Source organism: Patagioenas fasciata, chromosome 14, assembly GCF_037038585.1.
Source record: "Patagioenas fasciata isolate bPatFas1 chromosome 14, bPatFas1.hap1, whole genome shotgun sequence".
Lineage (NCBI taxonomy): Eukaryota > Metazoa > Chordata > Aves > Columbiformes > Columbidae > Patagioenas > Patagioenas fasciata.
In genome coordinates this window covers 17,130,352-17,199,356 of record NC_092533.1, presented here as the reverse complement: position 1 = coordinate 17,199,356, position 69,005 = coordinate 17,130,352, and the positions used below count along the sequence as shown (strand labels likewise).

The 69,005-nt window shown below is 59.8% G+C and overlaps 1 protein-coding gene and 1 long non-coding RNA gene across 2 annotated transcripts; both read left to right on the top strand.

Moving 5' to 3' along the window:
• Positions 1–1,428: 1,428 nt before the first annotated feature.
• Positions 1,429–5,577, top strand: LOC139829119 (uncharacterized). The gene is made up of 2 exons (XR_011741398.1): positions 1,429–1,927; positions 3,113–5,577. It is a non-coding gene; the product is annotated as an uncharacterized lncRNA (long non-coding RNA).
• An 18,015-nt stretch (positions 5,578–23,592) lies between these two features.
• CXXC5 (CXXC finger protein 5) lies at positions 23,593–61,269 on the top strand. Its single transcript, XM_065849453.2, has 3 exons — positions 23,593–23,689; positions 54,428–55,476; positions 60,250–61,269. Exons 2-3 carry the CDS (start codon positions 54,691–54,693, stop codon positions 60,292–60,294), a joined length of 831 nt encoding a protein of 276 aa, XP_065705525.1. The 5' UTR covers positions 23,593–23,689; positions 54,428–54,690; the 3' UTR covers positions 60,295–61,269.
• Positions 61,270–69,005: the final 7,736 nt, after the last annotated feature.

Here is a 69,005-nt window from a genome sequence, read left to right as displayed (position 1 = left end):
GGGCAACCGTGTCCCCTTGCTTGGCCTGGAGAGACCAGCAGGGTCTGGAGCAGCTGAGATGGTGCTGCAGGAGTGTCCTGGGGGGATTCAGCTTGCCTGACAGTAGGAGAAGGGGAGCAGCAGGGCCGGAGCCCCCCGAGAGAGCTTTGCTGGGGCTGGGGAGCAGCAGGGCCGGAGCCCCCCGAGAGAGCTTTGCTGGGGCTCTTCCACCCTTCTCTCCTGCTGGTTGCCAGCACCCAGCTGCACCCGGGCTGGAGCTCAGAACGGCAAAGGGCAGGCTGCCCTGGGGGGGTTGGACAGAACAACACCCTGCAGCCCCCTCCAGCCGGCCGGGGTGGGAGAAAAGCTCTGGGGGAATGCAGGGGGCTCAGAGCAAACCACAGGGCTCCAGCCCACCCACCCCCATGGGCTCCAGCCCATTCTCTGGGGCTCAGCCCCCACTCCAACAGGACCCCATGGCTGGGGGGTGCTGACCCCTGCCGAGGCTGGCGACAACCCCACACATCTGGCCGGTGCCACCTGCTCGATGCCCTGTGCCAAACCCATCACCTCTTTGGCCAGCCTGCCCTCATGGAGCTGCTGTTCCGGCTCCCGCTGCACCCCCAGCTCGCTCTCCATTTCTCCCCACTCTGACCGCTCAGCCCATCCCCAGCCAGGACCAGTTTGGTCCCTTGGGGTCCCTTGAGTGGCTGGGCACCCTCCCAGGGCCAGGCTGCTCTGGGCACCCACGCTATCACCCTGAGCCACGGGTCGCCTGCCAGAATCTGCCTGTGTTTCCTTCCGCCTCCCTAACGAGAGCAAACGAGGCCAGGGCAGAGCCCCCGAAACTCCCCCAGCGGCGGCTCCCCTGGCGTTCGTTTCCTCTCCGCTGCATTCGTCTCGTTACGTCCTAATTCCCTAACGAAGGGCCATGAGAGAGGAAGTCTTGCGGAAGCCCGTCCTGGCAGCGCTCTTCCTGCTACCAACCCGCGCTTCGGCTCCGGCACAGCGTGGCTTCCTCAGGATCAGACAGGACTGAGTTAGTGTATTGGGACTGGCACAAACCACCCAGCCCTCCTTCCCCTCTGGGCTGAACAGAGCCCTGTTCATTCTTCTTCCCATTTCGCATTTATCAAGGTCACAAACAAGGAGGTCCCATGCCTTGCTCCAAAATACTGACAAAATGCTCTTTTTTTCCCACGCCATCAGTATGCCGTGGGTTTTGAGGTGCCTCTGAGCACCCCAAGAGCTCCCCATGTGCCGGCAGCTGCCAGCTGAGCCACAGTCCCCCTGGTGCCTGCAGGATGGTGTTTCGGAATCATCCTAAGACAGCAACCTTCCCATCTCAGTGGGGTTTCTGAGCACAAATGTGGACATCCACCATCACCAGTTCTCCTCAGCAGTGTGCTAACGCCCCTGATTGCCTCTTCGTTACTGCTGCTAGGGAGAAACCCTCACCCTTTTTCTCGTTCCCATGGCCCGGGAGGTTCCTGCATCCATTGGCTTCCCTCAACAACTTCCAGCTCCAGCAGACTTCTTTACCTCCCTCATCACCCGATACCGGCTTCCAGATCCATGAGAAACAGAGTGACAGTCCACGCATGGGGGCTGGAGGAAGGATGGATGAACAGACACCACCGAGGTTGTGCAGCTGGTGAGGAGCAGATCTGCCATGGCTCGGCACGGTGCTCAGCCCGGCTGCCTGCTGGCCATCCCTGCCAGCTCCAGCAACGGACGTGATGCCACTTCTTGGTAATAAAATCCTTCCTCCATGCACATATATACACAATCAGGGATGGGACTTTTATTGCTGTTTTTGTTTTATCTTTTAGAGCCAGCCGCGTCCATGTAGTGACATTGGAAACACCAGGCAGACAAAGCAGAGTGTCCAGGTCTCTGCAGCTGCCGCAGGGTCGCGTTGTCCCGGTGGGGATGGATGTGCACACGAGTGAGTGCAACCGGGTTGCGTGTGGGTAAAGAGTTTAATGGTCTAGAACGCTCCTTTTGGGACATGTAGGAAAAAAGCAAAGCTTTGCAAAGTCGCAAACACCGGAGTGTCTGCCATCTGGGAGGCAGCCCCAGCACGCTCCCGCTCACTGCTCAGGAGCTGAGGCAGCCCAGCAAAGCTCTGGAGAAGATGGGGATCTGCCCTGCACCCTCCTGAAAAAGTTCTGCTCCTGCAAAGAGCCCAGGGAAAGCCCAGGGTTGGGACTCAGCTGGATAGGGATGTCCCGAGGGGGTGCGCGCAGCAGTGATGTCCCACACAGTCACGGGGGTCACTGGAGAAGGGGCAGCTCATGGGGGCTCCACCTGGAGAGCGGCTCCAGAGCCTGGTAGAGATTGAAAAGGGAGATGGGGCTTCTCCTGCCTCCTCTGCGCTCACTGCTGTCCTGGGCAGGGCCGGGTGAAGGCAGGTGGGCGCAGGCAGCGCAGGCAGGAGCACAGCAGGGGTGGGGGAGCAGCCTGGTGGGGGCCCAGCTGGTGCGTGGGCCCACGGACGCTGCACAGAGGAAGGAGAAATGGGAAAACGGCTTCTTCACATCCCTGGGTTGTGGGTGCTGTGGGAAGGCGGGAGGGGGGCAGACAGAGGGGCAGAGCCCAGGGGAGCCCCTGCCTTGTCCCCAGAGGGGACAGAGAGCCCAGGGGGCTGGGCAGGGGGAGGGCAGCGCTCATGGGGCTGGACCCGGCTCCGCCGGTGCCCATGGGCATTGCCAATGCAGTCAGGCCAGGAGCAGGACCCTGCCAATAGCCCACAGTCCCCACCAAAGCTGGTCCCAGACAGACTAAGCCCCTGCACCCTCCAGCCCAGGAGGGTCCAGGGGGATGAGGTGCAGGCAGGAGCCCTTTCTCCTGGAGCCATCGTCCTGCCTGGCCCAGGGAGGTCCTGGGACCTCCCAAGGGAACAGGCAATTTCAGACCTCCTGAGCTTGGATCCTGACTCCTGATGGACCTGTCAGCTTGGGGTGGGGGGACAGAACTCCATCTCTGCAGGACTGCAGTGAGAGATCAGTTCCAGACTGCTGGGTACATGCTTGGATGATGAATATATGTCCCAGAGAGGGGGGCATGTTGCTAATAGGGATCTGTTTTTCTATACACCCACATACTTGTCTATCTTTCCCCTCCTCTTCAGCACCGGTTGTTTCCCTGACTGAAGGTGATGGCTAAGGACAGACTCCTCCATTGGCCCATGAGTGCCCATACCCATACCCATGGGAACGGAGCACGCATGAAGAAGCACAGCCAGCTTTCTGGTGACCACCAGAGCTCAGCTCTGCCCAAGGATCAGCTCTCTGGCTGCCGCGGGAGCAAAGCCAGAAGCCCAGAGAAGCCTGGGTGCTCCTCACTATGGTGGTCAACAGCTGGAGCTGGCCCTACAGCAGTCCAGGGGCTTGCATTTTGTGTTGAGAAGACACATCCAGCATACCTGGGACATGGACACAGTGCCTCCACAAGATGAACACTCGGCGATACCTTCATGTCTTTAGAGTTGCCAGCTTGGGTCCCAGAGTGTGTCACCACATCTGCCTTGCTTCAAGGAGCACAAGGAGCAGGAACCTGCCACCTCTCACAGGTGGCTTCTGCCCACAGAAGAGCTGGTCCCCTGGACCAGCTGTTCCCAAGAGCCACTGAAATGCTGAGTGAGGTCAAGATGTGGGCAACCACTTGTCAGGATGGCATCTCCTGGAGCCAGTGGCCAATGGAGGGTGGACTGAGAGTGAACCATGAGCTGGGTTTGACCAAAAGGGACCATTTCAATGAGGTGCAGGGAAAAATCAAGCCTTATGACCACAGGAGGCAGCAGGAGAGGGTTGCGGAGGAGCAGCAAGGGAGGGGGCGGCACCCTGAGTGGAGGAGCCCGTGCTGGTGGGAGGTTGGAGTGGTGAAGATGCCGCAAGATGTGTTTAATTCCCTGGGTGGCTTCAGCGAAGGACGCCCTAGCAGCACAGCACAGTTTCGCCCAGCTGCGCTTGTCTGCAATACAGCCACCCCTGCTTCCCCAAAATACTTGGGAGGGCTGGAGTAGGCCAACTCCACCACCCTCATCGATGCTGCAGGGAGCCTATTTTAAGCCTTGCTAACGTAGGAGGATTAAATTTGGCTGGCTGAGACACGTCCTGCTCCCAGCTGTCCCCCAGCCTCCCCTGAGGTTGGCAGCTCTGCTGCAGGCTCGGCTCATGATGCAGGAGGCTGCCCTGCACCCTCGGGGTCGGCCGCCCTGCCAAGGGGAACCCATATCTGGGGCATCTTCTTGGCTGCGGAGGCACCTGGCACGAGTTGATGGTAAAACTCTTGCAGGCATTGTCATCAATGGGTTGACCGGTGGGAAGCGCTAGGGGATGAACCCTGGTGATACGGATGGGTCTGAAGTGTGCAGAGGTCTCCAGCACCGTGGTCCCCTCTACAGGGCCCTTAGTGGGGGAGCTGAGTGATGGGGGAGTCCAGTCCTTCCCTGCATCCCACTGCTGGGGTGAGGGCAGAGAGACACGCCTGGGGATGCCTGCCCCTGCCTGTTCTTCCTGCCCCTCTCCTTCCTGTTCCTGCCTGCCCCTGTCCTGGCTGCCAAGGATGCAGGTGCCCAGGCAGCCCTGCCGAGACCAGCTCGGTGACCCAGCCCCGCAGGCATCGGGCTCTCCGCGGAGCGCAGGTCCTCTCGCTTGCCCTCGCTCCCCCGGCCCCTGCATACACTCTGCGTCCCTGGTCAAGCACGTTGTTTTATTAATTTATGGAGTGCTTGTTGCTGGAGGCCTTGCAGAAGAGCCTCATGGAAAATTGCGTTTTGCCTGCGCAGATTTATCTGCCCGCGCCTGCAGTGTGTATTTAAGGGAGCGTCACACCCAGCCCAGCCGTCGCTGGCTGCGTTACCAAACGCCGTCTGGAGCCTGGGCAGCGAGGGACAAATGTTGGGCCGGAGGAAATGAGGCAAGTGGCAGAGGGGAGAGCGCTGATTTACACGTGGCGGGGCAGACCACCGCCTCCTCCCCAGCACCGCACCGGCCTCTGCCGCTGGTTCCTGCTGCCACGGGGAATGTCACTCGATGGCTCTTCCTCCGTTTGTTCATTTGGAAGATGGGGGGTAATAATACCCGTCACCTATTCGCGAGGCTGTTGTGAATTTTCATGAGCTACCATCTGAACGGGGCTTTGAGCAGGAAAACTGCTGTATCAGCTCTAGGCAATGATAAACAATACTCAGCATTTACATATTCAAAGCACTTTGATTAACTCTTGGGGTTTTAAGGACTTGAGTCCATTCCCACCCAACCGCAATGGCAGCTGGACGGGGTGAGCTGGGGGAGAGCTGGGGCTTCACCCCCCGGGTGGGGCCAGGGGAACCCCCACCACAGTCGCACAAAGCATCTCCTGCCTGAAATCCCTGCATGATAAAGGAAAAACAAATAAGGCTCATCCATGCTTGCGGGAAGGAGTGAGATCCCGCAATGCGAAGCGGGAAGCAGGCGCAATGCGAAGCGGGAAGCAGGCGCAGAGTGAGGAGTTTTGTCAGTTCTGCTGCAAAAGCTGTAACCAGGTGTTAAATAGCTGTGAAATTCTAACTTGATTCATGCAGGAGTTGCCAAATAAAGAGATTTTACTTTTCCTTCTTTAAAAAACAAATTAGAGAAAGACGGGCCTATGCCTCCCCTGAGGCAAAGTGCTGTAGATACCGTGTGGCCTCCTCCCCAGCTCAGCTGCTAATGCCACGGGGGCAAAAAGCAAAGGAGACCAAACCCAGGAAAATGATTTATCATTTTACTCAGAAGATTTTTATTCTTTCTTACCAAGACTTTTTAGTCTTCTGATTTTATATACCGTCGTCCGCCCCCCCCCAGTCCAGCGGATGATCAGTCTCCGCTGGGGTGCTTGCTGCAAGAGGATCCTTCAGCATTATTATTAAAATCACTGCCAAACAATAGCAAAACCTGGTGAAACTTTGGTCCTGCCGCCACCCAGCGACTTCAGGCAGCGGCAGGGGGCTGCCTGCGCAGGGGAGGGGGTGTCAGATCCCGGGCTAAAACCCTGCCTAAGCGCTGCCGAGCCGCCCCGGCAGCTCCTTCTGCCATTAATTAAAGGTGCTCTCGGAAAAAGTCTCTCTCCCTGCTCCAGCGTTGGGGGAACAGCCGTTATCCCGCACCGCACGATTTCGGCGCATCCCCCCCCACCCCGAGGCAGGCAGGGACATGCTGCTGCGATGTCCAGCGCTGTTTTACGGAGCCACCGTGTCCCTGGCCCTGACAATCCGGCACTGGCTGGGAAAGATAAAGGGCAGAGCCACAGCCATCGCTCCCGGGCGGCTGCGAGCGCGGAGCGGGGCTGCGCTGGCCGCGGCGCATGTGCACTGCCAGCCAGGCACTTCGCTTTCCTATATAAAAAAGGTTTCCCCGCCGCCAGGAAGGAAACTTTGGGCAACGTCCCCTGTGCAGCAGCCTGAAAGCAGCAGCCGGAGCAAAGCCCTTGCCAGCTCCGGGGACGGCAGATGCTCAGAGCTGGCAGGGATGGGGCGAGCGTGGGGGTCTGCACAGGCACAGCCGCTCCGGTGCTTGTCCCAGCGCTGGTGGCCGGTCCTGGAGCTCTTTGTGCGCGGTGCTGGAGACACCTGCGAGGAACCGCAAGGCCCCGGGCAATGGAGCGGGACCAGCGGGAGGGCCGGATCTTGCTGCCGCGTCTGAAATGACTCGGTGAATTGGGAGACCCCAAACGAAATGTCCCCGTTTCCAGGAGGAAGGACCTGGCAGAGCACTAGGGTGGCCCCGGCTGGGGTTGGAGTCCGGGGCTGATCCCGTCCATGTCCCGCTGGGTCACAAGGACACGGTGATGGGGCAGCATCACCCCAGCAAAAACTCACTGGAGTCCCAGGGGCCCGTGTGTGTGTCCCCCAGCCCCCAAAACGGCTCCTCCGGGGCCTGGCAGGACACCCCCGGGGCCGGTTTATTGCCATGCACCCCCTGCCCGGTCCCGGGGTTCGCGCATCGCCCGGGACACCGGGCGGCTTCCTGCTGCCCCCGCGCCCTTAGTGCTGCCCCTTCCGCGGGGGCGACGCGGGGGAGGGAGATGCGGACCGGCCCGGGGGAGCCGCCAGCGGGCTCGGGGCGATGCCGAGCGGGGACACCGGGGAGAACGGGGACGGGGGGCCGGGAGGGCGGACCGGGAGGGGGGTCGGGGGGGGGGGAAACCGGGGTGCCGGGTGCCTGGTGCCGTGCCGCGGTGCCGCCCGCGCCGCGATCGATCCGCATCGACCGTCCCCGCCGCGCTGCTCCACTTTCCAGCCAATGTCAGGCGGCGGCGGCGGCGGCCCGGGGAGCCCCGCCGGTGGCACCGCACCCGCCTGGCGCGCCGCCCGCCCGCGCTGCCCCGAAGAGCCGGCCTGGACCGCACCGCGCCGCGGAGCGCACCGCCCGGCCCCAGCGCCGGAGCCGGGCAGCGGGCGGGGCAGCGGACCGGGAACGGGACCGGGCACAGAACGGGGAACCGGGCACGGAACCGGGAACAAAACGGGGCACGGAACCGGGCACAGAATGGGGAATCGGGCATGGAACCTGGCACCGGACTGGGCACTGCGCTGAGCACCAAACGGGGCACCGAACCGGGCACAGAACCAGGAACAAAACCGGGCACGGAACCGGGCATAGAATGGGGAACCGGACGGGGCACAGAACTGGGCACTATGCTGAGCACCAAACGGGGCACCGAACTGGGCACAGAACAGGGGACTAAACCGGGCACAGAATGGGGCAGAGAACCAGGCACCAGAGCGGGCACTGCGCTGAGCACCAAATGGAACACCGAACCGGGAACAAAATGGGGCACGGAACTGGGCACAGAATGGGGAACTGGACCGGGCATGGAACTGGGCACTGTGCTGAGCACCAAACGGGGCACCAGACTGGGCACAGAACCACATGTCACACTGGGCACCGCTGCAGCAGGCACTGACCTGGGTACCAGAACAGGCAAAGAACTGGGCACTGGGCCAGGCACTGCTGCAGTGGGCACCAAACGGGACATCGAACCAGGCAAAGAACTGGGCACCAGAGCCGACAGTGCCGAGCCAGGCACTGAACCAGGCACTTAACGTGGCACCGCTGAAGCAGGCATGGAATTGGGCATCTGCCTGGGCAGCATCATGCCAGGAACCAAACCAGGCACTGAATGAGGCACCAGATCAGGCAGGACTGTGCCAGCACTCAACTGGGCAGTGTCACACCAGGCACCAAACCAGAAACTTAACCAGGCACCGTGCTGGGCATGAAACCTAAGTGAACACTGTCCTGGGCAGCACCAGACTGGGCACTGCTGCACCGGGCACCAAACTGGGCACAGTGCCAGGCAGCACCGCACCAGCACTGATGTGGGCAGTGCTGTACTGGGCACTGCCACAGTGGGCACTGCACTGGGCATCACTGTGTCAGGCACTGCCAGGCTGTGCTGCACCAGGTGTAACCACACCAGGCACAACCACCGCGTCGCACTGGGCGCTGCACTGCGGCAAACAGCACAGGGGGCACCGCTGCACCAGGCACTGCACCACTGCCCTGCACCGGACCACTGTCCCACAGCGTCACCCTGCACCAACACTCAGCACCTTACACCACTACACCCACTCTGCACCATCCCACTCTTCCCGCCAGTCCCACCCCAGCACTGCACCTTTCCACTCAGGGTGACGCTGTGCCAGGTCTGCACCCTGCTGGCCTTCACACTTGCTCCCTGTGCCAGCAGATCTCCAAGAAGGTGCACGTGTGCTTCTAGAACACCGGCACTGCAGCCCTGTCCCCTGACCACCCATGGGGGACTGCTCCTGCACCCAGCCCTGTCACCCCAAGAGCCTGTCCCAAGGGTGCAAGTGTCACTTGCCACCCATGGTTAACTGGGTACAGTAGCAACAGGTCTGCCACCCCTGGGCTGCCAGGATGGGCGCAGCAGTGCCCCACCACCCTCATGCCTTTGGGATTTTGAAAGGGGGACTGACACACGGAGCTGGAGGCTTCACCCAGCTTTACCCCTGTGGACCCCACAGCATGGCCAGGCCTGTGGTCCCTCCCAAGCGCCTGCAGCACCAGGAGGGTGCTGTGACCATCGTGCAGCTGCAGGAGGATTGCCGGCTTGCGTTATTTCCGTGATAGCGCCAAAATATGTCCAAACACTGCCTCCATTATCTCCTCCTCGGTGCTCAGCGCAAGTGGGAGAGCGACCCGGGCATGTTTTGAAACGCAGCCTTTGCGCTAGGTACACAAACCGGCGACTTTTGCCTACCACGGAAACGCTTGCCGACGACTTAATAGAGCAGCTTTTGATTGTGTGGGTAACGCTTTCGAAACCCGCCCGCCACTCGCCTCAACCGCTTTACAACCGGCAATGCAAACAGTTGAAAAACAAGGCTGGCCAGAACCTGATTTGAAATCAGCTCCTAATAAAGGTCCCACCAGAGGAGCTGCGTTTCGACCGTGCGTTAAGATGAGAGCGCTGGCGATGCGTTTTTCAAGGCATTCTTTGTGAAAAAGCTGGGGAAGAGGGATTTTAAAGTACCTAGTGTCACAGCACAGGGAACTGCAGAGGACGGTTTTAAGGAGCAGTGAGTAACTGGAGGGACCAGGAGAAGTGTTGGGAGCAGCACGGAAGGGGGGAAGCTGGGGGGTCTCAGGGTGGTTCAGAGCCCCTGTCCCCACCTGCTTGGGCTGGCATTGCCCATCTCCTGCTGAGATGCCCCGTGCTGTCCCCAGGACCAGCAGTGTCCCTGCGGTGCTGGGGACAGGCTGGAGAGGCTGGCTGGGGTTCATTGCCCGTGGGGGACACGCCAGCACCCCGGCAGCGCAGGGAGTGCTGAAGATCACATAGTCTATTGGGTAAGTGCTGCGTGCAGCTCGTCTTCCCAGTGAGATGGCAATGGGTGCCAGGGGAAGCGGGCAGCGACGGGGGTGTCGGGTCCCAAAGGTGGGTTGAGCACCCCCAATGTGCCACTGTCACCCATGCCTGGGGCCAGGGCAGGTGAAGTCAGGACCTCGGGGTAGCTCTGGGAGGTGCCTCAGTTTCCCTGCAGTGATGCTGGTGGGGGGCCCCGCTGGCCGGGCAGCCGGTGGTGGTGGCAGTGGTGGCTGTTGGGCTGGCAGGCGGGCGGCTGCAGAGGCTTCCTGTTTCTGCAGGATCCGGCTGGCATTGTGCCGCACAGCGAGGGGGGCAGAGCCTCTTCTTGCACCTGCCCAGAGCATCTGCTAGGGAGAAAATCTCCATGGCAACTCCGCCGGTTCCTCCATCCCTGTTCCATAGGGGACAGGGGGCTCTGCCTCTGCCTCTCCCCATGGAGCTAGGATGTCCCTACCGTAGGGACAGGACACTGGTGTCCTGGGAGATCGGCTTCTGGGCAAGGACGGCTTTGCTGCGGGGCAACATGGAAGCCTGATCCTTTTCTGAGGGGGCTTCCAGGTCTCAGACCACCAGTGATGGGCGGTGAGATCTGGGATCCACCCAATTTAGGCACCAGCTCTGCACTTTGCTCACAGCCTCAGGGAAGGCAGATGGTTTCCCATCTTCCCTGACACATCCCACCAGGACACGCTGAACCGCCCTGCGCCTCGGCTGGAGCTGAGACCTTTGCCCTTTCCAATGTGTGTGTGAGGGAATTTTGAGGAGGTGACACGAGGTCCAACAGGGCCAGAGCTCCTGAACCTGGAGCTGCAGGGTGCAAAGTCCATGCTGCTCATTTGGGCATCGTCCCCTGGGGCTCCTGATGGGGGCTGCTGACCATCACGAGGAGCCCCAGCATCTTCCACTCACACGGGTGCAGGGGAAGAGGTGGGAGATGCTCTCTTGGGCACAGAGGTCCTCCCATGTCTGGTGTCCCTCGGGATGCTGAGCAGTGTGAGCAACCTCAGCCAGCTCCCATGAACCCTGAGCACCCACCGTCTTGCTCTGCCCTTTCTGCAGGGGCTCTCCTGGGGACCGTGGGTCCGTGAGCTGTGGGGACTGGAAGGGGCCATGGAGGAGTTGGGAGGAGATGGTTTTCAGCCAAGACTGAAGAGGAAAGGAAGGGAAATGAAGCTGGAAACCACATTCATGAGCGCTGTGGAGACTGTCCTTACATCATCTGGCTCTGCCTCCTATAATGGTACAGATGCACCAAGGGACACACTGGGTTGTTTTTTTTTTTGAAGGTCTGGAGCAACTCAGTGCCTTGCAAATCCTCTCCTGGCTCCAGGAGCAACTGGGATGCTGGGGGAGAACCCCACCTCTCTGAAGGCCACCGATCCCACCAGAGCCTCAGGTCACACCAGTGACCGGTAATTGGATGAGGGAAGTGCAGCACTCTGTCTGGCTGAGGGTAGGACCATTTTTCCAAGTGCAGACAGATTGTCCCACTACAGAGAGATGCCCAAATGTTCCGTTTCTGCTGCCAGGATGCCACCAGTCCTCTGGACAAGAAGCAGCCTCTGCCCCAGAAGGTATGTAAAGAGTGGGACAACTGAAGGTGTGGCCTCTGTGTTTTACAAAGGTGGGAAACTGAGGCATGGGATGATTTAGGGACTCAGTCAAGCCATGTGTGACACGAGCAGTAACTGATGTCGCATGCAGATGGCCCGAATCCCAGGCTCTTTTCTGAATCACTGCTGAATTTTCCCAGAAGCAAAAAATAGCAATTTTTGATTGCCTCTGAAGCACCCGTTGAGGATGCTGCGCCCTCAGGAAGGAGGCAGCGGTTAGTGGAAAGTCTGCCAGGGCAGCGACCCGAGCACGGGAAGATGGTCCAAGTGTGGATGAGCAGGGGACAGAGATGTTGTCCTTCCCAGGGCCATGCTGGAGATGAGTATTTGGGATCATCTGTAAACGGGAGCAAGTGTCAGCAGTCAGATCTCTACGGGCATCTGCTAGGGCACACGGTGATCCCCTTCCAGGAGGTCGTTCACGCCTGGAGAGTTTGGGGCAGCTTGTACAACCTGCTGGTGCCACGTGTCGAGAGGGTCCTCACTGGGACGGTCTCTGTGCCCATGGCCAGGCTGTCAAAGCAGCACTGAAATACCACACCTGGGATGAGGACCTGACTGCTCTGGGACCTGTAAATCTGACCCCACAGCCAGGGTGTTGCTTGAAGGCATCTGGGTTCCACCTCTGGGCAGCATTGATTCCTTCCTGGGGACCTTGCTGGTGGGCTCGAGCTGGGTGCTGGGGACTGGGTGTCCCTTTTCCCAGCTGCCGGTGGAACACGTGTGCTCTCAGCCTGGCTTTGCCCCATCGTGGCTTACGTGCCAGGTGGTGGAAGAGTTTGGCCTTTGCTGCAGTCAGAGCGAAGCACTTGTTGAGAACTGGCCATGTGTGAAGACAAAACGGAGGGAATGTCACGTCCTGGCGCTGCCGTCGCCAGGGGCAGCCGAGGGGGCTGGGACCGCTTTGGGGGTCAGTGCTGCACGAGGAGCTGCAATGGGCTGAGGTTACCAGCTTCACCCCTCTCAGACATCTGTTGTGTGGCTCGTGCAGAGCAAAAGGACCCCAGGATGCCCCAAACCCTCCCGCTTGCCCCACTGTGAGGGTTGTATCTGTCTGTCCCTCTGTGCCGGGACCCCAGTGGAGGTCCCCAGCTGCCTGTGGAGGGTCACATCCTGACCAGGTGCTGGACTTCTCAAGCAGGATGAAGTGGGGAAGAATTGCTTCTGAACGTGAGAGGTTTCATGAGCCACCCCAGGGTTGGGTGTCACCGGGTCAGGTGGCTGGTGTCCCTGAGCTGGGACAGTGCTCCTGGCCCAGAGGAGCTCGATCGCTTGGGATCTGGGCAAGGGCTGGGCAAAATGTGCTCATCACCTCGATTTGGACCAGAATCTGCTATTTTAGTCACTGTGACCTAACGCTCTGTAGGTGCCTTTGGAAACAGCCGTCAGGCAGTGGCAGGGGCTGGGTTTCAGCAACGCTCCCAAACCCGAGCTGTGGGAGCAGCACCACAGGGCGGTTCCACGGAGAAACCCCGAGGATAAGTGTGGAACGGGGGAAAACGTTCGATCCAGATAATGCCAGAGCTCCGGGTTCTTGCGCTATGTGAGAACAGGAAAAGATGGCCAAGTCCAAGGGAACGATGCTGAAGTCATCTGCGTTAAAAATGGCACCAAAATCAGCCTTTTCCTGTGAAATAATTTGGCTGGAATGAAATTGTTTTTCCTGATGGCAGCCAGCTCCTTCAGGGGTTAACTGCAGCCTTGTCTAGAGAACTGTAAAAGGTGTTTCCGAAATATTTCCACTGCCCCGTTGTTTTTATGGCCAGGAAAGGCAGGGCAGGCCCGCCCGGGCAGGAGGGAGCTGCCGCTGGCTGCGCAGATGGAAACCAGGTTGGGGAGAGCCGGGGGAACCTCAGGCTGGACATCGAGTCACTGGCGGTGGGGGGTGCAGGGAGAGATCTGCCCCATAGGCTGATGGATGGTCTCCCCTGGACTGGGACACAGAGTGAGGCTACTGGCATGGAGGTGATGGGGTCAGCTCTGGCCAGTTGCTTCCAAGGAGGGTTATGGAGGGTCTGGAGACCCTGTGGATGGGGTTGTTTTTTGGGGGGTTATGGAGTCACATTCAACCAGCCTAATTCTCCCACCCTTGCCCAGTGTTGATGGTTGAGAACTTCATGAGTCTCAAACAAGGTGAAGGATGGAGAGGAACCACCCTGCTGATGGTGGATCTCAAAGTCCAAGGGGTTAGAAGCACAGAGGTCCGCAGATCTGAATGCCACGGGAGATGCTGTAATGCTGCCTGGGTGCTCTCCTCCACGTGTCCTGGGCTATTTGACTTCGTTGGGGTGCCCTTGGGTCAGGCTTGGACACGTGCGGGAGGCAACAGCCTGAGGGACACAGAGGCTGCTGGCCCTTGGTGTGCTGGTGACCCTGAAACTCATCCCAAAAACCACATTGCAGAGAGCGTGGCCAGCAGGCAAGCTTTGCTCTGGCCCGTGCCGAGCACCCAGGAGCCTCCCCCTTCCTGGTCCCCCCTTCCAGTCACCTCCAGCACTCGCTCCTTCCCGCTCTCCTGAGCAAGCCTTGGCTGCCTCGCTTCCCCTGCCTGCAGGCCAGACAGGCTTCCAAGTGCTTTGTGCTTAAGCTCAGGCCCAGAAATTTGTGTCCAGACTGCAGCAAAGAAGCAGGAGCCAAGTTTGATTTGGGCTAAAAGTATATTGAATTCCCTGAGCTGTGCAGCACAGGGGGTCCCAGGGAGCCCAGCTGGGACAGCGGTGGGCTGGGGGGCGGGTGGGCTCCGGCTGCACTGTACCTGGGAAGGGGCATCCCAGGCTTAAGGATAAATGGAGGAAAGAAGTAGTGCTTAGTGATGGGATTTCTGCAGCCGCGTGGCCTGTGGCTGAGGCCGCCTTGCAGCCATGTGCACGGGTGGCTGGCAGGAGCAGGCGTTCCATGGCCAAACTCACCAGGCCGGGTGAGGGGAGTTTTTATTTTCACTCGGAGCCTTTTCTCACTCTCAGAAGTAATGACATTCAGGAGCCAGCATTAATGCACCATTAAGACTGCAAATTTCAGCATGCAGACATCAGGAGATGCAAATACTCGGGGCTGCTGTCAGCTGTGCCTCTGCCGTGACAGCGAAGGAAGGGGCTGGTGTGTGCCTGACCTTTGCTACTGCCATGAAATCCCCAGCGACGCTCAGCTCCTGGCTCTCGCCTCCCTCCCCAAACCCTTTGTCTTCCCCCACCTCTGTCAGGGCTCACACCCCCTGCCAGTCCTGGGGGACACAGGGCGGCACAAGGTGGTGTTTGCACTCATCTGTGCCCATCCATGGAGAGCATCCCTTGCTTTGGGACCCCTGTGCTCATACTTGTGGCTTGGGGTACACCCAAGGATTTCCTGGGGAGCGGGATGGGGGGAGACAAGCTGTGCCGCAGGTGCTTGGGCTGTGCCCGTCCCCAGGCCACCAAGGGTGACAGCCTGAGGACGAGGAAGAGAGGGGCTGTCGGGGAGGATGCTGCAGGAGCCCTTTCTGCAGCCAGCAGGCACTGCCTGTTCTACCTCACTATCGTGCTGTGCTCTGCTGGCAGGGACCTGCTTTTCCATAAATTTGGGTGGAAGGGAGAGTTTGGCAGAGCCCTGGGCTGCAGGGGAGGATTTATGGCTGCTCCGTGTTCTCCTTGCAGGGCTGAGGCTCCTGCAGACATGCCCGGTGAAAGGACGAGGAGGAGGAGGAAGAGATGGAGGAGGGAGCCTCCTGTTTCGGGAACAGGGTCCTAGTCCCCAATCAGGGGAGCGTGGGGGCTGGACCAGGCAGGACAAGGAGGCACATGGAACGACCATGGTGCTGGGGATGCCAGGGCAGGGCTGGGACCCCCATGTGGGACTGGAGGTGGGTGATACTGCCCAGCGTGGGCCACACGCTGTGCCTCACGGTGATGGGGAAGCAGCGAGGAGACACCGCATCTGCCTCTGGGAACCAGCGACATCTCCCAGCTCCAGCCTGGCCACCTGCCTTGAGGCACCTGGAGCACCTCAGTGCCTGGAGCACCTCAGGCAAAGCCACTGGCTGCTGCGGGTCCCAGTGACGTGCACTGTCCTCCTTGAGCAGGCACCAGCATGCTCCTGGGCATGTTTGCTGACAAAAGATGGGTTTCCACCACCAGCCCGTTGCCTCCTGCAAGGCTGCCAGCCTGGGGAATGGTCCTGGGTGCTCCCCCACCTCAGGCAGTGCACATTCTTGCACCCCTCCTGGAAGACATCGAGCCCAGGAAGCATCTGGGGTGGGGTCATGGTGATGAAAACATGCTCTGATAGCTCCAGCTCCCTCTGAGGTGATGAGTTGTGCTGGCCCGGACTGCTTGGAAAGGACGTTTCCCCTTTCCACCGAGGTTTCAGTTTCCCAGGCAGCCTGAAGTGGCACCGGAGCCTTCCCGGCGGAGCCTCGTGGCTCTTCATTCTTCCCGTCAGTCCTGCCCGCTCGCTTTAACTCGAAACAATAGTCGCCCGAGGAGGGAGGCGCATCTCAAATGTCCCTCCTCTCTCCTTTGCGGAGAGTGCAAAATGGGTTTCGGCCACATTTCCAGATGGAAACGTGAGGCCCGAGGATGGATAAAGAGTTTTCTTAAGGCTTTGGAGCAAGGTGTGGACAGCGCTCAGAATAGCATTGCGAAATCTCAACTGCCAAGCCCTTAGCCTAACCAGAAGGTTATTCTTCTTCCCTTATGCTCATACATATCCATTAGGATGAGACCATATGTGTGAGATGTAGATGAATTTCTTTCCTCTTGACAAGTCCAGTTGGTCTTCCTAGGTAAGGAGATGGTGGTCTGTTCCCATCCAACTCTAGCCTGGCTCTTTGCCGCGATTTCTTGGGTTGCGTTTGCCCCAGAAGAAATGGAACTACGAGTCGGAGCTTCAGGCCTCGTTCTTCTCCACCTGCCGGGGCTGTTGATGCCAGACATCCCCAGGGAGCTGCAGACATGTCCCCTGAGTGTGGGGAGCGGTGAGTGCGGGGAGGAGGGTGGCAAGGTGCCGTGGTGCAGTAGGGAGGAGCTGCTGGCTGGTCCGCAGTAAGGACCCATGTTCCCAGACAGGTTACAGAAGGCTTCCTGGTGAAGAGGTGGTTTCTCCGACAGCAGGAGAAGCGGGCAAGCACACCCCAATGCTCCTGCTTTTCAGGCGGCTGCACAAGGTGTCTCCCAGTAGACCTTGATGTGACCCTTGCACATCTCAGCTTACCCAAGAATTTGGTGCTGCCTTTGTTGAACTCTGATGTTGAAGGGTCCCTTGAAGATGAAGCAAGGAGAGATATCTTGGAGATTTCTTTGGTGGCTACGGATGTGATGTGAGAGATGTGCAGTTTTTGCTCAGCCCCTCAGCTTCCTTTCTGGAGGAAGAGCCACCTGGACATAATGGGTCCTTTTGACATCTTCCAATCCATTACAGGCTGCAGATCAGCACAGAGGTGGCATCAGCCTGGATGATGGATGGTGTTTAGGTGATCAAGGGGGGACAGCTTCCTATACCAATAGAGTCGGATCTGTCAGCTTCTTTCAATACCATCGATCAGGCGTTGCTGCTGACGTCTTTTACAGGCAGTAAATGGGAGCAGAGAGGAGTGCGGTGGGTTTGGGGCGCTGCTCCAGGTGTAAGAGTCAGGGGAAGATTTGGTCTGAGATGGGGGATCTAGGCAAAGGACACCAACCCAAGCGGAGAAGGCAGTGTTGGAGAGTCCTTTCTGCAAGGAAGGGTGTGCATAACTAACATCCTGGCTCCCTGATCAACGTGTCTCAGTCACAGCTCAGCTGCAGCAGCATCGCTGGGAGGAGGGGATGGGAAACAAGGGGACACGCATCCCGGTGGGATCTCACATTATGCACCTTTTCTCAGGGCCTTGTGAGTGTGGGAGGTGACAGAGCATCCTTCATCTGCCAGACTCAGCCTCACCCAGACTTTCTCACTGCCAAATGGGGTACAACCTGGGCGGTCACGGGGGGACCTGACCTGCCTCCCCAGGGATACAACAGATGATGGGTGTTTTTCATGGGGAGTCTAGTAACCCTCAGGTTTAAGCTCTGCTTCAAGGTTGCCCTGCTTCTGTGGCTCCTGGGAGATTCACCTCTTCAGAGCATCCCCCGGAGCTGGTGTCCGTGCTGGCAAGGGGCTCCTGGTGGGCCAGCTCCCCCAAGCTAGGCCCTGCCATGGTGCAAAGTTGTGAAATGGAGATGATGCCCTGCTTAGGGAACCTTCTCCTGTTCTGGTGGACATTGTTGGCTGCTGGTCCATGGATACCGATGTGTCCAGGGGGGTGCTGCCATGAACCAGGTCTTACACTACTAGCTCCAGGCTGTTGCTTCTCTGTGGCCTTCACCAAAATGCAAATGGGCTCAGATGAGACTCACCATCACCCTCAGGAAGGCAGAGCTCCTCTGTCTGTGGGGAAGAGCCTGGGCAGGACCTGGGGTGCAGGCAGCACAGACGCTGGTGTGCTGGGCAGAAGGGGATGTCCTGGCTGCCACCCTGGTGCCAGCACAGTTTGCACAGTTGTTTGTCCATGGCTCCTGACTCAAGCGTGCCCAAATTAGCTCTTGCCACAAGTAACACTTGATATTTCCCAGGGAAATCATTTAACTTGCATGGCTCTTTCTAAAATTGTGGTTGTCCTGATCCATCAATGTTTGCTGGTTCAGGTGGACAGTTGCTGCGGGCAGGAGCGGTTTGGAAAGCCCTGTCTGGCCCCATAGTCCCCGCGGTGGGGGATGCGAGGAGGGACCATGTTGAACAGGTATCCTCTCATCCCGGGTGGTGGGACTGAAGGATCCTGTCCTACAACAGGACTGATGCTGGATTTGAGAGGGCGATACAGGGCTGGCCAGGATATGAAACATGGGTGGACATGAGGGGAACAGGGATAATTTTGCCCCTGAGTCTGGCTTGCTCTGCATTTCAGCTCTTACCTAAAGGGCAAACACCTTGGCCTGAGAATGGGTGTTCTCATGCCACAAGTGTCTTCTCAGACCCGAGTGCTGAGCAGTGGCTTGGCGTGAGCCAAAACTCTGCAGATACTGGGAAAGCTCCATGTTAACGTGACCCAGGACCTGTGTCCCCTGCCTGGCTGTGCATCACAGCGCTCGCCTGTCCCTCTCTCATAGGACAATGCTTCCGTAAGCTCCCAGCAGCTGATGTGGGCAGCAGGAAGCACCAGGCGGGGATCTGCACCCCGTGCCCAGCCCCGCGGCTGCCTGCCCTGCCTGCGCAGGCAGATGGCTTTTGCAGGACGCTCCGGATGTTGGAGCGAGGCTATTTTGGACCACGTGGGCGTCTGAATTCCAGGCGAATCCCCGGCTCAAAAAAAAAAACCAACAAACCCCAAAGCCTGCCAGGGTCCCTGGAGGTGGAAACGCTGCAGCTCGAGTGTCCCCGTGGCACGTAGCACACCCACAGCTGCGCCTGTTCGCCCACCAGCCCACCCGCCCCCGGCCCAGCAGCAGCACCCATCGCACCCGCTCGCCCTTCACCCAGCGCGGGCTGCGTGACCAGGGTGCCCGGGTGGCCGTGGTGTGCCTTTGTGCCACCTGAGCAGCTCCGCAGCCCCCAGCAAGCACTGATTTGGGAGGGGGTCTTGCCTTTCTCCTTGCTGTGGGCTGAGGGATGTTCTCCATGCCGCACTCCCCCCTGGCTCTGCCACGCCGGGTGGGAGAGGGCAGAGGGAATCCGGCTGCCTGCCCTTCTCCCAACCGCCGGCACGGCGTCTGTTTGCTTTGAGGCCTGGGTCCCTCCTGCCAGGACATTCCCGGGCAGCGCCTGCTGCCATTTGCAGAGGAGCCGGGGGACAGCCCGGGCCATGGCCCCCCCAGTGCCGCACGCCTGCTCTGCACCCATGTCCCCCTCCCCAAGCCCTCTGGGGACCCACGCTGGGCTTCCACTAGGGAACCCTGTGAACAGTGGGAGTTCGTGTTCCCCCCCAGCCCTTTCTAGGAAGCGGTGGCCGGTCCCTGTGCCACGAGCGGCTGCAGCACGTCCCCGGGAAGCAGGGCCAGCGCGAGCCACTGCGGCCAGCGCCCGCCACATGGGAGACAGCTGGGGTTAAAAATTAACACAGCCAGAGCCTCAATTAGCGGGTGGCGGGGCCGGTGGAGGGTTACGTGCTGCTCGAGGCACCCCCTCCCTGGGACTCCAGGCTTTTGCAGCTGGGAAGGTGGGGACTCCTGTGGCCCCCAGCCAGGGGACATCGGGGTGCTGTGTCCCCTGGGCTTGTTTGGGCACAGGTAGAGCCCTCTGCCTGCTGGTGGCAGGTGGCCAAGCATGACGGTGGGTCACGTCGAACCCAGCCCTGGTGGGCACGCTCTTGGAGCTCAGTACCCAAAAACCGCCATCTGCTCCAGCTTGGCTATCTGACACCATTGAGGCCAAGGGGAGCAAATTGGCTCGTCCAGTTCCCCATGTTGCCCCAGGTCCCCCTGGAGTCTGGGAGGTTACATGGGGAAGATCATTTCAAGAAGCTTTTGATGGCTGAAGAGTTCCCGCCCTCCACCTCTCCCAAACCAGGGATGTCACCAAGGTCTGGGGCTCCTGGTTGCAGTATCTGGCTGGATTTGGGTCCCCTCTGCGAGCAGACACCCCGCACCTGGCACGGAGGAGGTGACAAGCGAGTGCCAGCTCTGTAACCCACTTGGATGGTGGCGGCTGTGCTGGGGGGGTTGGGTTGGGTGTTGTGAAGCGTGTTTGTGTTCTGGAGGCTGTTGGGATGGGAATCCTGCGCGTGCAGCCTTGGCAGCCCCCCAGCTGCTGTCCCGCAGCACCCTGCTGCCAGCAGGGGGGCCACGGACCTGCGTGACTCCCTCCCCACTCCAGGGTCAGGCTGCCCAGCATCACCTCCATGTCCCGTGTCCCCCCTGTTACTCCCAGCCCTGTGTCTCTGTCTGGAGCTGGGCAGAGGTCCCAGATCCGCTCCCTGGTGGGGGTGGCAGCAGAGCAGACCCTGTTACGGGGGCCTGGTGCCCGTCATGGTGGGGGACATTTGGCACTAGTTCTGGCAGGCAGAGACCGGGGGCAGCGCTGCTGTTTGCAGGCAGCTTCCACCCTGTCTCCTTGCTATCGGCCATGTCCCTGCAGCTTCCACCCCCGACCCCTGTGGCCTTCATCCCCCATCTACTGTGCCCTCTACCCTGCCCCTCTGGCCCTCTATCCCTGTCCCACCAGCCCTCCATCCTCATCCCTGACATCCTCCATCCCTGACCTTCTCAGTCTCCATCACTGTCCCTGTTATCTTCCATCCCCATCCCATCTATCCTCCACCCTTGTCCCCCTTGCCTGTCCCCTTTGCCCTCCATCCCTGTACTCCTGTCACCACCCACTCCCATCATGACACAGGAACAGGGTCCCGTGGTGGGATGGAGGTTTATGGGCTGCATCCCCAGGACGACACCCTTGTCCACGTGTCCTGTGGATGTACCAGCTTGGAGGCACTGGGGGACCCTGTCATCTCCAAGACTGCAGCACTGGGTGCCAGGCAGTAGATACCAGCTCAGGGATGCTGGGGAGCCCAGAGGTTTGCTGGGGACCGCTGAGCTGGAGCCCCAGCTTTGCTACTACCACTGTGAGCAAGTCCCTGCTTGCCTCTGTGCCTCAGTTTCTCCTCTGTTAAAGGACTTCAGCCCCCAATAAAGGCAACTTTCGTTCATGGGAGTTTTCCAATATGCTGAGCTATGGAATCCTGCTGTGGCTGGGAGAGGACCTTGGGTGGGTGGCAAACTCCAGGTGCAACTGCTGCGGGCTGTGCCTTTGCAAGAGGGACATCAGCGCCCTGCAGCTCACGGGGACACTGGGAGTCGGTGCGCGCTCAGGTCCCTAAAAATAGCAAAAAAGGGCAGAAGAAACAGCCTGTGTGAAGCCCACACAGGTGAGAAGGTGTCGTTTGCTGGGCAGCATCACCAGTGTCACCGCGGCCAGGCGGGGGTTCAGTTCTGGGGGATGCTGTCCCTTCTCCTGTGTCACCTCTGCCACCCGTATCCCACACGCCTGTATTCCACAGGCTCTTCCCACGCCTGTTTTTGGTGGCAAGACACTTGAATGATGTAGGCAGGTGGGCAAGGAGCACATGGGAGGGCAAGCAGGGGAGCTAAGGGGACAACGCCAGCCAGTGACAGGGCACAAGGGGTGCCCGGAGGGACGGCACAGTGACCCCATTGCTACCACCCGGGAGGGAGATCTTTGGGAAGGCAGAGCATCATCACAGCGCCCATGTTTGAAAATCCCAGTCACTAAATGTGCAAAAGGTGCACAATTAATGAGACGCGGATCAAATACAAACAACGTATCTGTGCTGCTTTCTTTCTCCCCCCGTCCGTCCCCCCCAGCCCATCTTACATTTTTTGTTTCATTTTGAGGCGGGAGCGGGGTGGGAAGCGATTTTGCATTCCTGTGAAAAAAAACCAACGGCAACACAAACCCAGTTTCATTTTTGTCAGGGTTTCTGCTTTTGGGAGGTTTTGGGTATTTTGCTGGCAACTGAAAAGGCTGCAGGAATTGGGGGTGGTGGGGCTTTTTTTGGGCTGTTTGTCCCTGGAAAGCTGCTCTTGGCTGAGGAGTGGGGGTTTGAAGAGTTTTTTAAACTCCCAATTTTTCAGTGCCCGCCCTTCGAAGAAGAAAAGAAGAAATGTCCCTGCAAGCACCAAAAAAAACCCTGCCAAAAAGTTGAACAGAAAACTTCTGGGGCGAGTGCGTCTCCCCCTCATCCCTGTAGGGGCCAAAGCTCGGGGGGATTTGTCCCCTCCCTCTGGGTGACTTATCATTATCTGCTGTTTGTTTTGGGAGATTTCATGGATGCTCTGCCTTGGGGACAGGAAAGGGCCCTCCCCATGGCAGTGGCAGGTTGGGGTCCCCATGAGAGGGACAAGGGCATGTGGGCACCCCAAAGGGGACATGGAGGTACAGGGGGACGGGGCACATGCTGGGAGCCACCGTAAGTGGGGACACAGAGGGATGTGGAACACTGTGGTCATCCCACGGTGGGGGACACAGAGGGATAGGGAACATTCTGGGGTCACCCCGTGGTGGGGAACGCAGAGGGATGGGGGCCACCTGCTGAGGTGAAGCTTCATGGGTGGATGGGGGTTGGAGGAGCAGGGGACAGCCCATGGTGGGGACACACACAGGGGTGTCACCCCTCGGGATGGAGGGGCAAAGGACGAGGCACAGCAGGGTGACACTCTACTGGGGATGAGTGTGGATTTGGGGCACAGTGGGGTGACACCCATGGGGGCAGGTGGAACATGGGGGTACACAGCAGGGAGACACCTGTGGGCGTGGATGAGACATGGAGGGCACACCACAGTGTCACCCCCGAGGGTGGATGGGACATGGGGGTACACAGCAGGATGCCACCCGTGGGAACAGATGGGACGGCGGGGCACACCACAACGTCATGCTGTGGGGGTGGACAGGATGTAGGATGCACAGCAGGGTGAGACTCATGGGGGTGGATGGGACATGGGGGGACGACACCACAGTGACATCCTACAAGAGCTGATGGGACACGGGGGGATGGCACAGTGGGATGACACCCGTGTGGGTGGATGGGACACGGCGGAGCAGACCGTGGTGACACTCATGGGGGTGGTTAGGACCGAGGGTGGGACACACAAACCCCACAGTGACACCCGTGGGGGATGGACAGCCCATAGGGGGCACAGTGAGGTGACGCCCATGCGAGCAATGGGACACAAGGGGCACAGCATGGTGGCACCGTGGGGCTGGCTGGCACAGGGTGGGCACAGTGGGTGACACGGGGGGTGCACAGCAGCTGACATGGGGAGTGCACAGAGGGTGACACAGGGAGTACACAGAGGGTGATATGGGGGGTGCACAGAGAGTGACACGGGGGATACACAGAGGGTGATGTGAGGGGTGCACAGTAGGTGACATGGGGGTGCACAGAGGGTGATATGGGGGTACACAGGGGGTGACCCGGGGGTGCATAGCGGGTGACACAGGGGTGCACAGAGGGTGACACGGGGGTTGCACAGAGGGTGATATGAGGGGTGCACAGAGGGTGATATGCGGATGCACAGCGGGTGACCCGGGGGTGCACCCCGACATGGGGGGTGGGAGTGAGGGGTGTGTGGCGGGCGGCGCGCGCGTGGGGCGGCGGGGGGCGCGCGCGGCGCGCGTGGCTGGGCGCGCGGGGCGGTCCGGTCCGGTCCGGGTTTTGCCGGCAGCCGCGGGCAGCGGCGGCAGCGCCGTGCAGCGATTCGGGGCTGAGCACTCCCAGAGCGAGCGGCGATGTGGAGGTGGGTGTGCGGCGGCGGCGAGGCACCGTGCCCGCCTCGGCTCCCCTCGCCCGGGCCCCCCCTCCCCGGCGTCGGGCAGGTGCTAACCCCCCCCCCCAGCTTTTCTTCCCCCCGGCTCCCGGGCAGCCCCCGCCGCTCCCGGCAGTGCTGCCCGCGGCGGCGGCTCCCGGACCGCCGGTAGGTGCCGGCCCTCGGGGCCGCTCCGGCGGGCGGAGGCGGCGGAGTTGGAGTGTGTGGGGTGGGGGGGGGTGGTGGAGAAAGGGGAGGGGGGAGAAGAAAAAGTTTGGCGGGGGGCGGCTACGACTCGCCCCGCTCCGCCCGGCGCCGTTACCGGGCTGCCCGCGGCGGCGGCGGGGAGCGGAGCTGGCCGCCTGCCCGCCTGCCCGCGCCGGGGCCCGGCCGGTGCTGCCTGCGCGGCGCCCGAGCGGCCCCGCCGCTTCCCGGGGGGGGCGGCGGGGTAACGAGCAAAGTTTTTCTCGGTGCGGCTGAACCCCCCCTCCCCGTCCCCTTGGCCACTACCCCGCACCCCGGCGGGGATGCGCTGGGAGCCGGGGGGAAGAATGGGGACGAGCTCCCCCCCCGCCGCCCCGGGCCGCCGCGGCATCGCCCGGTGGTTTCCCGGGTGACAATGGTGGCGGCGGGGCCGGGGGGCGGCGGGGGCGGCCGCTCCGGCAGCGCCGCGGCGCCGGGGGGAGGCGGCGCGCCCCGGGCAGCGCGGGGCCGGTCACTGCCACCCGCGGCGGTTCTCGCGTGGGGGGGCGGGGGGTCACCCCCACCCGGCACCTGGGGCTCGCAGCGGCCCCTCCGCGCTCGGTTCCCCGTGGGGAGCTCTCGCTTCCCCCGGCGTGCGCCGGGCTCCGGCGGCAGTCGGGCTCCTCCGGCGGTGGCCGGCAGCGGGGTGGCCGTGGGAGCGGCGCCGCTCGCCATCGCCCAGCCATGTGCAGGAACTAACCCAACTTTATTATCCCTCCCCCTTCCTAAGTAATTCCCCCCCCCCGGCTTCGCCGTCAAATGGGATTCCCACATCTCCCGCTCCCCCCCACCTCCGGTGGGGAAGGCACCCAGCGCACCCCGAGTCCCAGAGGTCCAGCCGGATCCCCGCGTCCGCTGTGGAATATCCCTCATATGCGCCCGACGCGGGTGCTGCCAGCCCCAGAGCCATCGTGGGTTTTATGAGCGATGCCTGATCCTGGGATTATGGCACCAAACTCCGCTGAATCGCGGCCCCACGGGCTCCACGGCCGTTTCCCCCCCAACCCCTTTATTTTATTTTTATTATTACTATGGTTCTTTTAGCTACATCCCGCAAACGGCGACGTCCTTCTTGCGGGCCCGTGTTTGCTTTGGGTCGGTTTATTCTTTGCTGGGATGATTGATTGGGGAGAGAAGGGGGGTGGGGTGGGATGGGGATGGGGGGGGGCCAAAGCGCCGCCGCCCGCCCCGCTCAGCGTCCCACGCATAAACAAAGCTGCGCACACATCCTGCGATAACGGATCACATGTGTGCGCCGCCCCGTCGCCCCTGACCCCGGCCGGGCAACCTTTACCCCCCGCCGTCCGCTCCCTGCAAACGACCCCGGGAAAGGCGGGGGGGAAGATAGAGAGGGCTGCCGTGCCACGGGGATGGGGGGGGTTGAGGCAGGATTTGGGGAATGGGGGATGCACAAGCCTGGCTACCTGGGGCGCGGGGCCGGAGCCGGCGGAAGTTTTGTTTCTCTGGAAACGGGCCCTTGCTGTGTCAGCAACCCCTTTGTGCCGCTTTGTCCGTTCCCCCCCGGCCCCCTCGCCCGGTGGCGGGGCCGCACCTGGGACTGCGGAGGGACGGGACCCCCCTTGCTCCCCATCAGCTTGCTGCTCCCTGGGGAGTTGAGTTGCAGCCCCCTCCCTGGGAGGGCAGCGGGGTTGAGATGAGGAGGGGTTGGACAGGAAAGTGGGGGGGAGTGATGTGGTGACCCCCCAAAGGTCCTGCTCAGCGGGAGCGCTTGTAGGCATGGAAACCCTTATCCGTCCATCTGTCCGTCCGGTTTTCCTTAAAATTTCTATCTGGAAAAGCTTTGCAGAACCATCTTCGTTAGCAGCAGCCCCAGTTCCCAGCATCCAGACCTGGCAGGGACGCCAGCTCTCGCCTCCCCGGCGGTGCCGGCGGCTCTTGCCACCGCATCAAATTCAAATCAGTCGCGGTGTCACGTGGGCCAAGCTTCGAACCCAAAAAGTGTCACCGTGCGTGGTGGCCCTGGCTCCTGGCAGATACCCGGCAAAGGCCTGGCAAACCCGGGATGCCGGTACCGGCATCACCCCGATGATGCTGGCATATGTTGCGCCCTGACCTCCAGGCCGGTGTTGGGGAGTGTGTGTGTGGGGGGGTCATGATGACGGGACGATGGGGATGGGGACGCGCTGGCGTGTGACAACAAAAGCAAAGTAACAAAGGACCCGCCGGTGGCGCTCAGAAGTTCGTGCCGGCCCCCCACCGTGGTTGTCCGGCACTGTCCGGGGATTGGGTGGCCTCATGGGCAGGGAGGGGACTTTGCCTGTTTGCCAGCGGGGGGTGCAGACAGGGGTTTGGGGGGTGTTTGTGCCAGGCTCCGCGCACGCCTCCCCCACCCCGCCTCGCTGGGAAGGAGGCAGGAGGCGGCCGAGTCGTCCTTGACATGGACTTTGTGGCGGGCATGCGGGCAGCCGGCGCCGCGCTGCCAGGCGCCTGCCTGCACCTCCTGCCCGCGGCTGGGGTGGGCAGGCAGGGCTGAGGGGCTCTGGGCGCCGTGCCCCGAAATTCAGCCCGTCTCTCCTTTTCCTCCTCCTTGGCAAAGGCAAGTGGTGGGGGAAATGCTATGTGGGCATGAGGTGGGGGGCGATGTTTTGGGGATCCCTTGTCCAGCCCCTCTTGTCACCGGGGCTCATCCAGGCTGGAAATGGGCAGGTGTTGGAAGTGCAGGTGCTGCTTGCCTGGGACCTGAGGATGCTGCAGGGCTTGGGGGTGGTGTCCTCTCCCCAAAATTGTCCCTTCTGCCACAGCTCCTACCTGAGGGGCTGGAGGAGGGCTGGATTCAGGGTGCTTGGCCCTTGCAGCCAGCCCCCCCACATCTCCTGCAGCGGCTGTTCAAGGCTCCGCTGGGGCTGGACCCGGCCCTGGTGTGTCCCGGACCCTCCACCTCTGTCCCCCCAGCAGGGACGTTCCCCGGGGTGGCGGGAACGGGTGCTGTCGCTCCCCTGTCTCTCCTCACCCTGCCGCCACGTTTGTTTTCCCAAACTGCGACCGTACGAACAACCTCTTGATTAAGTGTATTAATAGTTAAACTTTCAGCTCATAGCTTAAACTCACCAGACCACGAAAAGCTCCCTCCTTTACTCATGCTCTGTTGCTCAACTAAAATATTGCACTCAAAAGGGTTGGTTTTTTTCTCTTTTTCCCCTCCTTTTCCCCTGACTCAACTTTGACTCCTGGGAGAGTGAGGGGTCTTGCCGGTCCCCCCCTCCCACCTTGGGGGACCCCCTGTTGTCCCACCGCCCAGGACAGGGGGCTTGGAAGGCCTTGCCTGGCTGGGTGTCCCCTCTTGAAGCCCAGCCAGGCTGGGGAGGAGGATGGGAACCACCATCCCGGGGAGATAGTGGCCCCCTTCCCTGCTGGGGACATGGGGACGGGCTGTGGTGGTTGTGGATGGGATGGAGCTGCCAGTGGTACCTGGTGTGTGGGGTAGGACGATAGTGCAGGAGGAACAGTGAGAGGTTCAGCCATGACAAATGCCAGGGCCCTGCAGCTGGGTGGGGGCAAAGGGTGGGTTGGGAGCAGCCCTGCAGAGAAGCACTGGGGGATACTGGTGGGTGACAGATGGGACACGAACTGGCAATGTGCACTTGCAACCTAGAAAACAAATTGCATCCTGGGCTGCATCCCCAGCAGTGCGGGCAGCAGGTCAAGGAGGGGATGCTCCCTCTGTGCTCCGCTCTGGTGAGACCCCCCTGCAGTGCTGGTCCAGCTCTGGGTCCCCAGCACAGGACACACATGGACCTGCTGGAGAGGGGCCAGAGGAGCCACAGAAATGATCCGAGGCTGGAAGAGCTCTGGTGTGGAGAGAAGCTGGAAGAGCTGGGGTTCTTCAGCCAGGAGAAGGGAGACCTTATTGCACCTTTCAGTATATAAAAGAGGCTTGTAAGAAAGATGGAGAGAGACTTTTCTCTAGGACCTGTAGTGATGGGACAAGAGGCCAAGGTTTTAAACTGAAAGAGAGCAGGTTTAGGTTGGACATAAGGAAGGAATGTTTTATGACGAAGGTGGTGAGGCACTGGGGCAGGCTGTCTAAGGAGGCTGTGGATGCCCCATCCCTGCAAGTGTTCAAGGTCAGGTTGGACAGGGCTCTGAGCAACCTGGTCTGGTTGAAGATGCCCCTGCTCATGGCCTTTGGAGGTCCCTTCCCACCCAAACCCCTCTGTGTTTTGCTGAAGGGGGCAGTGGCGTAGGATGGGCAGGAGGGGAGAACGAGGGGGTGGCTGGAGGAGGAGGCTCTGCCATGGGGAGCGGGGCAGGATCAGGCCTGTGCCAGAGGGACCTGTCCTGGGGGAGCTGGGCTGTGACTCCTGCTGGGGAACCCGCCAGGTGAGCATCAGGGCACGGGGGCGAGGAGCTGCCTGCGTCCCCATCTGTGCCCTGTGTCCCCTGGGATGCCGGCAGTGTTGGAGCCCTAGGAGAGCTGCAGAGAGAGCCAGCCAGGAGGATGGTGAGACACCAGTGAGGGGCTGAGTGTGACCTGTGCCCCATCGCCTTTGGGAGCATCCAAAGGGCATGTTTCACCCTGGACAATTGCCCTGAAAACCAGGGTTGAAAGAAGCTTTTAGGTCCATCAAGATCTCAGCACCGATGGTGCAAATGTGCCCAGTATTCTCTCCTTTTGGGGCACTGCAGGGCTGGGGGTGCGTCGATAACGTCTTTGGAGTGGCTTCATCCTGGCTTGCAAGCAAGTGGAGGGCACTGACGATCTGAGATGACAGCCCTTGCCACACATGGGTGGCAGCCTGTTATTATGTGAATAAAAGGATTTTTATGGTCGCAACGTTTTCAAGAGGCTGCCTTGGTGTCTCTGGTTTCCACCCATCCATTGTCATGGCATGGAAAAGGGACCTGAATAACAACCCTGCCGTGTCCACCTCATGAAGGTTGATTCCCAGGCCCTGGTCTTCCCTTGGGATTTGTGGGTCTGGCTCTATGTCCTCATACTCGAACACTGTTGCTTGTACCAAAGCATCTTCCATTGCCTAAACTTGAATGTCCTTTGTGCTGGGAGGATGAGGACATGTCACCTCCATAGAGTGATGCCTATGGCGTGGTGGCCCAGGTGTGCGTAGGCTTCAGCCCTCAGACTGGTGGCAAAGAAAGAAAATGCTGGTTTGCGCTTTTCCATCTTCACTCTCCCAGCTCAGTGAGGTGGGAGCTGCAAAAGGGCTTAGGTCACTGGCTCTGCTGTGACATGTGTCTTCAGCGGGGACACAATGGAGATGATGGATGGGACCTGCACCATGGGATGAGATGTAGCCTGTTATTTCTGGGTCACTTCTGAGATGGGCTACATCCCGAGGGTCTGATTGTCACTTTCATGGCACCAGACACTGGGTGGTGGCATGGCTGGGGAATGGTGCTGTCCTGGTCCCGCAGGCTGCGAGGTGCTTCTGGGTGACTCCAGTGCTGCCACCCGTGAGACCCCAACTGACCCCGACATATGTTTGCTCAGCACTTGTTTGGCTTCCTGGGGATGTCGCAGCTTGAGCGAGGGTTGGGTTTGTGCTCTGGTGTGATGAGATGGGGTATGATCACCCCCAGTGTCCTCTGGTGCTGCTGTCTCTGGTCATCCCTTGGTTTGCTGGTGGTTGCTGGTGTTGGAAGGCAGCCCTGCTCTAGCCTGCGGCTGTGGCTTGATCGATGTTTCATTTTCGGCTTTGCAAACCCTCCTTGAGTTCCTGCCTCTGCTCCAGCTCTTCGTAGGGATATCTGGGCAACATCCATCTCTCACAGTTTTCCTTATGAGAGTCTTCAGCTGTGTCCAAAGAGCAACACAGTTCTATCTACTCAGACTGCAGGTGGTCTGTTAGTGTCCCCAGGGGTCCTGGGGTAATCAGTTCTCACTTTTTGCTGGGACTTGCCCTTGTGACTTGGGTGCCTGTGTCTCCCTCAGAGGCTGACAGAGAAGCAGTTTGGGGTCCAGGTCTGAGTCCTGAGTTTCTCACTTGAACATCCCAAGCCTGCAGGGTCCCAAGTGTTTGCAGGTCCAGGTGCTCTCAGCTCTGCTGCCTCCATGCCCTGCAGCCTCTTCTCCTCTGCACCCGCTTGCTGCTCGAAGGCAGGTTCCGGCTCTCCAGCCTCTCCTGGAGCGTGGTCAGGGAGGACCATTCATGCCTAAGGAGCACTGATGTGGTGGGAATGGCTTAAGACCTTCCATGCTGGTACAAAGCCTGATGAAGGGAGAGGCCCATGCTCTGCCCTCTGCTTTGCAGGGCTCTGTCTTTGTGTTTGGGTCCAGGTCAAGGGAGGGCAAACAAACTTCTTGCAGATGTTGCTTGGAAGGTATGTGGGGTCTTCCCTCCTTTCATAGCCTCATAGAATGGTTTGGGTTGCAAGGGACCTTCAAGGATCATCTAATCCAACCCTCCCTCAGAAGATCTAGGCACATATTTCACTAGACCAGGTTCCTCAAAGCCCCGTCCAACCTGACCTTGATTACTCCTAATGATGGTGCCCCCACAACTCCTCTGGGCAGCCTGTCCCAGTGCCTTACCACCCCCATTGTAAAACATTTCATTCTCATGTCCAACCTGACCTTCTTTGAGTTTAAAACTGTGTCCCTTGTCCTGTCACTACATGCCCTGGTGGGAACTCTTCCTCTGTCTATCCTGTAAACCTCCTTTATAAGTTGAGAGGTCACTCAGCAGGTCCAGGTCTGGACTGGGCCAGCGGGAGGTGAGGGGCTGGCTTGGGGACAGGCAGGGCAGTTGGACCCGGGGCCGGGAGTGCCAGGCTGGGTTGTTCTTCCCCATCTTCCTCTCCTGCATCCGTGCGTGTTCGGGGGGTCACCGCAGCGGGGTGGATGCAGCACCCATCGCTGCCGGCCGGGGACTGTCCCCCATTCCTGCCACCCGTGGGAGCGAGCGGCCGAGGACGGCTGGCTGCGGGAGCTCCCCGTGCCCTCTGCTTTACCTTCTGCATCTCCCTAATCTGATGACCGGAGGTATGCGAAGCATTTCAAATATGGCCTCGTTAGCTGGCTCCGGACAGAGCACGCAAGAGGCGTTTCTTCACACTCCTATTCCAGCCGGCTGTTGCCGTTCCCTCCTCCCACGGGCATCCCGCTGCCGCTTGCCCCGCGCCAGCTGGGCTCGGCACGGAGCCGTCCTGCCCGGCGGCGGGATGGACGTGTCCCGGTGCAGGTCAGCTCTCGGCTGCGCTGGTGGCCGTCAGCAGGCGATGGGTCCCACCGTGGTTTGAGAGTGTCACTGGGTGAGGGGCGAATGCGTGCCCATGCCGGGGAACGGATGTCCCCTCTGCCCGCAACCTGGGCGGGTGGCCCGACCTCCCACAGCCCACCCAGGGGCCTGGAGGGGCAGCCCGGGAAACAAGTGATGGGTAGCCTGGGGTGGGGGGTCCCAGGGAGTCCCCTGGGAGCAGAGGGCTCTCAGGGAGGTGCTGTGTGGGGGATGTGGGATGGGGGCTGCTGGTTGTGGTGGGAAGTGGACCTGGCTGGGGGCACAGTGCAGCTCAGCGCAGGGGTGGGAGAACCCAGGGTCCCCAGGTCATGGGCATTCCCCAGGGACATGGCGGCCCAGCTCTGGCCGGCTCTCTAGGGTGGTCCTTGTGCTGTGCCCGCAGAGATGCTGTGGCACCCACCTCGGGTTGCTGTGCGCCCCTCAGCCCTCCCTGGGAGGGGCACAGAACACGCTGTCAATCTGTCCATCTGTCTGGCTGTCCCATCCCCTGCATACCCTGGTACACATCACCGGATCAGCACACTAAGCTGTCGCTGGACGTGGCCCTGCGCCAGTGGTGCTGCTGCACTTCTGCCCGGCCAGAGCTGCCTGCCCGCAGTGCCGGCGCTGGCGGGGACCCGCCACTTTCCATGTCCCCAGTGTCCCCTGCTTTGCTGCGGCAGCAGCGGGAGCCTGGCAGTGTCTCCCCGCTCTGCTGAAGGAGCTATTTAAAGCTGGGGCTGGGGGAGAAAAATGAATGTAGGAGATGAAGATGATGAAGGTGGCTCCGGCTGCCCTTGGGGACAGCTGGCCCAGCGTCAGCGTCCTTAGGGAGGGGACGCCATGGCCTGGCATGGTCCGGCATGGCCCCGGCAGGGCTGGGAGCCGGACGCCAGGCGTTTGTGCTTTAATGCATCAGGACAGCTTGCAAATTCCAGGCTGGCGCGGCGAGGTGCCGGCCGCCGAGCGTGCGCTGTCTCGTGGCCGAGAGGGCCGCGCTGCCATAACCGGTTAGTTGTCTCGGTGGCTGCCGGCGGGCACGAGGGCTGTCGGGGGGCCGGGGGCCAGAGCGGGGCTGCGGGCAGCCCCTGCCTCCCACCGTGCTGGGGGGGCTCTATGCAGACCCCGCTGCAGCTGAGACCCGGGGCAGCCCTGCTGCGGTGGCAGCGCAGCGGCAGCGGGAGGTTGCCCTGAGAAGGGCAGGTCTGCAGAGACCCCGTCCTGTAGGGACCCCCGTCCCCCTTGTCCCCTCTTTCTGCAGACCCCCCTGACTTCCCCAAGTGCAGGGACCCTTCTGCAGTGCCCAGTGTCCCCTCCTCATGTCACTCCCTTCTGCAGGGACCCCTGCCTCTCCTTTAGGGCCACCTGTCCTCCTGCTCTGCAGAGCCTCCTGCTCCCTGTCTGCAGGGACCCCTGTCCCCTCCATCTTCAGAGCCCTGTGTCCCCCCCAGCATCTACAGGAAACCCTGTCCCCCCTTTTGCAGGGGCCCCTGCCGCTGTCTGCAGAGCCTCTTGTTCCCCCTTCTGCAGAGCCCTGTGTCCCCCCCGGTTTGCAGGGACCCTTGTCCCCATCTCTGCAGACCCCCTGTCCCCCCATCTTGCAGAGCCCCAGGGTGATTCTCAGGCATGCCCCCCCAGCACTGATGAGGACCCAGAGGCAGATCAAGAACAGGCTGCGAGACGGAATCCCTGGGAGAGGGCGCCTGCCGTCATCTCTACACATGGGGAAACTGAGGCAGGGAAGGGCAGCACTGCTGCCCACGCTCCCGGTACCGCCGCGGTCCGGCAGGCTGGGGCCAGTGGCAGGATGTGCTCCTGGGGGTCCCCACGCACCCCGTGCAAACCGTCAATTGATGTTTTTCCACCGAATCCTTTCTAAGAGGTGGTTTCTCATCCTTTGCCTAAATATTTCCTAAACGTTTGAGCCGAGACGCACAGCTGAGACCCTTCCTTCCATTGCCCGATGTGGCCGCGTATCACCTCCCCTCTCCATCTCCTCACATTCGAGTTCTTTTAATAAAATAGCCTTAAAAACACGTATGGGCCACCTTGCTGGGACAAAACAGCGTCACCTTGAGTGCTGAGCCCGTGACGTTGGGGGCCTGGGTGCTGGCCGGGCTCTGGGTGCCCCCAGCCCCACTCCTGCCGGGAGCAGCCGCGGTCGCCGCATCTGTGGGGTGGAGGATGGGGCTTTTTTCCTTTGCGAAGGCGTTGGGGGATTAGCGAGAGGATTAGTAAATATGACCCCAGGTAAAGATTAAGACCCAAAAAAAAAAGGGAAAAAAGGTGTTTTTTTCCCCCCATGCTGATGCACCGTGAAGATTAAAACGGGATGAATTCAGGCAGTGACGGCAGCTCGTTTAGTGTTGGGGTTGGGGGGGTGGAGGTGGGGCCTGTCTGTGGGTCTGCAGATTCCAGAGCTGGGGGGAATGGGGGACCTGGGGGGTTGTGGCAGGTCCCCGGGTGTCCCCAGCAGCCAGGCTGCTTGTGGCTGGTTATGGCCAGAACCGGCAGCGGGTGATGGGGAGTGGATTTTTGAGGGGGGGACATATTGATAACTGCTGCCAGCCTAATCCTGGAAATAACTGGTGCTCAGCACAGGGTGGTGGCTTCAGCAACTTGTCCCACAGGCTGATAGCTTGAGAGATAAGGCTGGGAAGCACCCCTGGCAGCCAGGAAGGCAGCGGGGAGTGAGAGCCCCCCTGCCCTCAGCTGTCCCCATAGCTGTGGGACCTGCTCTCATCCCACCCAAGCCCCCCAGGCCCCATCCTGCAAACTGTCCCACCATGCGGCTGCCTCCAGGGGTTAACTGGGACCTGGTGCTGAATATTCAGGCAATAAAACTCCTGGGATTTGTCTGGGCCCCCTCCCTTGGTGGCTTTCCTGGCAATCTCAGGGGTGATGCTCCCCTGGGAAGTGCTGGGGGGGGGAGGCAGGACATAGGGATCCCCTCCAGGACACAGGGGGTCCCCGCTGGTGCTGGTCCCCCCCGTCCCTGCCATGGTGATCCAATGTCACTTTGGTGATGAAAGCGGGAGATGCTGAAACCAGGGCAAAGGAAACTGGGGAGACCCCAATTGGGAGACCCCCCACCTGGGCTGTCCTGCCTTTCTGAAGGACGATGCAACCAGTATGTGTACTGGGAGGAAACTGGAGTGGGTCTCTCCGAGGAGAGCAGTGGAGACTGGGCAGTGGTGACCCTGGTGTCCCCATCCCTTCTCTCTGTTGGCGCAGGGCAGGGCTGGCCCTGGGGACAGTTCCCCTCCTGGGAGCCCAGACCTGTCCCTGCGCCCGTGGCTGCTCTGGGGGGTGCGGTGGAGCTGTCCCTGCTCTGCACACCCCACACTGTGTTATCCCCTCATTGCTACTGAGCCTTTTTGGGGAGCTGAGCACTGGCTCGGTGGTCAGACCCTGTTTCAGGAGGCTGAGCACCGGTTTGGAGGGCTGAGCACTGGCTTGGGTGTCAAGTACCATTTTGGGAGGCTAAGCACCATTTTGGGGGGCTGAACGCCATTTTGGGGGGCTGAATACTGGCTTGGGGGGTCAAACAGCAGTTTGGGGTTTCGAGCATTGTATTGTGGGGCTGAGCACTGTTTCCAGGGGCTGAGCACTGGCTTGGGGCTCAAGCATCGTTCTGGAAGGCTAAGCAATGGCTTGGGGGTCAAGCACTGGTTTGGGGGGTCGAGCGCTGGTTCGGGAGGCTGAGCACCATTTTGAGGGGCTGAGCACCAGGCTGGGGGTACAGCCCATTTTAGAGAGCTGAGCACCAGTTTGCAGTCTGAGCACTGGCTTGGGGGTCGAGCACCATTTTGGAGGGGCTGAGCACAAGCTCAAGGGTCAAGTGCCAGTTCAGGAGGTTGAACGCCCGCTTGGGGGTTCAGCCCCAACTTGAGGGGCTGAGCCCTGACTTGGGGGTTGAGCCCTTGTTTGGGGGGCTGATCGCTGGTTCTGGGGTCAAGCCCCAGCTCAAGAGACTGAGGACTTGGGGGTTGAGCAGCCCCGGCTCGGGAGGCTGAGCACTGTCCCCACAGCTGGGTGCACCAGGGCGATGCTGGTAGCACCAGGGTGATGCTGGCAGGTCTGGGCACCACTCGTTCAGGCGTTTCACAGCCTGTGGGGTTGGATCTGGCGGTGCTGAAGACCACCAGGCAGCTGGGGGCTGGATCCTGCCTGAGAGTGCTGAGGTGGGGCACCGCGCTGGATGTGCTCCTGCCTCCCACCCCGTGCTGTGCTGCTGGGGGCTGGTTGTGCCTGGGGGGGTGGTTCCTGCTCCCTCATTGCACCCTGTCCCCCTCCATACTTGCTCATATGGGGTGGCCACGGGATGGGGAGCAGCATGAAAAGCTGACTCTGGGTCCTTTCGCTGGCACCACGGGGGTGGGTGCAGCCCTGCCTCAGTTTCCCTGCTGCAGCAGAGCTCCTCCAGGGCTCTCCCCGCTGCCTCCTGCCCAGGGGTTTGGTTGTCTGGCTGTTCTCCCACCGGGTGTTGTGGGACATCGCTGCCTGGACAGGCAGGGGAGGCAGGGACGGGAAGGAACGTGGTGCCCCACGACAGGGCTACTGGTACGCTGGGTGATGCTGGCTGCCGAGAGCATCCCTCTGAGTATTCCCGGGAGCTGGGGTGCGATGGGGTGTGCTGGCAGGTGCTCCATGGCGGAGCCTGAGCCTGCTCTCCTGCTGATCCCAGCAGCTGTCGCCAGCCAGGAACAGAATCCAGCGGGACCTTCTCCTGGAGCAGAGCTGCCCGTCGGGCTGGTACCCGCGCCGTGGTGCTGGTGTGTGTGTGTGCAGGGAGCACCGTCCTCCTCCCGCTGCTGCTGTCAGAGAGGGCAGAGCCACACAGTCCCCTTCCCCAGGGGCCTACGGGTCTGGGACAGCGTGAGGAGGAGATGAAGGGGAGCCCAAGGTGTTTCCCAACCCTGGGACAAGCAAGGGCATGAGGTCACTTTTTGTGCTTTGCAAGTCACCTTGAACCCTGCTAGTCCTGGCTGTCCTGGGGACCCATCGGTCACCCTGCCTGCACCTGGGGTGGCAGCAGCTGCACCAGGGGAGGCCAGGGGACAAGAGCCAGGCCTTTCCTGGCACCAGAAGTGTGCCCTGTCCCAGGGTTTGTCCCTTGTGCCGCCGCTGCCGCAGCATCTGCTCTGGTGGCACCGTCGGGCTCCTCGTGGTGTTGCCTTTCTCTCTGTGGGCTGCAGCCCTCCTCCTTGGGGATGCCCCTGTCCCCCAAGGGGTGGAGGACAGGTCCTGACCAGGAGGGGGATGCCTGTGGCTCCGTGCCCAGCATCTGCATCCCCAGTGCTCCCTGCCATGGGGCCGGGCTCTCTGCGTCCCCAGCAGGGGACATGCCAGTGGGGGACATGTCCCCATGGGCTTCCTGGGGTGTGGTGGCACTGGGAGACAGGTGGGATGTAACAGTGGTAGAAGGTGCCCTTGTAGGAGAGGGAGGAATGATGATGCTGGGCACACCCATCTCAGTCCCATCCTGGAGGACAAAATCCTGCTCTTGCCTCCCCTGGTTGGCTTCACCCTGGGATGCTGCGACCGGCTGCCCCCCGAAAGCTCTCCCGGGGCTGACAATGGGGCAAAGGGCCAGGGGTCTCTCTACACCCATCCCAAACCCGCCCAGGGTCCCCCGATTCCAGAGGCCAGTGGCCTGGAGCAGCTGCTGGGTCCCTCAGCAGCAGGTTCACCCCACCTGGCCCCACCGCCCTGAGCACCCGGCACCATTTATTTATTGGGTGTAAATAAAAGCAATTAAGGAGAAACTTGGAAGGACGGGGTTGGGGGAGGGCCCAGGGCTGCCTGTGGAGTTTGAAGGTGCGGGTGGGTGCCAGGACGTCGGAAGCTGTCGCTGGAGTGTGGGCAGACACTGTGCAACACAACTGTCTTTTCTGCTGGATGCAACAAAACCTCTGTGCTCCCTGTCACCCTCCGTGCACGCTCGTACTGGAGTGGCCACGGGATGGGGGGTCCCTTTCGCTGGCACCACGGGGGTGGGTGCAGCCCTGCCTCAGTTTCCCTGCTGCAGCAGAGCTCCTCCAGGGCTCTCCCTGCCGCCTCCTGCCCAGGGGGTTTGGTTGTCTGGCTGTTCTCCCACCGGGTGTTGTGGGACATCGCTGCCTGGACAGGCAGGGCAGGCAGGGACGGGAAGGAACGTGGTGCCCCACGACAGGGCTGCTGGTATGCTGGGTGATGCTGGGTGCCGAGAGCATCCCTCTGAGTATTCCTGGGAGTCTGGCTGTAAGTGTGTGTGTGTGGGGTGCCCCAAAAGACAGAAACCCCCTGTGCCCTCAAGGCTGAGAGTGCCCTAAACTCATCCCACAGGTCAGAATAGCTGCGGGGTGAGAGGGATGCTCAACCGCATCTCTTCCTGATGCTTCAGCTGCATCCAGGATGCAGGAGCTGCCTCACTCCAGAGGGACCCTCTGGTGGGGGCCCTCGACAGTGCTTTGTGCCGGGGGGGCCGCGACACGTAGGAAATCACGTGGCTCGGGGGCTGGGGTCTTTACGGGAAGCAAGAGCTGAGCTGGAGGGGAGACGGGGGCAGCTCCACCCCACCGGGGCTCAGGATCGGGCCCCCAAAGCAGCTGCCCCATGGCGGTTCCCGGCAAGCCGGGTGAGGGGTGGCGAGTGGGGGTGAGCAAGCCGCCGTCCCCCCCCGGAGCAGATGGTCCCTCGGCAGCAAGCTGCCCCTTCCACATCGATTCCCCGCGCTGGCCGTTGAACGATTGCTTTCCGGGGTTAATTAAACTCTCCTCGCCGAGGGCTGCTGGGCGGCGGGGGCCCTACCTGCCTGCAGCTCTGGCAGACCCCCCCGAAATGGAGGGGATGAGCCTGTAGCTGGGGTTTGCTTCCAAGCCAAACCTCACCCGTAATATCCATCTGGGATTGCGACCGCGGTGCCGGCAGGATCGCATCACCGGCTGCTTGTGTCTCCAGGGCACTAGAGCAAGGTCGCTGCCGAGCCGGCTGTACCTGCTGCCTGGGCAGCTCTGGGGCGCCGGGGCGGGGGCTCCCTGGCGTCTTCCCCCCCAGTCACTGTTATTTTGGAAGCAGTTCCCGCTACCTTGCTCCTATAGGGTTTGGGCTATGACTGACCACATCTCTGTTTGCGATGATTTTGGGGAAAGGCGTCGAGTATTTGGCAGCCGGAGGGTGCCTGTGGCGCAGCGCGGTTTGCAGAGCGGGTCGCCAGCCCTGCGATTGTTGGGAGTTGCTGCTTCTTGCATATCTAAATGTGCCCTTTCAGCGGGTGCTCTCGGTCGAAACTGCCATCTTTTGCCTCATTGTCAGCCTCGGCGAGGTTACGCATCGTTTGCTGACTCACAGCCTCCTGCTCTAATTACTCGGCTCCACTCCTTCCCCGGAGCCGCCCGGCCAGTCCCGGCACATCGCTCCCTCAGCCGGGCTGTGCTGCTGCGGGGGGCTGGAGCCGGGGCACCCCGAGCAAACCCCTGCCTGCACCCCTCCCTGCCTGCACCGCTCCCTGCCTGCACCCCTCCCTGCCTGCACCCCTCCCTGCCGGCACCCATCACTGCCCGCAGGCGTTGCTCTGAGTCACCCAGCACAGCCCAAAGCTCCTCTCCTGGTCACCACCTCCAGCATCCCACCGCTCGCACCCGCCGGGGTGGTTTTGGGGTGCATCATGGGGGGTTGGTGGGTGCTGGCAGGGAGACCACGTGGCATTGCTTGACCCATCGTGCAGGCGCGATGCCGGAGGGTTTCGGGGCTGGCTGCCTTGCTGGACATCCCCCGGGCATTGCCCCGCTAAGGGACACTCACTCCTGAGCAGCCTGGGCACGCAGCCCCCCCGGCGCAGGGAACCGGCCTCCCCCCTCGGCGGCAGCGCCGGCTGGGACGAGCCGCACACTAAACCCGTTAGCTGAGCCTCTTTGATCCCCGTCTGATATGATCAGCCGGCCGGTAAGCTCTCAGCCGGGCCCAGCGTGATTTCCAGCCTCGCAGTGATTCGAACAGACGCCGCAATTACCGCCGGGGTCAGGCTGGTCCCGCTCCCGGTCCTGCTCCTCCGCGTCCGCCCAGACACAAAGCTGCAAGGGAAAGCTCTGGCTCTGCCCTTAGTATTATTTTTATATTTTTTAAAATATCCCTGTAGCCCAGGTTTGGCAGCATGGTGTCGTGCTGGTGGGAAGTGCCTGCTCTCTGCTCCGGCATCTCACTTCTCAGCAGCTTGTTCCTTCCAGGTAGAGTGGGACCCAAACCCGCTCACACCAGCGAGGCACATGGATGCTCAAGTTGGCTTTAGTGCATTTAATATTTATCTCCTCGTGCAATTCGGGTGGTAATAGTGGGGCAGAAACAACATCCCTGCAAATCCATCTTGCTAACGGAGGTGAAACCAAGCCGGGTAATCCGGTGGTAACGACAACGCTCCAAGCTGGGTAATACACTTGCGCTCGCCTTGGAGGAGGAGATATTTTATTTATTTATATATCAAGAAAAAAACACATATATGTGTTTGCACAGGCTTCTGTCTGTCACAGAATGGTACAACCACGCATCTTATCTTGTAAAGCCATATTTTGGCCCTTTTTTTTCCCCCAAGAAAGTGAATTTTAAGCACCAGGAGACAGTGATGGTTTCTTTGGAGCTGTTACGATCTGCCATGTACAATAAATCCGTCTTAGTTTGTGGATTATTGGCCCAATAGACCGTAACAGCTCTGTCAGCCCCTCCTGGTGTGCTGTGTCCGGCGAGCTCAGCCTTCTGTGGGTTTTCCTTTATTTTTTTATTTTTAGCAGAAATTTCCTAAGGATTTTTCCATGCCGTGTGCATGTACAGCGGCTGATATGGAAATCGCAGGAGCTCAGTTGTGTGCATATTTTGTATTTCCCTTCTGAAAATACCCAAAGGCACAAATCTACACGCTGGTGTCCAAACCCCTGGAATACGCAGAAGCAGGAAGGCAGAGCTGTGGCTGCTGGAGCACAGGGGGCTGGTGTGGGGCTGGTCAGGGGCCGCCTGGGCAGCGCAGGTTTTGGGGGACGGGGTTTTCTGTTGCTTTCCAGCAGGGTTTTTCTGGGACAACCCTGCTCCTGCTGTCCATCCTTCGTGGTCCCCTGTGCTTGATCCAAGCCTGGAAAACCAGGATTTCCCAGGGATGGCATGGGATGGTGTGCTGGCTCCTCCATCCTCACCTGGCAGGGTGCTCCTGTCACCCCAGTCTGAATTTGGGAGGGGTCTGAGCCCCCTGGGGCAGGGGAACTTGCAGCCGGTCCTGCCCCTATGCTGGGAACCCCCTGGTCCCGCTGCGTGGGCTCAGGCACGGCCCTGGGTGATGCAGCGGGGTGAGATGTAGGGTGGAATGTGGGGTGCAGGTGTGGGGCACGGGGTGTGGGTGCAGGCAGGGGATGCTGGTGCAGGCAGGAGCCACCATGCTGCCCACTTTTTACCTAGGACGTTCCTCCCCAGTCCCTGTTGTCTCTGCAGCCCCATGGGGATGCCAGGGGCTGGTGGCACAGGGTGGGAGGGATTAGAGCTGTTGTAGGACTGGGGCATCTGGGGGGACACACGCATCTGCCTTTGTCCTTGAGACCTAGCAGTGGACCCTGCCTGGAGGAGGGTGCGTGGGGTTTGGGACGGGACAAGCTGAGCAGTCAGTGCTGTCAGGAGTAGCCGGGCCGGGATGGGGCTGGCGGGTGGCCCCGCCGTGCCAGGGACGGCCGGTGCCGGTGGTGCCGCGGGGGCTCCCGGCTGGCGGCGCCTTTAAAGTCCCCCCAGCCCCGGCGCTGGGGGAGCCGCTCTGGTCCCAGCAGCTCCGTAAGCCCATTAAGAGCTCAGGGAGCCTTACGCCTCGGGGGGCTGCAGGAGGGACTTGCACTAGTTCGGCTTAAACCCCTTGAGCTGAAGCGGTGCTGCCCGCTGCAGGGACACGGGGACGTCCGTGACCATCCTCCCGAGATGACATCCCAAATCCCCGTGGGTGCCAGCCGCTTCCCTCGGCTGCGGGGAACGGTGACGACTGCAGCCCTGGGAGCACCCTGGTGCGGGGTTTAGGCTTTGATGCATCATTAAAATTCATCATTGGGGTAAAGAGTTACCTCTTCCTCTGTAAAATCCTTAAGGATGATGTTCTCCCTCCTGATGCTGAGGTTCAGCTTCGTATCATGTAGGAGGAAGGTGCAGGGAGGCTTTAGCTTGGAGAAGAGGAGACTGAGGGGTGACTCATTCATGGGGATCAATATGGAAAGGGTGAGTGTCAGGAGGATGGAGCCAGGCTCTTCTGGGTGACAACCAATGGTAGGACAAGGTGCAATGGGTACAAACTGGAACACAGGAGGTTCCACTTAAATATGAGAAGCAACTTCTTCATGGTGAGGGTGTCAGAGCCTGGCCCAGGCTGCCCAGGGAGGTTGTGGAGTCTCCTTCTCTGCAGACATTCAAACCCGCCTGGACACCTTCCTGTGGAACCTCAGCTGGGTGTTCCTGCTCCATGGGGGGATTGCACTGGATGAGCTTTCCAGGTCCCTTCCAGTCCCTGACATTCTGGGATTCTGTGAGGCCACGTGGATGCATCCAGTCCACACAAGGATGGGGAAGCCACCCTGGTCATGGGGAACCTGCTCAGGAAGTGCTGGGGAATTTTTTTCTCTTCGTAACCTGGGTGTGCCCTATGTCAAATGTGTGAAAAACTACCAAAGAGGAAAAAAACCTCAAGGATGGGTCTATGTGAAGCCCTTGGAATGGCAGTGTGCAACGTTGCCCCCCACCCTGCTCCCAGCTGCGCCTCAGATTTGCTGACCACCCACCAGAAGACCACAGAACGTGTTGTGGACAATAATTGAAATGCCGTTGGCTCATCCTAGCTGTGGGGACAAGTTTCATTCTGCCCGATCCATCACCTGCAGACTGATCCTGCTGCTGGGACATGCAGGCTGCTGGGGCTCCCTGCCCAGCTTGTTACACTGCCCCTGCTTGTTCCCCAGGCTCCCCTGGGCTCTGCCACCATGGGGCAAGTCATCAGGGACAAAGTGTGTGCCATGGTGGTGTCAGCGTGGGGAAGAGGGAGGAGGAGGAGACGGAACAGGCTGGAGAAAGCAGCAGGTGGAGGAGGATGCCCATCATGGAAGCTGAGCGTGGGTGGTGGGGATGTCAGCCCTTCGGGTTGGTGCCCCGTGCTCTGGAGGGCCCATTTCTGCCCTCTCGGGGCTTACTGGTGCTGCGGCAGGAGAACCTGTCTGGACATGGGGACGTGGGTGTTGGGTGTTGGGTTTCAGGAGGACATGGGATCAAACCCTTCTGCAGGGGTGAAGGAAGATGATTATCTTGCAGGGGGGTCACTAATTGAGCACCAGGTCTCTGGCAAGAGGCTGGGGGCTCTGAACGCAGCGGAAGCTGGCAGGGGAAGGGGTGACCCACCACATGGCAAGTGCTGACTGTGACAACCACATCCAGCTTGTTCCCTGCCATTCCAGCTTGCCACCCTCTTCCTCAGCTTGTGAGGAAGTGAGGGAACGCAGAAACATTGATATCTAAGTAGTTTGAGTTGTAGACCCTCAGAGCCTGGAACCAAGAAGGACCAGTGAGTCCAGAAGGATGCTTACACCCTGTAATCAAGTCTCCTCAAAGCCCATCTCCAGTGTGATAAGCTCCCACCACGCGGTGTTTCTTTCATGATCAAGGCTCAGTCTTGCAACTCTTCCCCATCTTTTTCCACGTTGTGACATCTTGTTAGGTGGATTATTCCATGACAGCTCTCCTTGAGGCCTCATGCAAAGCGAACCCCTCTGTTTCTGACTGTGTATCCTGCAGCTCTTTCATCTGAGGGTCCCCCACATCCTGACACATGTCATGGCTGGTGGTGGCTGGTGGTTCTTTGAGATCTTCAGCTTCACCCCTCTCACTTCTTCTTTGATAAGACTGGTGGTTAAATTACTGTAGAATCAGAGAATGGTTTGGGTTGGAAGGGACCTTCAAAGGTCATCCAGTCGGCCCCCCCTGCTATGGGCAGGGACATCTTCACCAAACCAGGTTGCTGAAAGCCCTGTCCAGCCTGGCCTTGAACACTTCCAGGGATGGGGCATCCACAGCTTCCCTGGGCAGCCTGTTCCAGTGCCTCACCACACTCATGGTGAAACATTCCTTCCTTATGTCCAACCAAACCTTTCAGTTTAAAACTTTTGCCTCTTGTCCTGTCACAGCAGACCCTGGTCAAAACTCTGTCCCCATCTTTCTTGTAAACTCCCTTCATATATGAAAAGGTCGTGTGGCTGTGTGATGCATCCACTGAAAGTCTAGATGTTTCGTAGTGGTCCAATTGCTTTCTGCAGCCAAACTGGTGTCTGATCAAAGACAGAAGCTGGGCCTTGTTGGTACAAGCCCTCCCACATCCCTAAGGCAGGACTTCTTGTCCCAACAATTTGCTGGGAACAATTCTCCTCATGATTCTTCCCGTCAGCTTGCCCAGGACTGCTGTTCTTCCATCCTTCTGCAGGGAAGGCAGCCACCCTTCCTCTTGGGCTGGTCCTTGAAGGAGCATCAAGAACCAAGAGAGCTGTTGGACGTCTTCTCCGAAGGAGAGCTTGTTGTGGGGTGGGAGCGCTGCCTGCGCTTCTCTGGCCTCAGGGGCCAAGAGCACGGCGTGTGTTCGGTGCAGGGTTCCTTCCTGGCTGTGGCCCTGGTTGAAGGTAGAACTTCTCACTTGCAACATCACAGTTGGTCACCGTTGAAGCCCTGGCATCCAGGATGGGGCTCGCTCACCCTGGGGTACCCCAACATTGGGGCTCCCTGATCACTGGACATGGTGCAAACCCTCCCTGGCTCCACTGTCCTGGAGGACAAGGAGCTGGCTGCTCCCCAGGCTTCCCCCAGTACGAAAGGGAGAAGCATCATCTCTTTATCCTGGGATGCTCCAGCTCGGCCATTGCATTGGACACTGCACCAACATGGTTTCCTTGGCTGCCCTTGCCCTCAAGTGTGTGGACAGCTCAGGAGATCTGTGTCTAGTGCTATGACTACATGTCAGGGGAAGACAAAAGGGAGAAGGGCAGTGAGGGTCGCAGGAAACTAAGAACTGGTGGAACCAGTGTCTGTGGTGTTCCCCATGGTGAACTGAAGTGACAGAGCACCTGCAGAGCATCACAGGTCCTGGAGGTGTTGGCAGCAAGTGTCCCCATCCTCTGGTACCCGCTGGCCTTGCAGTGGCAGCTGTCCCTCTGCCCAGGTCTCCAGCACTGTTCTCGTACTCAGCGTCTCCCAGCCCGGTGTGCAGAGCCCGACAAGGCTGCCCTGAGCTGTCCCTGGCTCTCTGGTTTCCATCCCCACCTCTGGCAGGATCTGCTCGGTGCCGGGGTCACCCGTGGCCTCCCGGCCGTGTGGGGAGCAGGAAGGTCCCGGGGCGCACGGCAGCGATCTCGGGCGAGCACTTCCGTCCGAGCCAGAGCGCGCTGTGGTTTGCTGTGTATTATTCTGGATTTAAAAGGAAAGAAGTGATTGCTCTTTCCCAGTTCCTGCATTTCCTGAGAGCAGTCTCGCTCCTAGCTTATCTTCAGACAGCCTCAGGGGTATTCCCGTGGAGTTTGGGAGTTTAATCAGGCATTGCTGGGGCATGTGAACTCTGTGTCGAGCCGCCGTTCCCATGGAGGGGAGCGCCTCTTGCAGATATTTGGGTTGGCGAGCCTGGGCTGGGGGCTGGGCTGGCTGGGAACACGCTGCGCCTTTCCTGGGGATGCGGCTGGGAATGGCCGGGGGTGACAACCCGTCTGGGGGGGTGACAACCTGCCCTGGGGGGTGATGACCCGCCCGGGGGTGGCCTGCGGGCAGCGTGGGTGGTTCCTGGGGCAGCGGGGTTTGGCTTTCGCCCCTCCAGCCCTGCTCTGCCACCTGCCTCCCTTCTTTCCCAGCCTGTGGATTTTCCTTGTAGCATCCTGGGCAGGGTCCGCTGGTCCCGGCCTGACCCGCTGCCCTCCCCCGGCCCCTCCAGCCCTGACCCAACTCCGCTGCTCATTTTATTTCAGGGAATCTTGAATTCGGCAGAGAATCAGGACCCAGGTGGAAATGCCCAATGCCGGGCTCTGCTTCACTGGTGAAATCGAGCGCTTTTGTTGCTGGCTCTTTAGCAGGCAGTATTTCTTTTTTTGGGGGCTGGATATATTCCTGGCAAGTAAAATGACGGATGCTCTGTTTCGTTTCCAGTGGCAGCGTTTCAGATTCCTTGCTCCAGGGCAGGAGCCGAGCGAACTCTGATTCCGGAGGAGCTCTGGTACCTTGGCAGCTTAAAGGCCACGGGGCTTGCTTGAATGACAAGCGGCACCGAGTGCGGGGAAAGCTCTAGAGAGGCGATTTTGTGCGGTGTGCCCTCCATCTCTTGCAGGAGTGAGAGCCCACTGAGTGGGGAGGCAGCTTTTTATTGTCTTCGTGCTTCATAGGCAGACCAGGTGGTGGTGGAAAGGTGATGCATAGAAGGGTGGTGAGCCCGGCCTGGCTGATGAGCAGGGATGCTCCCTGAGTAGATGAGGAGGAGCACAAAGTCTTGGGGCTTGGCCGTGTCTCTTCCCCCTGGGAGCTGCTGGACCCCTCGTACCCGGCGCTGCCTGCACCTCCTATTGTACCTGGATTGCAGGGATGGGTGCAGGTCCGGCAGCCCTGGGAGCACCGTCCCACGGCATCAGGCAGCCCATCACCAGGGATGCTGGGATGAAACATGAGGGATGGAGGTCCATGCACTGGAGGGGGACAGGGCAGATTGGGGAAGGCTCCTCAGCCACTTTTGTCCCACCAGGATGGACACGAGGTGTGTGCAGGGCTGCACGCAGGGCCTGGGGTGGTGCTGGCAGCAGGCTGGGCTTGCCCGTCCCTGCCCGAGTGCCTCTGCCCTTTTTTCTGCTGGTGGATATGACCCCAGCGAGGGGTGCTGGCAGCTGGGCAGTCAGACCTGCCCCCCAAAACCTCTCAAGCCTCTCCAATCCACTGGGGTTACTGGGAGCGATTCCCCCAGGCACCAAGGTGGGCTGTGATGCCTGGGCCATGGACCCCATTGCTGCAGCAATCTTTGGCAGTGCTCAGCGAGGCTGTGGGGCTGCGAGGGGCTGACCTGGGCTCTCTGAGGGCTGCTGCCCCCTCCAAAAACCATGCCGGTCTTATTCCCTCCGTCCCCAACCCTGGCCAAGCAGCCTTCCTCCCATTTCTCTTCTTCCTCCGATTTCCCTCCTGCCAGTGAAGCCAAGCAAAATGCTACGCTGACCAAAAATAACAACCGCCGGCAGATCCAGACAATGGATAAACCCCCGGCGAGGGCGAGGGCGACCCGAATCCTCCCGGAGGAAGACGGGATTATTCGCCATCCTCTCAGACATCTGTCAATAGCCGCCGTGTATGGACCGCAGCAGCTTTCCGACGGTGCCGCCGCCTCCCTGGCGGTAACTGCGATTCCTCCAAAGCGGTCGCCTTCGGGAGCGGGTTCATGCAGGGGGCTCGGGGGGGAACATGAGCCTTAATTGCACTGGTGCAGAAGCAGCAGGGACCCAGCCCTGCGGGGTGTTTCTGGTGTGAGCGGCGCAGATGCGTCTTGGATACCCATGTCTTGTTCAGCTCCCAGAGCGGTGCTGGCCAGGCTGGGTGCTCACCGCACCCGTGCTGGCACAGCTCCTGTGCTCGCTTGGTCCGCGGGGTGCAGGCACCCTGCCACTGCTGCCTTTGAGGTGGGGGTCTCCTCACTGTGAGGTCCCCAGCACCCATTAATGACCAAACTCAAACGCACTGAGCTGGCCCTGATGCTCTCAAGTGCACACGCATTCTGCCAATGCACTTCTTGCTCGCCAGTGGTGACGGTGACACAGGGGCTGGCGCGGGTGCACCAGCCCATCCCACCACCAGCTCTCCTGGCACCTGGAGCAGCTGCCCCCACGGAGCTGCCTGGTGGGACATGGAGGAGTGAGGTTTTGAGAGGGCTGGGGGCACAAGAGGACCTCCCCAGGCTGGGGCTGCTCTTGGAGGTGGCACTGGTGGTTTTGGGGCACTATGGAGGTGTCACTTGGAGGTGGCACTGGTGGATTTGGGCACCATGGAGGTGGCACTTGGAGGTGGCACTGATGGATTTGGGGCTCTTTACCATCAAATATTCCCACGCGGCTGCACCTACAACTTTTTTCCTTATTTTTAATTAACTTCTCGCAGCTCTACGCCTGCTGATCAGTCTCTCTGTGACCTGGTTGTCAGTTAGACCCCAAGTAATTTACTCTGTAATCACCCCATCTGTTAACAGGAGCGATTCACACGTCTGAGCTTGGCCTTGGCGGGCTGTGTGAGGGTCTCCTGGGGAGAAGCCTTGCTTGGGGCGCCCCAGCCCTTTGCGGTGGCTCTCGGGGTGCCCGTTGTTGCTGGCATCTGTTGCCAGGCAGTGCCTGCCTCCCCGTTGACCTTAGGACATTCAGCCTGGTCTACTGAAAGTCACATCCCTGAAATCACCTTGGGGACTTCCCTTGGTGGAGGGGACACCAGGGACTAGCTGGACCAAAGCGCTGGGGTCCCTCCAGGAAGGTCTGTGGGGACTTTGGGGTGTGCAGGGGGTTCTACTGGGCTGGGAGCGATGCTGCATCTCCAGGGGGGCAGCGGTGGGCGATGCCAGGCGGGGGAGTGGGCGAGCGGCAGAGCCGTGCCACCGTGCGTGAATGTCAGATGCTGCTTGGCTGCGAGCGGGGCTCGTGTGAGCGCAGATCTGTTCAATCCCATTTGGAGGGGGGGGAAAGGCGGGAGGGGCCCTTCCTGAGGCTCAATCTGGTAGGTTTTAGTTACAGTCGTTTTAGGATTTGGGCAGCGAATTGGCACAGCTTTGGCATGGGGAGGCGGCGGGGGGATTGATGAGTGCTTGGGAGGGGAGGCTGCCAAGGCTCCCTCGTCCCCCCAGATTGGGGAAGGGGGAGTCTGTGCAGGTGGGGAGCAGCCCCCGGGGCTGAGCAGCGTGGCCGTCACCCTGTTCTCTGGGCAGCAGCTGGGCGAGCGGAGGAGGAGGCGTCTGGCGTTGTCCGCAGGGCACCCGCAGCCCCGCAGTGCTCGGGTGGACGCTTCCAATCGTGTTATCTCCATAACCGCCCGGCTCCGGCCGCTCCGAGTGGCAGCGGAGATAAGTGGATTTCCAGGGAGTGCCTGGTCGTCTGACATTTAAGACTCCTTAATCCGTAACCACCACCACCCTGCGGAGCCAGGACGCAGCTACGTTTCCCAGCCGGGCAGCGTGGGGTAGCCCCGGGCACAGCTCGATCACTGTGGTGGTGGCTCTGGCTGTGCCAGCACCACAGCTCACCGGGCAGTCGGGTATGCGCAGGCCTGGCCATAGGGTGAGGTACATGGAGATGGTGGCATCCCTGGGGACATCTTTGTCCTCCCACAGTGGTAACTTCCATGGCTGTCCAGGGCACATCGGTGATGGGCTCTGCCTTGCCTGGGTGCATTTCCCTGTGTCAGGCATCCCTGTGTGGCTGTGCCTTAGCAGCACAGTGTGCCAGCAGGTTCGGAAGCCCGCAGCAGCCATGGGTCTATTTAAGGAAACCCACCACCACCCTTTGCTGGAGCCCACCTGGGGAGGTGGCGTCACCTCCTGCCTCTCAGCTGGTCCCCTGCCGGATGGTGGCACAGCCTCACTGCGCTGTGCTGGGAGGACATGCCTGGCAGGACACGTCCCTGGCCCTCGCTGACCAGGCCGCGTGTGCGTCCAGAGCTGCGCTTGGGAGACACCACCAGAGCAGAGTGGCTGCCTGCACGGAGGAGATGGGTGAAAGCCACTGTGTGCGCCATGATGATTTGCCATCTGCTTCCAGGGCTAACTCCAGATGCTGGATTTAATCTTCCATAGCCTTTTTAATTCAGGAGTTGGCTTCTTAACGTCCCTCAGTGCCACCTCGGCAGCAGACATGAGCAGAGTGGCTGCCATGACCGGCCCTTCGAAGGATGTTCTGGAGCATGGGAGATGAACTATGTCCATGCGAGTTGCCCATCTGTCGACCCGTCAGACCTATGGCTCGTTAACCTGCAAATGCCCAGCGTGAGACTTCACGTTTCTGACACTGCCCAAACCTCCCCCAGGCCTGGGCGTCCTTGTCCTCAGAAAATGCAGTGGGTGATGGTAACTTCATGGTGCATCCAGGAGTCGATCTTCTGGCTGGACCAGTTTTTGGGAGGATGACTGCGAAGAGCGGAGCTTGGGGGCTGTTGGGTTGACAGAGGTTGCAAACAGCGTGGGTGATGAGTGTGCTTGTTTTTGCCTCAGGGTGTCCGTGCCTGGTTATCACACGCTGTGCTCTCCCTGAATGGATCTCCTCCAGGGACATTCAGCCTTGGCAAATTGCTGCTTGATTTTTCCCTTGGTTCACCTTGTTTCTCCACGCGGCTTTGGCAGAAGCAGCAGCCCAGAGATGACAGTGCCATGGGTCTGTACCCTGTCTGGCTGGGACCCCAGCAGCTTAGGACTTGCTGGTGCTTCCCTCTGCGATCAGAGAGGTCCAGTAGCCCTTTGGTCTGGCACCTGCTGCCTGACTTCTGCTTGGTGAGGCTGTGATGAGATGTCACCACTGGCTTTGACTTGACCCATCTCACCCAGTGGAGGGAGCAGCAGGTCGACTGCTGTGGGAACTGGGTACCCGGCAGCTGAGCCGGGTGTTGTGGCGCTGGGGCTGGAGCTGCCTTGAACCTTGTCCTGGTGTTGTTTGTTCTCCTGAGCCTTTGACCTGTGTTGCAGCTGGACCCTCTGACTCATGCTGGTGCTGCAGTGCAGTGGTCCTGTCCTGCCTACTGTTTTTTCTCAACCCAAGGTGTGTTTCAGACACCAGGATGCCTCAAGGATGTCTTGGGACTCCTACTCTGCAGTGCTGGCCACCCCGAGGCCGAGTCCGTGGCTGTTGGCCGGTGCGGTTGAGGAGCATGGGGGCCACCTCTGTCCCCCCTCTGGAGCTGCAGGTGGTTCCTTCAGTTGGGCAGGTGCCTCCAGCCTTGGAGAGGGATGGGTGCGGGTGTCCTTACCTCTGCCCGTGGTGCAGCCGAGTCTGTCCCATCCATCCTTCTGTTCATCCGTCCATCACCAGCACTTTCCGAGGGAGGTGGGAGCCGCCCTGGGCGGGCGGCCATGTGGTTAAGGGGGAGGAAGCGGGGACAAAAACCCAGCGGAGGGGACAATTACCGCCTTTCTCAAGGCTGAAAAGACGACGGGGTCCCTTCCGTCCTCTGTCTGCTCTGAGCGGACAAACCCGCCGCCCCTGGTGCCCACCCAGTGCCCAGGGATTAGAAAAAAGCCGAACTTTTATTTTCTCCCTTTGTCTCCGGAGCCCGGGAGCAGCTCAGCTTCGCCTTTGCTGCTTTCTTCTCCCTTTACGGCCGTGTCTGTGCACGGCTGACCAACCGGAGGCTTTTCTGGGAGGAGGTTGATTTATTTAAAATTAAAGGAAAGCAGAAGTTCTTTCTCGAAGGCGAGACTTTTTACATTGGCAGGAGCTGATGGCTTTCCAGTGATGCAGTGAAATAACACAGAGGAGGGGGCTGGAAATCGCAGTTTGTCATTTTTTTTATAAGAAACGAAGCTGCTGCCCCCCTGACGGTGAATGGTGCCCATCATCAGGGAGACTCAGTCCGTCAGATGGGGATGGTTTCTATGGGTGCTGGACCTCCAGTGATCCTTTTGTGCCCTTTTCTTCTGTCGGAGCCATTAGGACTATTGCAGCACGGCCCCCAAGGGCAGCGCTGTGCCGGGATGCAGGAACCACGGGGCAGAGTGAAGGGGGATGTGGGGGTGCTGGGCAGCCCTGGGGAGAAGAGAGCCCCCTTTTCCCCCAGAGCACGGGATAGCACTGCTGCCTCGTCCCAGCCAAGCATCCTGGGTGCAGGTTTTTGGGGTGACCCACAGAAGTGGTTCTGGGTGGGAGTGGGCAGGGTGAAGCGGGTGACACTCAAGTGACAGCCTGGCCTGGGTGCTGTAGCTCACTGGTCGCCCTGAGGCACCCGACTTTCAGGCTCTTCCCACAGTTGCTGGCTCAGCCTGTACCTGGGAGGAGCGGAGTCCTGCAAAGGGCCGGGGACGCCCCGGGGTGTGTTGGGGCCTCCCGACCTTGGTGGTGTCCCCTTGAACCCTGGCGTCCCTCCAGGCTGCTAAGCTGCTGCTGAAAGGCCCAGGCGAGGGAGCCCATCACGTGCCCCTTAATGCCACTGGACTAAGCACCTTCTGACAGGGACCCAGATGACGCTACCGTCACCTTCCCATGGGATGGGGGCTGGAAAAGGGTCAGAAACAGGATGGGGTGGCCCTTGTGGTCTTTACTCGGGTCAATCATAAAGAAGGGATTAAGATCATTCATTCCTCCCCCCGCTGCAATTAGCAATCCAGCTGGGCAGAGGCTGGCAAGGAGCACCTGAGATGTCTGCTGTGCTGGGTGGTCCCGCCGTGTTGGGGTGCGGGGAGCACCCCCTTTGTGCAAATAAGCCAGGCACCCCATGGCAAACAGGTCCTGGGGTGCCTGTGGGGGACAGCGTGGGGACACACCTGCCACCGTGGGCGAACACGAGCTCTGGGGGGCTGGAGGGCAGCGCTGGGTGGTCACACACGGCAGGAGCTGGCGACGGCAGAGCGGTGGCTGGGACAATGGCAGGGCTGTGCGGTGGCACTGCTTGGCACAGCTCAGTACCGTTCGGCATGGCTGGGCACAGCTGTGCACAGTTCGGTACAGCACCCTGTGCCAGCAGCCGGGCACAGCCTCGTGTGGCTGGGGCTGAGGGGAGCATGGCGGTGTGCCCCTTGTCCCCACGGGTGACAGGGCAGCTGTGCTGGGTGGACCGGGGTGGTCTTGTCCCACAGTGCCACCAGCCACAGTGGTGGGTGCTTGGGGGTTTGTGCTCCAGGCTCTGCAGCCATCAGTGCTGATCCGAGGAGGCTGTGGCTGGTGGGGGCTGGGAGCTGCTGGCACCCAGTTTAGGCAGCAGGGTGGGACCAGCGGGCAGCTGCCTGCTAGAGCCAGCTGGGGAAGGCCGGCCGATACCGCTGGCTACAGATGTGAAATGATGGAGATAGTGACCAACAGTGTTCCTCCAGTCAGCGCTTCGGCACCTGGACCCCGCCACGCTTGCCGTGGGGCTGGGGATCCCCTCGGTGTGCTGGCGAGCCCCCGGCGGGCACAGCTTGGGCTCTGTGCCAGGGCGGTGTGAGCTGAGCTCCTGCTGTCTCTTCTGCTCTGCTCCTGGTTGTGGCCGGAGACCCTGGTTAATGCCACGTCAGCACCACGGTTACAAGACCACGAGGCCGGTAAATCCCGGACCAATCGTCCCGGCGCTGCTCCCTGCTCGGCGGCCGAGCTCCCGCCACGCCGCGGGACGGAAGAGGCGCAGGGCCGCAGGAAAGGCGGCCGCGGGCAGGCGGCAGATAACGCCGCCGGGCGCTTTATCTCACATCCTCCCGTCCGGTGCTTTTCCTGCCGCGCTCCCCACTCCCGCCCCGGCGCCTGGTGCTTTTGGTGTTAAGGTGTGACCCATCCTGACGCCTCCAGGGACGGGTCCCCCATCTCCCCGGCCGCTGGGGATGGGTGCCCCAGCTGCATGGCGGCGGCTCACCCACACTGCCAGCACTCATGTGGGGGGCACCCCGGCCCCCTCCTCGTGTCCCCCCGCCTGGCTCGGGGAAGGGCATCCTGTCCTGCCCCCGCAGCGCTCCCTCCCCACGTGGCCTGGCCAGCTCCAGGCTGGAACCCGAGCCCTGCATCGATCCGCGCTGCGTCTCAAATCCCGCAGCAGCTGAAGCAAGCGGTTTTTGTGCGAGGGCGGGGAGGTTTCTCCGCAGGCGAGCTGGCTCTGGCACCGGGCTGAGACGGGCTGTCTTCCTCCGCCAGTGCTGTGGTGTTTGGCACAGGGACCTTGTCCCCGTCAGTGCCATAATGGCGATGGCTGCAGCTCGGCCTCTGAGCTGTGTCCATGGGGAAGGGTCTGGGGCTGTAGCAGGGCTGGGGTTGCGTTGCAGCTCGACTGTGACAAAGGGGACACAAAGGGTAATGGATGAGCAGGAGTGGGGTGCAGGGATGCCCCTCGCTCTGCTGCATCGTCCCCCAGCAGGAGCAGGAGTCCCAGCAGAGCTTTCTGCACATGGCAACAAACCTGCCCAGACTCTGGAGGCTGCTGGGGTGGAGGGACAGGGTGGGCGAGGGGCCTCCTCCCGGCGCTGCCCTCCCCCAGCTGCTGCCGGGGTGGGGACGTGGGTTCCTGCTCCGCTAAGCCCTGCAGCTTTTCTCCTCTAAAGCCTGATTACTCTGGCGGTGCCTGTGCGTGCGTGCGTGCTCAGGAGGGGAGGAGGAGAAATTTCACAACAACAAGTGTTTGCAGCCACGCTGGGCCCAGCTGCCCCGGAACTGCCCCAGGGACGGCGGCATTGCCCCCATTCTGGGGAGTGGTGCTGAGCGGGGCTCTTGCTGTCACCGCTGAGCCCCTGCCTCTGCTGGAGCGGCCGGGTGCCCGCGGTGGGCGAGCGGGCAGAGAACGCCGGGGCATGGCAGGAGGTCAGCGCTGGGATGCTCTGGCTCCCTGGGGGCTTTGAAGGTGGATGCTGCAGCTCCTCGTGGGGCTTGGAAGTGGATGCTGCAGCTTCTGATGGGGTTTGGAGGTGGACACCAAAGCTGCCCATGGGACTCGGAGGCAGACGCTGCAGCTCTTGGTGGGGTTTGGAGGTGGACACTGCAGTTCCTCATGTGGCTTCCTTCCCCTGCCCAGCGCTGGTGTGTGGTGCTGGCCTGGGGACAGGGGTCCAGGACAAGGAGGAGGAAAAGGAGGAGGAGCGGGAGGGTGAGGGGCACAGCTGAACCCGAGCTGGGTGAGCAGCACCTTCCTGGGAAGTGTGGGACGCAGCCCTGCAACCTGCCGGCTCTGTGGCACCCAGCCGGGGGGACATCGGTGGCCGCAGGGTGGGAACCGAGCGCCCCTCGCACGAGCTCTGGCTGCCGGCTCGGGAACATCCCATGGGCGCCTGTGGTCCTGTCTGGTGTGGGGCCACACGCCGCTGGAGTGGAGCAGGAGATGAGCCCCGTGACTGCCCCGGAGCTGCAGCCCCTGGGGGAGGAGAGCTGGGCACACAGAGCCTTTAAGCATCACGATGCCATTGCTACCAGGCCAGGACTTCCCCAGTGACCCCCCAGTTCTGTCTGGATGGCGACGCTTTTAAAGAGCAGCGGAACGGATCCCCACCGAGGTCCGTTCCCTGGAGTTCCTTTGTTTGTGGTGCTGAGACTTCCATGGCAGGGGGAGGAAGGGCCGCTTTGAAAAGCCCGTTGGCTCTTGCCAGCGCTAACTCTCTTTTCTTTTCCACTTCCAGAGCCGCGTGTTGTGTACCAGAGCCGCAGAGTATGTCTGTGCACTGAGATCGGACTGAAGCCCTCAGCAGCCGGCGCTGGAGGAGACGCCTTGTTGATGAACGTTCCCATCTGAGCATTCCCTGGCGGCTGCTGCTACCAGAAGGGCTTTGGGGGTCTTTTGCTTTGGCATTGGGGGTGGGTTTTGGGGTTTTTTTTGCATTTGTGTTTTTTTTTTTTTTTTTTTTAATTTTGGGTTTGGTTTTGTTATTGTGCTCTGGGCATCATGTCAAATTCGGGCTCCCATCAAGACACTGGGAACAAGCCAGAGACCGAAAAAAATAACCAAGATGACTCTCAACCCCCTGTCAACTCCGAGAGGAGGAACAAAAGTGGAATAATAAGTGAACCTTTGAACAAAAGTCTTAAGAAGTCCCGTCCACTCTCCCACTATTCCACCTTTGGTAGCAGCAGCTCGGTAAGCGAACATTCAGAGAAAGGCAACCTCTTAGCTAATGGCAACGAAGCGACTGTGGATAAAAGTCATTCTACCTCAAAGCACAAAAACATCTCTAGTATGCTGAGCAAATTAGACCGGGTGTCAGAGCTCTCCGCAGAAGGACAGACCGCCCTACAACAGTTTGCTCAGTCGACAGAAATGCTCAAAAGAGTGGTACAGGAGCATCTTCCTCTAGCGAGCGACCACGGGACTGGTATCTCTGACATGGAGGCAGTCTCAGCTGCAGAGACAATGAACGGCCCCTCTGATTTTCCTTACCTGGGGGCTTTTCCCATCAACCCAGGCCTTTTCATTATGACCCCTGCCGGCGTGTTTCTGGCAGAGAGCGCGCTCCATATGGCTGGCTTGGCAGAGTATCCCATGCAGAATGAGTTGGCATCTGCCATCAATTCGGGGAAAAAGAAACGGAAAAGATGCGGCATGTGCCCGCCCTGCCGAAGACGGATAAACTGCGAGCAGTGCAGCAGTTGTAGGAATCGCAAAACTGGCCACCAGATTTGCAAATTCCGAAAATGTGAAGAACTCAAAAAGAAGCCTTCTGCAGCACTGGAGGTAACCGGCCCCTCTCAGGCACCCTAACCCTTCCTCGGGCTGCGCTCCTGGGTTCGGATCTTGCCCTAGATAATAAAACACCTGGTACTTCTTACTTTTTTATTTTTCCCTTTTCCATTAACAGTTCTCACAGTGAGATGTGTGCTCTGCCCGGTGCCCCAGTCCCTGCCCTCCCTTACGTACTGGGGTTGGTTGGCCTGGGGAGGAGGGAGCCAGGGTCTTCCCCTGGGGTCCCTGGGTGCAGGGGGCTTTACTCTCCCCTTCGCAAGCATGGGCAGCAGTGGGTCCTGCTTGAATTCAGTGCTGGCGTCCCTTGTCCTGGGGGGCTGTGGCTTCCCAAGCCATGGAGCAGCTTCTGACCCGGCCATGGGGTCAGAGGATGGGGAGGCAGGAGACAGCTTTTTGGGGTAGAGTTTCAGGGTAGTCGGTGGTGGTGAGACCCACAGCCATGGTGCGGCCAGAGTCCAGCCCCTTCGCGCTGAGCAGGAGCAAAGGGGTGCTTGGTTTGGGGTGGGAAGAGGCTGCGGTGTGCGCCAGGCTGTGCCGGGTGTCCCTGGGCCGGTGTCTGTGCAGGCGGTCAGGGTGAGTCCCTGCGGCACTCGCTGGGGATCCCGGTGTCCCCGATGTGAGGCTTTCGGGACATACTCAGGCTGTCACCGCCTGCCACCAGCACGGACTACATCCACCCGTGGGTGTTGCCCTTGGCCGAGAGCCGCTGCCAGCCGCCGTTGGGTTGAGGTGCTAATGGCCAAATCCGCCGGGGAGGTGCGATATTCGCGTGGGGGGCGCTGGAAAAGTCCGGTGACTCGGGTCATTGTGTGGGTCTGAAATTCAGCCAGGGCCCTGGGCAGCTGTGGTGGCGTGGTGTGGCGTTCCATGGCATGGGTGAGGCGCTGGGACACGTTGTGAGGGTTGCGCAGGGGCACACGGCTCTGGCAGAACCTGCGCTGGGCCAAGACCCATCAGCCGGGTCCCCCATGTGTTACAGTTAAGCCAGGTTTGATTTTTCTGGGAACTGATCTTGCCATCAGTTATTCTTCCCACCACGGAGCACATCCCCAAAGCTGGTGAGGGCTTGAAGTCACCCAGACATCAGCTGGATAGGGGATCCTGGCGCAAGGGCATTGCCCATCCTCTGGTTGTCCCGAGGAGACAACCCACCGTTTTCACAGCCACGTTGTACGATTTTCAATTAGCATCAGCTCTGAATGAATAGTGAAGGAGAAAAAAAAAACCTGTTTGGGCGGTGGGGATGAGGAGAGGGGGCTGTGTCTTTCAAAAGCCGCTGTATTGCTAAATTATATTCTTGTTCTAATTTGCTGAGTCAGTGATCTGGAAAAAGGGAGAAAGGGAAAATAAAAAAGTTCATCTTTTCCGAACAGTCCTAAATCGGGTCAATAGACTCGGAGCTCGAAGCAGCCGGAGGAGCTGCTCCCTTCTCCCAGCGCTGCTCCGGGCCCGTAGATGATAAATAGCCCATGAAACAGTCACCCCCTTGATTGGTTTCCCCATCCTGTGGCTGGCTGAGAAATTGAAGCCACTAAAACAGGGCTCTTCATGTGACAGAGTTGGACCCCACAGAGGGTGGGTCCCCATCCCTCCTGGGCACAACCATAGGTGTGTTGAGGCTGAAGAGATGCTGTGCTGGTGGGGATGGACGCCTGGACAGATGTGGGTTGCTCCAGGGCATCACCATCCCCTTTTCAGAGCAGATCCTCCCCTCTGTCAGGATATCCACTTGTGCAGCCTGTCGGTGTTGACAGAGTTGAATGAGATTGTGGCCGTATGTAGCTGGGTCAGGGATGCTGGGACCCCCGCTGATGTCCCAAGGCCACCTGGGTAAACGACAGGGTTTTTAGGTCTCAGCCCGTGTCAACCAGCGTTGGTAGTGCATTGCATTGGGCCAACCCTAGGGCAGCCAGTGGCACCTGCCTTGTGGTGGAGACTCATGGACTCTGGACTCCATGAACTGCTGATCCTGGTGGGGTGTCATCACACCGTAGTGCTGATGCTGGCACAGGAAAAGGCTGTTTGTTGGCCTTTTATATGGGGCTGAAAAGTTCACAGGCCTTTTGAAGCATCATCCTGCTCTGCGGGGACCTGTTCCATTGCCTAGGAGAACAGCAGTGGTGGTGACTCTGGTCTGCCAACCCTGCATGTCCAGAGAGGCATTCTTGGGAGCCCGGACAGGGACCATGGCTGTGATTAAACATTGATCTAAAATCAAGCGGGAAAAAAATAGAATTAAATGTTTATGGCAGCATAAAAATCGGGGTAAATTCCTCTACCACTGTTAAGCTTTATCTGAACATCTACAGAGCACGAATAACTGGTCGCCACTGGTGTCCTGGTGCGGTGGTGTCCAGCTGAGGCTCTGAGGCAGCCGAGGCAGGTTAGATGCTCAGAGCAGGCAGCAGTGTGTCCCTGCCCTGACCAGGCTCCTCCAGGCTCTGCCAGGGCCAGCAACCCCTGGAGTTGTCATGGGAGCCGGTGGCCAACGCTGGACAGGTTGCCATGGGCTTGTCTCCAGAGCTGTAGGTCACACAAAGGTCATGGATAGTAGGGATTTGACTCGATAGAGCTGTTCTCCATCTGGAGAAGCCTTGGTGAAGTGCCTTGGTGTCCCAGCTAATGCTGCTGTAGGGTCACCACCACCACCACCACTCACATGAGTCTCGATAGACAGAGACTTTTCACCAAGGCCTGTCGTGACAGGACAAAGGGAAACAGTTTTAAACTGAACATAGGGAAGAAATGTTCTGTGATGGGGGTGATGAGACACTGGGACAGGCTGCCCAGAGAAGCTGTGGTGCCCCATCCCTGGATGTGTTCAAGGCCGGGTTGAACATGGCTTTGAGCAACCTGGTCTAGTGGAAGATGTCCCTGCCCATGGTGGTGGTTGGACTGCATGGTCTGTGAAGGTCTCTTCCAACCCAAACCCTCCTGTGATTTCATGATTGTGGGGACAAGGCGGGGATCTATCCTGGGCATCCATGTTAGAGCTGGTTGTCTGTTTTCCTTCAGTAACGGAGAGGCAGAGGTGTCTAAGGTGATCCGTATCAGACATCTCCTCTCAGACCCCTTGGGAGCTCCTCCCTTTGTTCCTCTCTCCTGGGATGATGTACCTCAGTAGATGGCCCTTGCCAGCAAGTCTGTCACACTCAGCCCTGCAGGTCCTGCATCCCACACCTTGGGCGGGATCCATCATTGGTGATGTGCTTTGCCACAGCCCAGTGCATGGTGGCCAGAGGCACTTGTGTCTTCCCCAGATGCCAGGTTATGTATTGCAGAGACCTTTGGGGAAGCGCTGATGCCTGGAGCTCTCTGCCTGTTGGCTGCCCCAGCTCAGTTTGCCCTGAGGACCAGACATAGTCTGAGAGCAGAAGGTGCAGCCTGTCAGCAGCCCAACTGGGCGGCACCATCTCTTACCCTTTCTTGCCTTTCATGCCCCCTCCCCTTGCCCAAGCCTCATCTTTGGTCATGGTGCCTGTGGAAGTGAGCACGTTGGGGTCCCTCCCTCGTGGCTGTGGGGACACACTGCCCTGGTTACTCCTTGAGGCTTGGTGGGTGTCTTGAGCCAAGAGAAGGACACAATGAGAGCTTGCTGGCTCCTGCGTGGGATTAGGGACCTGAACGTGGCATGGTTTTGACTATTGGGACAACACAAGGTGCCCTAGCCCTGCACAATGCCTGGAGCTGGTGCTGGAGCTGAGGCTGGCTGTCCCCTCCACCACTTTATGGCAGCCCAGCTGCTGCCTCATGCCTGTCACCGCAGCCTGTGGCTTGTTTCCCATTGGTGTCCCTTGTTTGGAAATGCAGGAACTGAAGGGCCCTCTGAGGCACGTCCTCGTCGTGGTTGTGTGGCCCTATCTGCTGGCTAGCATGGCTTGGCCTTGCTTGGGGGCTGTTGGCATTGAGAGACATTGTGGCCCTTGTGTACTCCACCCATGGTCTCATGAACGTTGCACGGACTTCCTACTCCATCCATCTGGGAAACATTCTCCCTCCAGAGGACCACAGAGCCACTGAGGCCATTGGCCCACACCACCTTTCCTGGAGGTGGCTTCAAAGAGGTCTTGTCTGTTGCTGGGCACTTTGTTTTGTGTTGGATTGGGCCCAGTGGGACTCATCCCTCATGCCCTGCGAGATGCCTGGAGGTCCCCTGTGGTCCTCAGGTCTGCTTTGCTGGGGACAAGGTTGTTCATCGCGGCCGGGTGGCAGCAGCATGATGTCCCCAGTGTCCCGAGCTACTCCTGGGTCTGGTGGCCCCAAGCCCAGCCAGTTCACTTCTGCCTCAGTTTCCCCCTAAATGCCCTCCTAAACCCAGCTGTTGGCTGGGCTTCTGTTTGATGGGTGCCTGTCCGTGGCAGGGGAGGTGGGGGCTGGCAGCGAGGGGTCCACCATGCTTGGCCATGCCGGCTCGCCGCGGCCCAGCCATTGTGCTCGCTATCGGACGAGGGGAAGTCGGGGGCCGCGCCATTGTGCCGGCTGCGGCGCGGGGACACAGGAACAATGGCTGAGCTGCTGTGCTGGGCAGGGGGGCAGCGGGGGGAGCCCTGGCTTCCTCTGGCCACCATCCCGGCATTTGCCGGTGGGCTGGGAGCCTCAGGATGCACGGCTGTGCTGGGGGGTGCTGAGCCCAGGCTGGTGCCAGAGCCTGTGCCGGGGATGGAGCGGGGGGGTGCATAACCCCGGTGCCACACGGCTGTACCGGACCCGACCTAATGCCTTGTCCCTTCTCCTGTCCCCCTCCCTGTCTCTCTTCCTTTCCAGAAGGTGATGCTTCCCACAGGAGCCGCGTTCAGATGGTTCCAGTAGGAACGGGGATCCCAAAGCTCTGTCATCCAAGTGCAATGTCACTGCTTGCTTGTGTTGTCTCAGGCAAGGGATTTTGGCTGAAATGAATGGATGCACCTGTGTCTCTTTAGAACCAAAAATATTTTCTCGCAAATCTCATTCCTGTTTTTATAATTTTTTTTTTTTTTTGCGTTTGTTTTAACATCTTCGAGTCCTAGTCAGACATTTAACTGCTTTTCAAATAAAAATAATTAAAAGAAAAAAACAATGGATCTGTAAAGTACCAAGACTTAATAGACAGAGTATGGACAATCAGTTTCTTTCTGTGTTTTGGTGTTGATGTTGTTTATGTGTGAAAGATGCAGTACTTGTGTAGGGAATGTAAATTTACAGTAACCTTTTTAAATCTAGTTACTAATAAGCACTACTGTAATTTAGCACAGTTGTTTAATTGCACCCTCATTTATACTTTTTATTTGATTCTTTCCCATCATACCATAGAGTGGATAGTTTCTAGAATGCCTCAACTTCATGTTTATAAATGAGAATATGTTTAAAGCGATGTAGTATCCCTTTTCCTAGCCATTCACCTATGTAAGTTTAACCCGCAAGAGGTTCGGTATAAAAGGTGGAAGAAAACAATTGCTACACAACTGGCTGTCTTCGAAAAGGAAAAAAAAAGGAAAAAAAAAGAGAAAAAAAAGTCATTGTTAGTTTATTAATATAGAACAAGAAACACTGCGTACAGAAAAACCTCCTAATTGCAATGGTTTACTCCTAGAAGTAATTTTTGTAAACTTACTGAAGTTAAAAATCAAAATAAAAATAATATTGCAGGACCTGTGCTGAAGCAGTTACGAAAAGTGATATTTCTCTTCTGTTCAAATCCCCGTCTCTCCAGCTCTCTCTACATCATTAAATTGAAATGCTGTTTGTAATGTTTTAGCGATCCAGGCTGTTTTTGTGAATAAAATGAATGCATGTTTTGTGTCATGATTTACAGCTTTGTTATTTCTCTCCCACCCCCCTCTCCAGCCATCCTGGCCCCCCAGTGCTGATGGCAGTTGGTTCCCCGTGCCCCCACCTGCCCCTGTCCCCACTGCTGCCAGACGCGGTCCCCACCGGGTCCCCGGGGATCCTGGTGGTGCCGTGGCTCGTGGCTCGGTGGTGGCTGGTGCGGGCGGGTGGTGCGATGGGATGGGACGATGGGATGGGACGGTGTGATGGGCTGAACCGGAGCCACCCCGGCTGCCCAACCTCAGGGTTAACCCCGCAGCAGCTGGGCTCAGCCAGCCCGGCTCCTCCCGCGGGTGTTTCCCATCTTGACCCGCCTGGAGTTGTACCGAGGAGCCCAACACCATTTGTTTTTGGTAAAATAATATAATTGATGTACCACGGAGAACCACAGTGAGGCTCGTTTTGTCGCGACATGTCCAGAACTTGCTGCTAAAGGTGAGTGGGCTCAGGAGGCCGAGAGGGTGGTGCAGCTGATGGTTTTCTGGTGTGGCCAGTGTGGCCGGCACTGGGTCAGTGGGAGCCATTGCGGACGGAGGGCACAGGGGATGGGCTCAGCGCTGGACAAGCTGGCAGGGCCACTGCCGGTGCCTGGTGCTCGGCATCGCGCTGGCAGGTGGGCTGTGTGTCCCCTGCCACCCCTGGGGCTCTCCTGGCCACATGGGCAGGGTTGTCCCAGCCTGGGATCTACCTGGGCCTGGCAGCGCTGGCTCTGCCTCCCTGGGATGAGGTAGCCACAGCCTTTGTCCCTGGCTCTGGCCAGCGTTTGGGACAGCATCTGTTGGCCAGACGTGTGCCCACAGGAGAGGGGGGTGACAGTGATGTGTGTGCTCCATCCCTGCTGGGCAGTGACCTGCTGGGACCGAGCGGAAAGTCCTTGGGGAAAATTGCCCCAAATGTGCCCCCAGCATCCCCCACCTGGCTGGCCCACAGCTCCTGGGGAGGTTCGTAGCCCGTCACCCGGGTCAGACTCATGGCTGAGCCCAGGGGTGCTTGTGGTGACAACTGGAGCTCACTGTGACGGTGATGGGGCCAGACCAGCATGGGGAGGGACAAAGCTGAAGGCTTTCAGGGGCAGACGGACGCTCTGGCACCCCAGGAGTGCTCCGGTCATGGTAACCCAGAGCGGGCCCCGGCCGGGGCGGCACTGGCCAGGGGCTGTGGGGAGCTGGTCCCAGTTCGTGCTGCTTGGGCAACAGCCGAAATCACTTAGCAAGAATGTGCTAGGGGGGGTGTTACGGGAAAAAGGAGTCTGGCTGTTCTTTTATGACTGTGGCTAACGGCTGGGACTGTGTGAACGCACAGTCCTGGCACCTGGGGGGGACCCAGCCCCCACCCCATGCTGGGAGAGCGTCCTGCGAGCGGCATGCAGGGCCCTTCCTCCCAGCCTTATATGATCCCCGGGGGCGGCGTGGGGGGGCTGATTCATCCCACCAGCAGCAAAAACTGGGGTCTGCCCCACAGGACGGTGTCCCTGTCACCACGCCAGGGGTGTGCTCGGTGCTGTGGGTGCAGTGCGGGGGCTGCCATCGGCGCGGGCTGGTGCTCGGTGAAGGTGCCGCTGGGGCAGCTGCAGATGTGGCAAACCAGGCTGTGCCACACTCTGCTACCTGGCCCCCAGGGACAGCAGTGTCCCCACCTCTACTCTCACCCACCCAGGAAGCTACAAGCACAGGGCGTGTGTCCCCCATCACACCTTGGGCATGTTGTGGTAGCCAAAACCTTCCCTAGAGCCCTTGAGAGAGGTCTGGGGCAGCACCCGGCCCCTGTGGGGGGAGCACAGGGGAGGACGGTGCAGCTGCTGTGCACAGTGCTGCTGCCTGGACAGGCTGGGGCTTGGGGACGATGCCCTGCCGGAGCCCCTGCCCTAGTGCCACAGCGAGCCCAGTGCTGCCATTGCCTGCGTGCTCCTCCAGCCAGGGCACTGCCAGGGGACACAGGCTCTGCTGGGACCCTGGGTGTCAGCGGAGGAGGTGGGCACTGCCAGGGAGGGGAGCCACAGCAGAACACGCGGTGTTTGCAGGACGTTGGCATTAGCAGGGGATGAGGAGAGCAGAGGCTTCCCCCCGCGGGAAAACAGCTTGGGGAGAAAGGACGGAGCCAGAGATATGGAGGGATGCAATCCCTGCCTGCAAGTGGCGTGGGGAGGTGGGAGATCGGGTGCTGGGGTTGTGGGCTGGCTCCTCCACCTCAGATGTACCTCATCTCCATGCTGGGCTGCATCTGCACCTCCCTGGTGTATGTAGGTGGAGGCTCTGTGCTCTCTGATCAGTGCTGCCAAACACCCTCCTCAGGCATCCCCGGAGGGTGAAGCCCACCCTCTCCACCCTGCTCAGCCACAGTGCCCCTGTCAGCCACAACCCCTGTGCGGGTTGTCCCCACTGCCTGCCCAGCTGCTGCTAGGGATGTGGCATCCAAGCTGCTGTCCCCAGGGCTGGGCACCCGAGTGGCCACCGGCAGCCAGGTGGGATGAGGAGCTTGGGTGCTCCCACAAGGGCTGGCCTGAGGTTGTTATTAATTAAAATCCTCATTAAACAGAGTTAGCAGAAGGGCAACACAACCTGCTGCAGCCCCTATAGCGTGCTGTCCCAGAAGGTATGGCCACGTCTGAGCCTCTCCTTGACCTTGGTGGCTCCACATGGGAAGGTGCCAGCAAGTGATGCCAGGAGGAGATGGACCCTGGCGTGGGGCTGGTGCAGTGGCACAGCGGCCGTGCCAGCAGGAGTTTGCATGGTGGAGCTGGCCAGGCTGGGACAGGATCGTGTCTGGAGCCCTGACTCGGGGGTGAGCTGCAGCAGAGTCAGTAGCAAGAGCTGCAACCTCTGCGCGGGTGCCAGAGACACGTCCTGTCCTGCCATGGGGACACCTAGTGCCTTGGGGAGGTGCTGGGCTGGCTGAGGGGTGTCACACATCCCTCTCTGCAGCTGGACCCACTGCTTCCCCTGTGTTTGGGGTGCCTCGTCCCACCATCCCCGGGACTGCAATTAGCGGCCTGACCCTGGGCTGACCCGTCCCCCAGCGCGGGGATGGAGCAGGATGCAGGAAACGCCAAACAAAATGTGCTTCAGTGGAGCCGGATGGCCGGCTCACCACGAGCGCCACCGGCCAGGCATGACCTCCCCAGCCCGCTCTTGCTGCCAGGGCAGCCACGCTCCCCACGAGGCCTCGGGGGTGTGGGGAGGGGGCTGGTGGGACCACGAAGGGCTGTGGGCTGCAAAATCCTCAGTGGTGGGACAGGAATGGTCAGGAGCATCGAGTCCTGGGAGCTGCTGGGTGACCCAGTGGTTTACCCTGAGGGCAAGAGGGTAGTAGCAGGCTGGGGAGGTGGGATCAGCTCAGGCTTGCTTAGTAGGGACATCGCACATCCTGGGGGGCTGTGGGATCAAGGCAGTCTGGCAAGCCCCACATCTAGCATGTCCTGCAAGGTGGGAGCATCTGTGGATGCTCTGCAGTGTGTCCTGGTGCTGAGCAGCCCCACTGCAGCTGGACATGACCAGTGCAGGTCTGCCCAGGCTGACTGTCCCTCAGCAGGCAGGGACAGCGGTGGGGGATGCTCAGCCCCTCACAGCTGGCTTTGCTCAGGCTGCCTCCTTGTCTTCAAGGCTGGAACCTGCGGCTGCTGGGTCAGCTCGCTTGGGAGCCGTAATCTAAATAAACCTCCCCCAGTTCAGCTCCCCGCAGCTGGCCAGGTGACCTTCCCCATGTCACACAGCTCCTGGGACATTTCTGGCCCAATTTTCAGCTGTGGCTGAAGTTCTTCCTGGTAGTTGCCCGTTTTTCAAATTCAGGCTAAGGATCCCTCGTCTCCTCATAGCTTCTCCACTGGGAATGAGCGCTGTGTTGGCTTCTTTCCCCAGGAACTGCTTGAGCCGAGGTGTGGGATGGGGGGCGTGAGGGTCTCACCAGGATTCTGGGATGCTGCTCACATTACTGTCTTGGTATCAGAGTCTGAAAGGGGCTTTTCTCTGTGAAAGGGAACCACGAGAAATCCTCCATCCCTTGAAGGCCTGACATCCACATTAATCTACCTCTGGGACTTTCAGGCTTCCTGACCTACCACCACAGGTTGAGATCCCTCTGTGCCTGAGCCAGGGCAGGAGGAAGTTTAGCCAGCAGCATCCTTGGAAAGGATCCTGTAGGTGTGAGCTGACATCCATTCCTGTGTCCCACCAGCCCACCCAGGGATGTGCTGGGTCCCCAGCAAGGCAGAGCTGCAGCTCCAGCTGGCCAAGTGCCCTGGCTGGCCGCCCTGCTGCGGCGCTGCGGGAGGCTGGGGATGTTGCTGCAGGGATCACTGGGCGGTTTCTGTAGCTGGGGCTGCACAGAAGCTGCTTGAGGTTCTCCTGCCCTGGGGACGGATGTGGCACGGGACCTGGCACCTCGCCTGCAGCTCAGCAGCGCTGCCTCTGTGGAGGAAGCTGTCTTGTTCTGGGGTCTCAGCTCCCATCCTTGCACCCCATAGTCTGAAGAAGTGCTTGGAGTGTGCTGGTTTTGCTTGTATGAATGAGAACATCTATTGCATCCCTAGCTCCTCCAGCCTCAGCACTATATCCCACCCTCAAGCACCCCACGGCAAGGAAGAGCCTGTGGGCAACAAGGACCATCTGGCCTGGTTGAGCAGTAGTGTCCCTCTTTTTAGCCAACAACAGTGCCCGATTTTTCCTGATGACCATGGAGGTGCCTCCCGATTCGAGCCACACTGGAGCTGTTCTGCCCTTCCAGCCCGTGTCTGCTGGCTACAAAGCCCACGCCAAGCCGCGGCAGCTCCCGCTAAATCGGGGACTCGCCGCTGTGCCAAGGCCGGTTTCAACACTGCGTCAAGATGTTTTAAGGCCAGAGCAGTCAGGATTTGTGAGAAATAGGTCGTCCTGTGACAGCAGAAGGAGGCTACTCAGTGCAAGACGCTGTGCTATCGGGCAGGGGAGGGAGTGGCTGGCGCGGCATTAGCCTTCAACCTCTGGGTGACCAAGGGTGACTGGCAGTGGCTGAGCAGGGGCTTAGCAGAGGTGGCAGGTACCAGTCCAGGGTGGGGGGTTTGCAGCCTGGAACCTGCCTCCCTGTTGGCTAGATGTGGATGCTGACCAGCCTTGGTGAAGCATTGGTCGCAGGGTGTTGTGCTGCAAGTGGACATGGTGCTTGTGAAGGTGCCCAGCTGGCACCGTGGGCAGCAGGAACACCAGACCAGGCTGCCCTGTCCTTGTCCCCCCTAACAGACCTGCAGCCCCTTGAGCCTCTGATCCAGGCCTGGGGGAATGAGATGCCCCCGGGGCAGGAAGGGTGTCCTGTGCTCTCCTGCCGTGCCTTTGGGCCCTTGGGCTGGTGTCTCCTGCAGCTGGACTGGCTGGACACTGTACCCTGAGCCTGTCTCATATCACAGCCCGTCTCTCTGAGCCCAAGCAAGGCTGGGACAAACTGGAGGAGCTGCTGGCCTGTGTATTGTGGGCAAACCCACCAGCCAACATACTTAGAGCAGGTTATACCAAACCCAGGAAGGCTCCAAGAACAGGGCAAGCATGGATGAGGCCTCCTAAATTATTCAGTTCCTTTTCTTCAGTGTGCCAACTGGTGCCATCTAGTTTCTGGCCTTGCCTGTTCTCTTCCTGGTGGAAGAGGAATGATGCCCAGGGTATTTCATAAGGCCAACCTCTGCCATGAGGGTTCCTCATGGACAGGAACAAGACAATAGGAAAATCTCCTCCTCTCTTACTTGCCCATGCCATAGCATTGTTTTGCCCTGGCAGAGCCCTGGGTTTCTGCAGCTCCTCATCACCCCTTACTGTTGTGGGGTCAGCCTCTTGTCTTGGGGGACACGGGTGTGGGCAATGTCAGTGCCCACTTGCCTTCTGGCCATGAGGGCTGGGACTGCAGCAGTGCACATCAGGCGAGCTCACCTCCAGGAGCCAAGCACTGGGAACTCGATAAGTACATCCCGCTCGACCTTTACAGTCATTAATTTCTGCATTTTATCTCACTTGCTGTCCGTGTTCTTTTTAAAGCTCCGTCTGTTGTGGGTAACGATACCTCCAGCAGTGGCACGGCCGTGAGCAGATTCAGTTTTCCAGCATCAGGAGCGGACCAGCCAGGAGAATGGAGCCCATGATGGACTCTCAGGTCCTGTACCTCTTTCCTGAAGACCTGGATCATGCTGGACCCTGGCAGTGCTCAGCACAGCTCAGCAGCTCCCAGTGACCCTCTGGATGCCCTCGCTCATGTGGTGGTGGCATCGCCAGCACTGACATCCTTCTATCTTGCCATCGTGCACACAAGTCTCCTGCTGAGCGACGTGGGCACCATCCCAGTGGGAGATGATCCCTCAGGACAGCTCTGCACCCAGCCAGCCTGCCTGAGCCAGAGACCCGCTTTGCCCTGCTGCAAGGGCAAGGCCAGTAAAGCCAGAGGCTTTAGTCTAGGTTTTTCTGGGTGTTTTTAACCTGCAGCATGTAGGATGAAACCAGCCTGGGGCAGAGCCCACTCACATGCTCCCCATGCCCTGCAGCAAGGCATGGGGTGCAGGTGTTTGGCTCTGCTGGCCCCCAGGGCTCCCACCCGCAATGAGTCCTAACATTTCTCCACTGAGACAGCCGCAGGGGGAGATACAAATTGGCTTTGCTGCAAGTAGGTGCATGTGTAATGGGGGCTCCCTTCCCGCCCAGCTCTGGTCCCTGGATCTCCCAAGCTGACTGGTGGCCCCCACCATCATCCTGGAGTTGGTTTCTGCCGTGGTCTCTCACGGGAGAAGCAAGAGCACGGTGGGGGCTGAGGTGCAGGGCGATGGAGAAGGCATGGCTGGGGTTAGGGCAGGGCAAGACATGAGAAGAAGGAGACTGTATGGAGCAAGAGGGAAGAGAGAAAAGGGCGGGAGAAGAGGTGGGAGCTGGGGATGAAAAAGGGACATGGTGGGGATGGGTGTCCTTGGAGAAAACCCAATCAGCTGGTTACAGGGCATGGTGGAGGTCTTGGTGCCCACACGTCCTATCCGCTCCCATCAGGAGGTGGGTCATTAGGGATCCAGGATATTAAGCCCCAGCCTGTAAGACCAGCAGCAGGACTGAGCTGGGCCCGATGGTGCCGACCTGCTCGTGCCCTGGGGAGGGTTTGCAGCCTGAGTCAGCTCTCCAGCACCGTGCAGAGCTGCCGGCTCTGTCCTCCCACCTCCATTTTCTTACGTCTCCAGACAAAGTGACCATTTATCCGCCTGGATTTCAAGCTGTGTGCGCAGCCCAGCGCTGCCCCTTCGGCTGGACACGGGGAGGAAGAGGAATGCAACCAGGCAGGTTTGTGCAAACACAGGCACTGCGTGGTCCCCCTTGGTCTTTAGTCTGGTAAGCAAAATCAGCATCTAATCCAGATCAAACAGGACTTTAGCTCCTGTCAAAGGACTGATCCCCTATTCTGCCCAGGCTGTGGTATTTAAAGGGACATGACCAGGTTAAGTACAGCTAGAAACAAAGGGTTTGTGAAAATAATCGTAATAAAAAATAACAACAACAAAAGCTGGGGAGGATTAGTGGGAAGAGAGACTGTAATGAAATATAACTGCTAAAGAAAACTGTGGTTAATGGAGACATCTCCCTGGAGCATTTGAAACCTCAGGTAGTGGAGGAGGAAAGAGATAAGTGAAACCACTCATGAACCAGCAGCAAAACAGAGCAGGATGTTCCTGGATAAGGGCAAGATCTCCTCTCCTCTCCTCTCCTCTCCTCTCCTCTCCTCTCCTC

Excerpts from the sequence above, each read along its gene's own strand:
- CXXC5 (XM_065849453.2), top strand. The coding sequence starts at position 54,691 with ATGTCAAATTCGGGCTCCCATCAAGACACTGGGAACAAGCCAGAGACC. Across the intron at positions 55,477-60,249 it reads AGCCTTCTGCAGCACTGGAG|AAGGTGATGCTTCCCACAGG; the intron begins GTAACCGGCCCC and ends CTTCCTTTCCAG.